The 72089-nt window shown below is 39.3% G+C and overlaps 5 protein-coding genes, 1 long non-coding RNA gene and 1 pseudogene across 6 annotated transcripts; 6 read left to right on the forward strand and 1 right to left on the reverse strand.

The window, feature by feature from the left end:
- Nucleotides 1–8335: 8335 nt before the first annotated feature.
- On the forward strand, nt 8336–30051 carry LOC113649467 (NACHT, LRR and PYD domains-containing protein 3-like). The gene is made up of 14 exons (XM_047814394.1): nt 8336–8391; nt 12477–12587; nt 12745–12861; nt 13019–13129; nt 13287–13397; nt 13555–13714; nt 13919–14123; nt 14412–16200; nt 17648–17821; nt 21493–21666; nt 22426–22599; nt 25029–25202; nt 29975–30006; nt 30047–30051. The coding sequence occupies exons 1-14, from the start codon at nt 8351–8353 to the stop codon at nt 30049–30051; spliced, it is 3378 nt and encodes a 1125-aa protein (XP_047670350.1). The 5' UTR covers nt 8336–8350.
- A 27-nt stretch (nt 30052–30078) lies between these two features.
- On the forward strand, nt 30079–31621 carry LOC125140718. Its single transcript, XR_007139933.1, has 3 exons — nt 30079–30148; nt 30376–30552; nt 30709–31621. It is a non-coding gene; the product is annotated as an uncharacterized LOC125140718 (long non-coding RNA).
- Nucleotides 31622–32011: 390 nt separating this feature from the next.
- On the reverse strand, nt 32012–39608 carry LOC113649502 (annotated as a pseudogene).
- Nucleotides 39609–39668: 60 nt separating this feature from the next.
- On the forward strand, nt 39669–40753 carry LOC113649469 (histone H1-like). The gene has a single exon (XM_027157288.2). The coding sequence runs from the start codon at nt 39749–39751 to the stop codon at nt 40379–40381; it is 633 nt and encodes a 210-aa protein (XP_027013089.2). The 5' UTR covers nt 39669–39748; the 3' UTR covers nt 40382–40753.
- Nucleotides 40754–40824: 71 nt separating this feature from the next.
- On the forward strand, nt 40825–41464 carry LOC125140710 (histone H2A-like). Its single transcript, XM_047809947.1, has one exon. The coding sequence runs from the start codon at nt 41024–41026 to the stop codon at nt 41408–41410; it is 387 nt and encodes a 128-aa protein (XP_047665903.1). The 5' UTR covers nt 40825–41023; the 3' UTR covers nt 41411–41464.
- Nucleotides 41465–41836: 372 nt separating this feature from the next.
- On the forward strand, nt 41837–46319 carry LOC113649480 (histone H3). Its single transcript, XM_027157305.2, has 2 exons — nt 41837–42348; nt 45950–46319. Exons 1-2 carry the CDS (start codon nt 41941–41943, stop codon nt 46268–46270), a joined length of 729 nt encoding a protein of 242 aa, XP_027013106.2. The 5' UTR covers nt 41837–41940; the 3' UTR covers nt 46271–46319.
- Nucleotides 46320–46830: 511 nt separating this feature from the next.
- Nucleotides 46831–47385, forward strand: LOC113649481 (histone H2B). Its single transcript, XM_027157306.2, has one exon. It carries the CDS (start codon nt 46962–46964, stop codon nt 47334–47336), a length of 375 nt encoding a protein of 124 aa, XP_027013107.1. The 5' UTR covers nt 46831–46961; the 3' UTR covers nt 47337–47385.
- Nucleotides 47386–72089: the final 24704 nt, after the last annotated feature.

Genomic DNA, 72089 nt, shown 5'->3' on the forward strand with positions numbered 1-72089 from the left:
TACACTGATGGTTCTTGTCTGCGCTCTCTCTTGCATTTGGCCACAAGTTCTCATCAACATCACCTTCCACCTCCACGCAGATAAAAACTCCTCTAAGGGGTTTAAGACAGGGAAGCATGGAGGCAGGTATAATACTGACATCCTGGGATGTGCCACAAACCACTCTGTGACTGCAGCAGACTGGTGGAATGCCACATTATCCCACACAACAATGAAGGAAGGGGAGTTTGATGCCCTTTGGCTTCTCTCCTCTGATGACACAAGTGGAATATGTAGGTCATTTAGAAACGAAATGAGCCTCTCTGTATTGTAGGGGCCAATGAGTGGTTTGTGTAACAGCAAACCTTCACTGGACATTGCTGCACACATCGTGATGTTAGCTCCCCTTTGGCCTAGGACCTCCACAGTCGCTCTCTGTTTCATGACATTTCTTCCCCTGTGTCGTGTTTTTGCCAGGCTGAATCCATCTTCATCCACAAAGATAAATGTATGTGGAGTTTGGGGCAACTCGTGGCCTAATGGTCAGAGAGTCTGACTCGTAATCATAAGGTTGTGGGTTCGAGTCTCAGGCCGGCCACGATTGAGGTGCCCTTGAGCAAGGCACCGAACCCCCCCAACTGCTCCCCGGGTGCCGCAGCATAAATGCCTGCCCACTGCTCCGGGTGTGTGTTCTCGGTATGTGTGTGTTCACTGCTGTGTGTGTGTGTTCACTGCTGTGTGTGTGTGTTCACTGCTGTGTGTGTGTGCACTTTGGATGGGTTAAATGCAGAGAATGCTGAGTATGGGTCACCGTACTTAGCCGTATGTCATGTCACTTCAGTTCGTGTGGCTTCCATCTCCATTACCCACTAAATTGCAGACAGTTTCGCAGTAATTGACATTATGCACCAATGTGTATGTACCCTGTTTGGTTACTGAACAGACATCTTACCTGGAAATATTGATACTGGAGTTCTTTCACACATTCACTGTTTCTCTAAAAGGGTACAGTGTACAGTTGTTTTATCCTTATTTTATGTTTCTCTAGGACTCTGGCAATTGTTGTGCTAACCATATTAACATTTTCAAAAGTTTTATTGCATTGTTTTCAAATACCATAACCACAATGGCAATTTCTTGCACATCAGAACAGATTCTGCCTCTCCCTCCTCTCGTGGGCAACCTTTGGATCCTACAGTAAATCACAACTTTTTTTTTTTTTTTTTAATTTGCAATTACAGTTTTTTCAGTTGCTAACAAGCATTGTTCAATACCGAAACCACATTTTCAAAACTCTTCAGACAGTCAGCATTACCAGCATGAATGTGTGCAAAACAGTTAATTTGACCTACAAAACTCACTCAGACTAACATACACTAGCAACAATTTTCATTCAGAAAACACACATTTCATTCACAACACACTGACCTAAAAAACACTAACAACAGGAAGCAACTTTTTCCTGCCTCTCCCTCCTCTCGTGGGCAACCTTTGGATCCTACTATTACTGTATTGTTTTTTTTTTAATTGCAACTAGCTTGTAATGATTATTTTTAAAATTTTTGGCTATAAAAATGAGAATATTATAAAATAGTTACTGCATAAAATGCTTGGAATTTGCCACCATTCTCTTTTGAATGTGTTGTTAATCGTTTTGAATGCAGTGTGTTAGCATTAGAAAAATGTGCTGAAAATACATAGTATTTTGCATGTTGTGGAGTACGAATGGGAAAAGAGTGCTGGAATTTTGAAAAGTGTGGTCACTGAATGCATTTTGTCTGAAAGCAATGAAAAATGGTTCACAGTTTGGTCTGCATTGACTTCTGTTTCACAGACTGTGTGAAGAGTATTGAAAATCTGATTTCAGTATTGAACAATGCTTGTTAGCAACTGAAAAAAAACTGTAAACTCATCTCAAGTCAAGCAGTACGCATGCGCACTAGAGTTGTTTACCCTTTCAGCAGGATGTGCGCAGAAACAAAGATCATGTGGTCGGTTCATGAACAGCTTTAACGGCCATATTCCAGTTTACACAAGTAGTTTAGACAGAGTTTGTGATGTTACATTTATCTCAACTGATCAGTATTTTGTATAATAAAAAAAGTATTTATGAAGTAATGACAAACTCTCTCTCTCTCTCTCTCTCTCTCTCTCTCTCTCTCAGTCTGTAATAATATTGTTTTGTGTTTTCTCTGTATGTATATCTGTATTGTAACCAGTAATAAAATATCATTGTAAAGCACATGAATAAGTTTACCCAAGTTACTCGAGGGAAGAGCCACAGTACATCCACAGGGTAACCCTCAGTGTGTACAGTACTCACAGTCTGAGACTGAAATATAGTCCATGAACTCTGAACACAGGAAGTGCTGCAGCAATGGTACTCCCACTCGACAAAATACCCCAAGATAGGTTCCAGAACTTTAATAATGTACTCTCATAAACCAAGAACAACAAGTGGAGATAAAACTCTTCTTATACAACGACATGTAAACCAAAACATAAAACATTGGAAAGGCCATAATTTGAGAAGATAATACAGGAAAACAAAGAAAATAAATCTCACTAGCTACAGAGATTTCACCTCATTCCTCAGTTTAAGATGTTTAGAAGAGTGAGAGAGTGTAGTTTGGGTGTCAAGGTGATGAAAAACCTCTCAATCACAAGAAACCCAGCTGCAGTTTTCACCTAAAAAAAGGAGAATCTGATTGTTTAAAACACTGTAACCTAACATATCTCACTCTACTGGTATTAATCTTGAAGTAATAAAATGGTAATAAAAAGAAGATAATTAAGTGTCTCTCTTTATTAAAATATTAATCTTCTGGAGTCAAAGCATCATACCTCTAAAGGATGCTGAGTTTTGTGCTTAAAGATTTGTTGTTGTAAAGTGTTGTGTAGATCTTTGTCTGTACTCATGAATACATTGTTTTTGTTCACATGTATAAGCACAAAGTCAAATGTCAGTAGATATGAAGCTGATAGATGCACTGGAAGTATAAATGAATAACAAAAACAAAAGTTTCATTGGTGAAGTAATTGGACTTCTGATCAGAATGTTATGAGTTCAAATCCCAGCACCACCTTGCTGCAACTGCTGGACCCTTGAGCGAGGTCAGTAACTCTAACCCTCTTAACTGTTCAGCTGTATAAATGAGATTAAGTGCCAGCAAGTCCATATAAGGGCATCTACGTCACGCAACTCCAGCTTCTTTGTCTTCAGGAAGCGCTCTGTGTAAATCTGCTATCTGGCCATTTTGTTTGGCACTCAAACTTTTTTTATCTGCTCATTGTTTTGCAAGTGAGAATGTCCTCAAAAGATTTGTTAAGGTAAATATGAGCAAAGAAAGTGTATTTTCTCACATGTCTGTCCATTTGTTTTATCATCTCATCTGTTTAATTGTTTTTCAGGAGTTTAATAAAAGTACTAAAGGAAATAAAAGTACTCAAGGAAAATGTCTGTCAGTGTTTTTTTTATTTTATTTTATTGAAGACATCAGTTATAATACATCACAAATTTTGTTAGGTAATGTTTAAAGAATATTTAAAGAAAAGGTTACGCAGGATAACTAAAAAAAGATAACTAGACCTCTTGTGTAAAAAAAAATGCAATAAATCATAATATATTTATAAGCATTACTTAAGTAAAATTTACAAACAAAGTGTCAATAAAATTAACTGGGATTTCCCAAGTAAACTTAACTTAAAAATGTCTAATAAAACCTACTATTAATTATATTTAGGCTTTTACTTGGAAAATGTTTGTAAATTTACTAGCTTTTTCTGAGTGAAAAAACTTTCCAAGCTTTTTTCAAGTAAATCCCACTCCAAATTTTTTACAGTATATGGTGGTGGTTAAATATACTAATTAATGTTATACTGACTCCTATATAGCAATGACACAAATGATAACAAGTAATTTGTTATAATTTGTTAGCTACATCTACAATAATAGTGCATATATGGTTACAGCAGCTGTTTCTCTCACAGTCAGATGGTGCCTGTAAATCTTCCCATTTTGCGCTATATTTCCATACCGAAAGTATATAAAATGCCTTTACTCTCCAGCTGCTGTTTCTCACACTCAGAAGCAAGAGTAACTGCCACCTGAAAATGCTTCCTGCTTAAAGGCTCGACTGTTACGCGTGCCTGACAATTGCCTTTGCTTGTTTTGGCTGGTTAATATAAATTATACATTAAAGTTAATGTTCAAACTCAAAAAAAAAAAAAAAACCCATCAGGGACCGACGTAACATTTTCTATATAGTTTTAAACAACAGAAACCAGACTGTTATAATGATCGACTGAGATATAGTTAGCAATTACACAAGCAATGACAAGCAATCTGTTAAAATTTGTCGCCATATGTGATATAATATTACCAACTGTGCATATATAGTTATATTTCCATACCAAATGTCTATAACGTGTTAACTTTTTAACGTCACCACTTGTTTCTCTGAGGGAAATGGCACACTCGTGACACTGGGAATTTAACACTCATGAATTTCCTGTGCATATTGAACTTGACTGTCACTGCTAGATGGTCACATTCTACTAAATATTCAGTTTTTTCCACAGTGTTTGATTTTGGAAAGGTAAAATGACATGCAGTTTATCTGTTTCAGCGTTCTGTACCTCAATTTCTGTGTCATCTAAAGTTGAAGCTGGATTCGAGCCATGTACATGGACTTCTGTGCTGCCTTTGGTTGTTCAAACGAAATAAATCTAAAAACCAGACAGCAAGGGATTACATTACACAAGTGAGAATGTGTTTTATGATACTGAATGGTAGGAAATTATATTTCTTGTTCCGTTGGTTTGTTTTAGTCCTTGGGTAATGACCGCAGCTAATCCATGCTAGTTACTCAATATTTTTTGACATTTAGGGAAACCGACAATGTTTGTAGATCCCGAAGCTCTTAATAAGGACATTAAAAATTGACCCATGCTTTTTTTTGCTTAAAGGTGAAAAGACCCAACTTTATGTATGTTCTGTGAGATTCCCTCATCTGTCAAACATATTTTGTTAGATTGCCCTGGACTTAACACAAGCAAAATGCTCCTTTATCAAGTTACTTCACTTAAAGACATATTTAATGACTATGTCTGAAAAGGGTTTGTATTTTTTTATCATATATTAATTAAAATAAAAAAATGTATAATATGACTTGCTGTTTATATTTGTTTTGTTTTTTATTGCATTTATATGATATTAGTGTATTTGTAATTGAATTTTGCCATGAAAATAGCTTTTGATTGCTGACATGGTATTAAATAAAATAATCAGAATCTGAATCTGTTTGTAGACTCCCAAGTGATAAACAGAGACGTCAGTCATTGTCATGATTAGCACACCTGCCTCACCTCCGCACTCACAACGGAGAGAATCGTCTCCGGAATACTAAGCACTCCCGGAGTACACTTCCCACTACACCCCGCTCAGCCTAATCACGGCGCCAGCTGTTCCCCATCAGCTGACGCGCTTAAATAAGGAAATGAACTTGACCTCATTGTGAAGTCTCGACTCGCTTCTGCAGTCATTCCGAGCGTTTCCTGATTTTCTGTTCTGATTGTTTTGATTCTGTTTCTGTTACCTGTTTCTCTGATTCTTTGCAGCCTGCCCTGACCTCCTGCCTGTTCTTTGACTCCGATCTGCCTTTCTCTGACATTGTGTTTGCCGTGCTTGACCCTGCCTGTCTGTTATGCCTAATTTAAATAAACGCTGCAAATGGATCCTTACGACTCCGCTTCGTTACAGAAGATTTCGCCACCGAGCGATCCAGCAGCCGTCTTTCAGCTCGCCACCCAGCTCTCCGCTCAAGCCCAGCAGCTCGCCGGACACCACCAACAGCTGACACGTTGGCCGTATCTCAGGGTGATCACTCCGCCGTTGGGTACGTGCTGACATTCCGCCGCTGAGACAGGTTGCCGCTGAAGGTGATCTACCTCAAAGGGCTGCATCCGGATCTACAAGCTGAGCTCGCCTGCCGTGATGAAGGGAAGGATTTAACGGAGTTCATTGACCTGTCCATCCGCATTGACAATTTGATGCGGACACGTCGACCTCCAATGTATGCCGCCCGACACGTGCACGAGACCCTTTCGCGCCGCCCGACCGGCGGATCCCGAGCCCATGCAGCTCGACACCGCACCTCACGTTTGAGGAGAAAGCAAGACACTTCCGCTTCCGACTCTGCCTCTATTGCGGAGAAGCCGGACACAGACTGGCCGCCTGCCCCAACAAGCCTCCCGGCAGACGGAACACATCGGTGAGTCCTGATCCGCTCATTCCTCAATCTTCGAATTGCGTCGTGGTACAGGTACAAGTTGAAATACGGGGGAAAATGATTAATCTATCCGTGCGATTCCGGCACCGCAGGTAATTTCATGTCAAGGGAGTTTGCTCAAGCTTATGATGTGCCGGTAACCCTGTGTGCTTTTCCTTTGGCAGTGGAGGTGCTAGACGGCAGGCTGCTATGTTCCAGTCATTCATTAATGACGTGTTCTGCGACATGCTGGACCGCTGGGCAGTCGTATACATTGATGACATCCTCATATATTCTGAAACCATGGAGGAACACATCCGGCATGTGCGGGCAGACCTTAAATGCCTCATCCAATACCGTCTGTACGCCAAGGCCAAAAAATGCGAGTTCCACCGAACCTCCACGACCTAGGCTACGTCATCTCAGCTATGGACGATTCCAAGGTGCGCGCGGTGCTACAGTGGCCCCGACCACAGAGCTTGAAGGAGTTACAGCGCTTCCTGGTGTTCGCAAATTTCTATCGCCGCTTCATTCGTGGTTTCAGTATGATTGCGGCCCCGCTCACCTCTATGACCAAAAAGGCATCCACTCGGCTTACCTGGTCCCTTGAAGCTACAACGGCATTCCGGCGCTTGAAAGCGAGCTTCACCTCGGCTCTTATCCTCCACCACCCGGATCCAGACCAGCTGTTCATAGTAGAGGTGGATGCCTCTAATACGGGAGTAGGGGCCGTACTGTCTCAATGCCAGGTCCCGGCCAACAAGATGATTCCGTGTGCATACTTTTCACGCAAGCTATCCCCGACGGAGCGCAACTACGACGTGGGGGACCGAAAGCTGCTAGCCATGAAGGTGGTATTCGAGGAGTGGCGGCACTGGCACTGGTGTTCACTGTGCTCACCGACCACCAGAACTTGGAGTACCTTCGCGCCGCCAAGTGCATGAATCCCCGCCAGTCGAGGTGGGCCATGTTCTTCACACAGTTCCGATTCAAGGTGACCTATAGGCTATTGTGATTTGCTTCCACCTGCAAATTGCTTTGTGTATCTCATTTAATAAACCAATACAATTTAAATGTTTAAATGAACATGTATAGTCACACCATTGTAACAGTGTTGCATGCAGTAGGCTATAAGGTAAGTAGTAATTGTTCATGTGAAAATTAATGTATAATATAAATTAATCAAAGCTTATAACGAAATCACGTTTCTGTTATTGTATACAAGATACAACACCACAGATGAAATCTCCGCACTTTTAACTTTTTTAACTTCTTAAACTGGATGCTTGTGGTATGTGTGATAAACTATGTAATCTCAGATCTTTGTTTCGATTGAATTGTTTATTGAATACTTACAAAATATTTGTAACATTGCATCGGGTCCCCTTTTTGAAAGATCGTCTGCATGACCAAGTAGAGCATTTTAGAACATTTTTGGTAAGGAATCATATTCATCAAAGTGTGTGTGTGTGTGTGCGTGTCTCCATTTCCTGTTGTTTAAATTGTGGTTTGGCAACTTAACTATAAGATGCATTGGAGCATAGAGTACATCATGTGTGTGTGTGTGTGTGTGTGTGTGTGTGCGTGTCTCCATTTCCTGTTGTTTAAATTATGGTTTGGCAACTTAACTATAAGATGCATTGGAGCATAGAGTACATCGTGTGTGTGTGTGTGTGTGTGTGTGTGTGTGTGTGTGTGTGTGTGTGTGTGTGTGTGTGTCTCCATCTCCTGTTATTTAAATTGGCAACCAAAATTGGTTTGGCAACCAACCCCCCCCCACCCTGCAGTACAGCATAAACTATAATGAAAGTGGAAGTCAGCTGCTCCATGTGATGAGTGAAAGCTAAAAGATGTCAGGAGTAAAAACACAGTGAGTATCTAAAGCACTAATATATAAACACACTGAAGTGACACTAGATGCAGAAGAGTTTTGTGGGTTTGTACTGAAGCTTTAATGTACACAGGTTGTTTTATAACTTGATAGCGTGACTATTTCCTGTAAGTGAACTCTGTGCAGTTTCAGGGTTTAATTTAACACCGATGTTGGAGTGAAGTAAACGTGTGTCCTGCTGTAATCTGGAGAAGGAGACATAACCGCCAACATGAGTGTGTCTGGAAAACAGGACTTAAAGAAAGACGAGAGGTGACTTACTTTTACATTCACCAGCAATAAATACACACCGTCTCATGGGAACACATCTGTATCTCTAAACACTCACTAGTTAACACAGGAACTCAACTTTGCTTTAAGGTATTTAATAGCAGTGAATATATCACTGATCTGATCGAAGAACAGTTTAGACAAATCATTCACTGAGAGAAGAGTAAAAAGGACTGTGTAATGTGGAGCATAAGAGCAGCATAGCTTTGTGTCGGTGAACTCTACAGGCAATATCAAGGCTATAAAACTTGTCAAAACTCTGCGAATCACAAAAGTATCAGTGAGAAGTTGAGAACACTCATTTAAACAGTGCATACACTCGAACTTGACTGCACATCACATTTTTTACTTTATCGATACTGCTTTTAATCCATTCAATTCAATTCAAGTTTATTTGTATAGCACTTTTTACAATAGACATTGTCTCAAAGCAGCTTTACAGAGCATAAACATAGAGCAGAAGGTAGACATAATTAATGATAAAGGAAATAACGAATAATAAAAGATAAGAATTTACAGAATAAAAATCGTAATGCAAAGACGGGTCGTCGGGACATAAGCTGTCATGTACAATAAAAGCGCCTGTGCAGCAACAGGAAATATCATTTAACACAAAAAGCTACCTAGACGGTGGACTTGCGCTCAGAATTTTTTATTTTTTTTTTGAGCAGCATGTGGATGAGTTCTTTCTATGCACACACTATTTTATTTCTTGATAACAGACCGCTGCTAACTATAACACACCGTTGCCATGAAAAACAGAGCATTGCCATGGACACACAGGATTCTAACCGTAGATACGGAGCGCACTATTTTCTTTAGCGGAAGCAATACAATTGTTCAGCAGCTCGTGTGGCACAGCACCTGCTTTATGTTCAGTGTCTCTTTAGTGTTTTTGTTTGACTTTTTCTTACAGGAAGTGGTGCTTGTAAAAGCTGCTGCTTCTTTCCACAAACAACAGCTTAAGCTTATTTAAAGCCCAAAAGGGAAGTTAAACAGGCTGTGTGTGTGTGTGTGTGTGTGTGTGTGTGTGTGTGTGGGGGTGAATTCTGTTTGTCAGCCTGTGTCTCTTTCTTTCAGTGGGAATGAAGTGTTCAGAACGGTCCAAAGGTGCCGTTACAATCAGCGTTTTGTTCACTCGAAACTTAGAAAGCCTCTGGGAAGATCACACACGGAGTGTGTGTGTGTGTGTGTGTGTGTGTGTGTGTGTGTGTGCGTGTGTATGTGTGTGTGTGTGTGTGTGTGTGTGTGTGTGTGTGTGTGTGTGTGTGGGGAAATGTCCTTGTTGTAGAAATGCCTGTCACCATGGTATGATGGTAAGGAGAAAAAGCACGATGATTGAGTTGTAAAAGCGAATGAAAAAGAATAACTGTGTGACAGAGAGAGAGTGGGGGGTGACTTGAGGGTGGTGAGAGACAGGGAGTTAGAGACAGGGGAAGAAGGAGTAAAATGGAGAGAGGGAAAGCAAGAGAGGTATAGAAGCAGGACCAGGAGTAAGACACAGAGAGAGAGAGAGAGAGGGAGAGAGAGAGAGAGAGAGAGAGTTTTTTTCATTATTTCTATTCTTCACATTTTGTAATGTTGCACCAGGAGAGAATCATAAACATTAAATGCTGCATCAAAAAAAAAAAATGTAATCTTATATGGAGCTTGGAGTGACTTCACTACTGTCAGAGCTGCTGTAGTCCACATCAGGGGTCAAATCCCAGGCTGCCGGCATTAAACGAACATAATCCATTCTTTACAATGAAAAAGATAGAATCATGATAGTGGAACACAGAGAGAGAAAAGTAGACTAGGGAACACAATCACAGTAACCCAGGTCTGATCTCAGGACAGAGGAACACACAGAGTAACAAGCCAATGAATATACAGGGGGCGGAGACAGGACCAAAACCATGATAATACAGGGGGCGGAGTCAAGACAGGAACAATGATAATACAGGGGGCGGAGACAAGACAGAAACCATGATAATACAGGGGCGGAGTCAAGACAGGAACCATGATAATACAGGGTGTGGAGACAAGACAGAAACCATGATAATACAGGGGGCGGAGTCAAGACAGAAACCATGATAATATGGGGCGGAGTCAAGACAGGAACCATGATAATACAGGGGGCGGAGACAAGACAGGAACCAATCGGAAGACATGGGCCAGAGTCAAGACAGAGACCATGGTAATACAGGGGGTGCAGACAGGACCGAAACCATGATAATACAGGGGGCGGAGTCAAAACAGGAAAAATGATAATACTGGGGTGGAGACAAGACAGTAACCAATGGCACAAAGGCACCTGATAATTTTTTCTACATTTAGGTGTATGTATTTTATATACATGTACAGTTATGTATTTGCTCATTGTTATAAGAGCTTAAAAATAAAACATGATCAATTCATGAAATAAATTCTCAAGGTAACCAAATCACATCCACATTTTTTTTTTAATGAAGGCTCTTACAACTTTTCCCAGGTATGTTTCTGTAATAAATGAACTGATTCCTGATAGAGAGCATCCTCTCTATTAGTTAGGGATGTTATTCGTTTTGAAACCCAGCGGTCGGCGTTTGTGTGTGTCAGTAAGTGGGACTCAGATATTAACTGTGTGTTATTAAAGTCCGAGCTTCATTGTAAAGTCTCCCTTTAATAAGATTTCAGGGGAAAAGGAAGGAAGGAGAGAATGAAGGACAGGAAAAGGATTTGAAGTTTTTTTTCCCCCTATGGTTGAGGTTTAATAAGATGTGAAAGGAGATCTGTGTGAGAGTGACAGCTGCTGCTGCTGCTGCTGCTCTCGCTTCGGTGCCTCTGACCACACGTCAGGAAGCTAATATTAATAATGACTGGGATTTGAGTATTTTACAGATTCTGATGATTAAAAAAATTATTTTTGGCCACGCCCACATCAACTTAGATATTCAAATCTGTCAGTTATCTTGCTGTAGATTTTTCCCTAATGTGTCCACTTTGCTTCTGACACCTTCCTGTTCCTCAGGGTGCTTTCACACCTGCCTTGTTTAGTCCGGTTGAATCGTACCAGAGTTCGATTGCTCATTTGGTGCGGTTCGTTTGGGCAGGTGAGAATGCAGCAATCGAATTCTGGTGCGCACCAAAACCAAACAAGCGTACCGAGACCTCCTTGGTGAGAACACGGTCCGAGATCGAATAGACCTAACTGCAAAAAGTATTGCACATTTTGGACTAAACCAGCTGCCGTAGTGGGTCGTTGGCAATATTTTCGGAAGATGAGCATGTCACAGTTTCGCAAAAGTAATGCTCACCGCCTCCTGAAGTGTCTTGCGATGCATCTTCGCCGTTTGCAGTGCATTAAAATGATATCTTCAAGCCGCATCCACACTTCATTCTGAAAATTATTCTGAAATGTAGTAGATTACAACCACGCACAAAATTGCAGCGCACGGTCGTCTCTCCATGGTGTACTGTACGCTGTATTTTCCTGTATTTTTCTTTTTGTTTACTTCCGGAGTTTCGTTGAAATTTCCCGCACGTTTATTCTGACCAATCGAGAAGCAGTTTAGGAAATACGCTCAAAGACATGTGGCCAATGAGTGATGTGGATGTTATCACATGACTGCATTTTGGTTCGTTTCAACTGGTGCGGAACAGAACGATCAGTGTGGTGTGAAAAGGAACCAAAACTGATAAAAAGCTACAATGTATCATTTTTTGCTTTCGGTCCGGACCAAATGACCCAAACTATAGGTGTGAAAGCACACATAGTCATGAAAAAAAGGTTGTTGATGAACATATTTTGTCTCGTCTCGTCTGACGAAATTAACACTATGAGACCCAGCTGAATCAGTTAGCTGTCATTGGGATTCCTGATATCAGTGTAATTTCTGAGTTATGATGCCTGTCTCCTGTTTGAATAAGTGTACAGACTGGATCTGAATTAAAAAGATGGAATTATTGGTGTTTATTGATGAACATATTGTTTAACAGTGCTTAGACAGCAGAGTATTAGTGAGGATAATGGAAGTGAAAGTGAAAGTGACATATGGCTAAGTACAGAGTATTAATTATTGCTGATATTTCTGCTGTAATTCTAGCATGATGAAAAGAAAGAGATCAGACTCACCAGAACCCAGCGGTGTGTCCATGAAGAGTGACACGTCAATGGATCATCTATTTGACTTCAGAGACAGTTCTACTGATGTGAGGTCAGTACAGTGAGGTGTTTTACAGCAGTATTCCACCTGATCAAACTCACTCGTCTCATTATGAAGCCCTTCATGAGCTTTATCAGGTGTTGAAGCAGTTAAAAGTGCTGAGACAGCAGATTATTAATTATTGCTGATATTTCTGTTGTAATTCTAGCATGATGAAGAGAAAGAGATCAGACTCACCAGAAACCAGCTGTGTGTCCATGAAGAGTGACGCGTCAATAGATCGTCTATTTAACTACAGAGACAGAGACAGTTCTACTGATGTGAGGTCAGTATAGTGAGGAGTTTTACAGCAGTGTTCCACCTGATCAAACTCACTCGTCTCATTATGAAGCCTTTCATGAGCTTTATCGGGTGTTGAAGCAGTTAACAGTGCTGAGACAGCTGAGTGTTAATTATTGCTGATATTTCTGTTGTAATTCTAGGATGATGAAGAGAAAGAGATCAGACTCACCAGAAACCAGCAATGTGTCCATGAAGAGTGACACATCAATGGATCGTCTATTTGACTTCAGAGACAGTTCTACTGATGTGAGGTCAGTACAGTGAGGTGTTTTACAGCAGTATTCCACCTGATCAAACTCACTCGTCTCATTATGAAGCCCTTCATGAGCTTTATCAGGTGTTGAAGCAGTTAACAGTGCTGAGACATCTGAGTGTTAATTATTGCTGATATTTCTGTTGTAATTCTAGAATGATGAAGAGAAAGAGATCAGACTCACCAGAAACCAGCTGTGTGTCCATGAAGAGTGACACGTCAATAGATCGTCTATTTACCTACAGAGACAGTTCTACTGATGTGAGGTCAGTATAGTGAGGTGTTTTACAGCAGTGTTCCACCTGATCAAACTCACTCGTCTCATTATGAAGCCCTTCATGAGCTGTATCAGGTATTGAAGCAGTTAACAGTGCTGAGACAGTTGAGTCTTAATTATTGCTGATATTTACGTTGTAATTCTAGAATGATGAAGAGAACGAGATCAGACTCACCAGAAACCAGCTGTGTGTCCATGAAGAGTGACGCGTCAATGGATCGTCTATTTACCTACAGAGACAGTTCTACTGATGTGAGACCACAAAAATCAAACATCAGCACAAATCTGCTGGACTCTATATTCAAGGTGTGTGTGTTGTTTTTAAAGTGTGTAATGTGTGTGTTGTGATCCCTTGTAATGTCTTGATGTGCAGCAGCATTAATGGTAATCAGTTGTATGGGTTTTAAATGTGATAATAAAAATAGACTTTTCTTCTTTTGATAAAATAAAAGCCTCTCTCACTGTGTAACATGATAATATTTAGATCTGTTCCTGTGTGTTTTTAACCAGGAGCTGGAACACAAAGTCATCACTCTGATAAAGAATGAGCTGAAGAGCTTTAGGAAGCTCCTGAGTCCAGATTACCCAGCATGCACTGAGAGGGAGGTGGAGGATGAGGAGGATCTGCACAGTGTCAGAGAGGGAACGCTGAAGATCACACTGCACGTCCTGAAGAACATGAATCACACAGATCTCGCTAACACACTGCACAACAGTAAGAGCTCTGAGTCATGACTTTATTCCAACAGCTTCACTTTAGAGAGAGGAAATAGTTATAGATATGAACACCTTTAGTTTTACATTTAATTTTAATATCTTGTACATCTGCTGCTGTTCTGTTCTGTTCATGGTCCAGCTTGTGGTTACTCTGTACAATGGTCCTGATCCTTCAGTAATATTTAGTACATCAATCAGGAACGAACAGCAGGAACTGAAATAAATTTCCATTTTATATTGAGCTCAGTGATTTTGCATTAAAACATGTTATTACTTTGTTTATTAGAACTCACCTCTGTAGAGTCTGTAGTTTCTGTGTATCAGCCAAAGTTGAAGTCCAAGCTGAAAGAGAAGTTTAAAAGAATTAATGAAGGAATCCCACAGTGTGGAAGATCAGCACTTCTGAATAAGATCTACACTGAGCTCTACATCACAGAGGGTTGGAGTGGAGACGTCAATAATGAACATGAGGTGAGACAGATTGAGGCAGCGTCCCGGAGACCAGCAACACAGGAGAAACCCATCAAATGTAATGATCTCTTTAAAGACAAGTCCATCAGAACTGTGCTGACTAAAGGAGTTTCTGGAATTGGAAAAACAGTCTCTGTGCAGAAGTTCATTCTGGACTGGGCTGAAGGAAAAGTAAATCAGGACATCACCTTCATGTTTCCACTTCCCTTTAGAGAGCTGAATCTGATGAAGCAGAAAAGTCTCAGTCTAATGAAACTTCTTCATCACTTTTTCCCAGAAATTAGAAAACTAGAATCAATAGACTGTGACTCCTACAAAGTGGTGTTGATCTTTGATGGTCTGGACGAGTGTCGACTTCCTCTAAATTTCCAGAAGAATGAGATATTGTGTGATGTGACAGAGTCAGCCTCTGTGGATGTGCTTCTGACGAACCTCATCAAGGGGAATCTGTTCCCCTCTGCTCTCCTCTGGATAACCACAAGACCAGGAGCAGCCAGTCAGATCCCTCCTGAGTATGTAAAACAGGTAACAGAGGTACGAGGCTTCAGTGATCATCAGAAAGAGGAGTACTTCAGGAAGCAGATCAGTAACCAGAACCTGGCTGATAACATCATCACACACCTGAAGTCTTCAAGAAGCCTCTACATCATGTGCCACATCCCAGTCTTCTGCTGGATCTCAGCTGCTGTTCTAGAGAGAATGTTGGGTGAAGCAGAGGGTGGAGAGATACCCAAGACTCTGACTCAAATGTTCACACACTTCCTGATCTTTCAGATCAAACACAAGGACCAAAAGTACAATCAGAAATGTGACCCTGATCCTCAGCAGACCAGAGAGAGTATCATGGCACTGGGAAAACTGGCTTTCCAGCAGCTGGAGAAAGGAAACCTGATCTTCTATGAGGAAGACCTGAGAGAAAGTGGCATTGATGTCAGAGAAGTGTCAGTGTACTCAGGAGTGTGTACCCAGATCTTCAGAGAGGTTTTTGGGCTTCACCTGGAGAACATGTTCAGCTTTGTACATCTGAGTGTTCAGGAGTTTCTGGCTGCTTTATACACGTTTCTCTCCGTCATTAGCAGAAATGTAACAGAACATCAAACCTCTGATCTGTCTGATCTTTTCAGAAATCCAAACATGTCTGATTTCCTCAGGACTGCAGTGGACAAGGCCTTACAGAGTAAGAATGGACACCTGGACCTTTTCCTCCGCTTCCTTTTGGGTCTCTCACTGGAGTCCAATCAGACTCTCTTACAAGATTTAATGCCACAGACAGGAAGCAGATCTCACAGCAAACAGGAAACAGTGGACTACATCAAGGAGAAGATCAGGAAGAATCCATCTCCAGAGAAATCCATCAATCTGTTCCACTGTCTGAATGAACTGAATGATCATTCACTAGTGCAGGAAGTACAAACTTACCTGAACAGTGGAGGTTTCTGTCGTCTCAGAGGAACCAGACTCTCTCCAACTCAGTGGTCAGCTCTGGTGTTTGTGTTACTGAACTCAGAACAGGAGCTGGATGTGTTTAATTTGAGGAAATATGATCGATCAGATGAATGTCTTCTGAGGCTGCTGCCAGTGGTCAAAGCCTCCAGAAAAGCTGAGTGAGTATTTTTTTTTATAAATGTATTACTGCATGGTTTATTATTTTCATCTAACACTGAACTGTTAATAGTTCCTCTAATCATCTTTAAACAAACCTCTTACTTTTACAGAAGATTGTTTCAATTTTTACACTAACATGTTATATCTGAACTGAGGGCTGGGCCACATGGACAAAATCTTATAATATCATATGAGTCATTTTATAGCTTTTATATATGAATCATAAACCATTTAGTGTTGTCTAAACTTAAAACATCTATAGTTCTTAAATGCATGCAGTTATTTTGTAAAGACATTTCTGAACTAAACACCAGTGAAAGACTTTTTTCTTTTCTGTTTATTTTGAAAGGGACATTTAACAAAAATCTCACAGATCAGAAAAAACATCAGACTGACAAAATGGGATCAATATTGATAGAAAATGTAAATATTAAAACACTCCTTCAAGTATCTCTTTATGTTCAAGTTCCTCATCTTTTGTTGTGAGTGACACAGTGTTGTGGGGAGATTCACACTGTCATGGCTTTTTTTTTATCAATTGTTCTTTCTAATAAAAATAAAACACAAATGCTTTTTAAACATTTAACCCAATACGAAGGAAAAACAAAAGACTCCTTCAGTCTGCACGACTGCTAAACTTTACCAAGGACTGAGCTCGTGGTAAATAAAACAACAATCATCATTTTGGACACGACACATTGGACAGACGAAGTGGGAAAATGTTCAGCTTTATCTTCTTATTTTTGTTAGAAACAAGCTAGGCAGCGAACTCAGATGTGTGATGAAGATTTTCTTTCTCTATCACTGACCTGTTTGTAGATGATGGATTTTAAATGTGACTATTTATATAAAGATTTTTATTTTGATGGGGTTCTTTGTTCTTTGCTTATCACATATACAAGCAGGTAAAAAGAGAGAGGATGAATAATCTGTCACAGGTGAGTGTAGTGTCGTGACCGCTGTTATTAAAAAATGTGAACACAACACCTGTACTCAGGTCCACACCAAACACCTGAACCAGTGTGTGTGTAAAATCCAACATATAACTGAGTGTAAAGTATGACTAGTATTGCCATGTTATTAACTGGTAGTGTACAGCTGTATACTGTAATTCTTTATTTTCTGTAATAAAATGCACTGTATCTGCAGTGATGGTTGTAGAAACTTGAACGAAGATCAGAGTGTAGTGTTTGTAGGCTGCTCGCTCTCACATGTGTGTGATGTACATGACCTAATGGTCTTATAATAAATTGTAGCTGAGAGATTGTGGAGTGCAGAAAGACGTCCCTGCTCCTGTAAATGTGCTGATGTGGTGTCCTGTCCTCTGATTTGTGTGTGTGACACAAACACACTGACATTTCTGTTACATCTTCAACCTTAGCTGGATTATGGCTGTGTTTGTGTGTTTGAGATCAGTGTTCTGATATTTCATCATTTGTCTTCCAGTCTGCGTAACTGTAACCTGACAGAGGAAAGCTGTGGAGTTCTGTCCTCAGTACTCAGCTCAAACTCCTCCAGTCTGAGAGAACTGGACCTGAGTAACAATTTACTGCTAGATTCAGGAGTGAAGCTGCTCTCTGATGGACTGAAGGATCCACACTGTACAGTGGAGATACTGAGGTACACACAGACACACACACACACACACACACACACACATGCACCTTTAAATTTTAAGGAATATTGTAATCATTATATTATTATTTCTATATAGCTTTTTAAACACAAATCTTTACAATAGAATATATATATGTATATATATATATATATATATATATATATATATATATATATATATATATATATATATATATATATATCATGACAAAATATGTTAAATAACAGCAGCACAATACTAAAGTCATTAGACATGAAAAATCAAGGGTTGGGGGTTCGATTCCCGCCTCCACCTTGTGTGTGTGGAGTTTGCATGTTCTCCCCGTGTCTCGGGGGTTTCCTCCGGGTACTCCGGTTTCCTTCCCCGGTCCAAAAACATGCATGGTAGGTTGATTGGCATCTCTGGAAAATTGTCTGTAATGTGTGAATGAGTGTGTGTGTGTTTGCCCTGCGATGGGTTGGCACTCCGTTCAGGGTGTATCCTGCCTCGATGCCCGATGACCGAGAAGTTCGGATTAGCGGTAGAAAATGAATGAATGTTTTCCCCAAAGCTCCAACTCAGTCCAGAACTAGAGCTGCTCATTTCCATTCATCACAGTGACTCACATAATTTGATTCTCTTCATCAAAAAAATTCATACTTATTCGTGACTCTTTCTGTAAATTATATCATTAAACCACACCAGTGAGTGTCTTTTTAGATATTATGAGTAAGTCATTATTTCATTCACACAGTTCACAATAAAAGTTCATGGGTATTTATTATGAAGATATTTCAGTCTAGTTTCAGGTTAGTGTTGAGAGAGTGAGTGAATGAGGATATGAATGTAATGTGGTAAAAGAGACATTTTTACTTATCATGTATGAAGTAGATTTCAGCGGAACAATGATTTAAAAAATAGCCATCAGTCATTGTTACACATTCATGTACTGTATAGTGGATTATGCTGTGAAGAACACAACAGATAAGGTTTATCAGTGCTACATACAAAAAGTTCCACCCTGTTTCTCTTCTTGTGGTGAACTGAATGAACCACATCAGTGAGTCAGCAGCATCCTCGTTCGTTCACCGAGATCATTCATGAACAACAATTAGCAGTTTGTTCAGAATCAGTAGGTCTATCTCTGTCATTCACACTCAAGTATTTTACACAGGAGGGACTTTAGTGAACCAGAAATATGAGTCAGCACATGGAAGATTGTTTCAGCACTGTTTCAGAAAGTTTCAGAAAAAATACATCGTCTGATATGAGCGGAGACACATAGATCTGTCCAAGAGCAGTCCAAGTTTATACAGATGTGGCTATTAAGAATGCATGTCTTTTTGTGCCGCTTCACGGAAAACGAAACACGATTTCACACAGATCTTGTTTATAAGAACTGAAATACATGTGTTGTACTTCACACAATATCCCCCAGGTGGCACAGAACCCACTGTCCTACAGGTATAGACCAGATTGTCTAGGGACTCTGGACCTCTGTAAGTTTTTCATATTAAAAAATAAAATGTGAAGCTCTAAAAAAATAATCAGCTGTTTAAAACTCTTCTGAGTGTCTGCGTGACTTGTTCCCAGTGCATGTTGGACTCCGACAGGGCTGCCCTTTGTCACCGGTCCTGTTCATTATTTATGTGAACAGGATTTCTAGGCGCAGTCAGGGGCCAGAGGGAGTCCGTTTTGGGGACCACAAGATTTCATCTCTGCTTTTTGCAGATGATGTTGTCCTGTTGGCTTCCTAAAATCAGGACCTTCAGTGTGCACTGGGATGGTTTGCAGCTGAGTGTGAAGCGGCGGGGATGAGAATCAGCACCTCCCAGTCTGTGGCCATGGTTCTCAGCCGGAAAAGGGTGGCTTGTCCCCTTGAGGTTGGCGGAGAGCTCCTGCCTCAAGTGGAAGAGTTTAAGTATCTTGGGGTCTTGTTCACGAGTGAGGGAAGGATGGAGCGTGAGATCGACAGGCGGATTGGTGTATCTTCTGCAGTGATGCGGTCGATATACCGGTCTGTTGTGGTGAAGAAAGAGCTGAGCCGCAACGCAAAGCTCTCTATTTACCAGTCGATCTACTGTACGTTCCTACCCTCACCTATGGTCACGAGCTTTGGGTCATGACCGAAAGGACAAGATCCCGGATACAACCTGGGGAGGTGTTCCGGGCATGTCCAATCGGGAGGAGGCCCCGGGGAAGACCTAGGACATGCTGGAGGGACTATGTCTCTCGGCTGGCCTGGGAACGCCTCGGTATTCCCCCGGAAGAGCTGGAGGAAGTGTCTGGGGAGAGGGAAGTCTGGGCATCCCTGCTTAGTCTGCTGCCCCCGCGACCCGGCCCCGGATAAACGGTAGAAGATGGATGGATGGATGGTTGGATGGATGGATGGATGGATGAGTGTCTGTGTTACAGATATATAATTCAGTCTATACATTTTACAAAGTTATTTATTGTCCGTGGTGTAAAAATGGATTCATTTTACTTGATATGAGAGAGAGAGAGAGAGAGAGAGAGAGAGAGAGAGAGAGAGAACCTGACTTCAAGATGTGTTCTATCGGCATCATTAAGGCGCCTTCTCCCATACTGGACCTGTGTTGATTCGAGGCTCAGAGCTGGTCAAGTAGGATTAATTAGTCTTATCCCTTTGAAAACCCTGTTTACAGGTATAAGTTTACCATTTGTTAACTTTATTATTCCTTATATTTATTAACGTTTAATGATTTATAGCATTTATTGGTAATATTAAGTGTAAATAGTAGTTATATGCTATTGGTACTTATAAATAGTGGCAGATATTATTTGCACCTCAGCATTGTTGTGCATTAAACATTATGCAATAACAGAGTGTAAATCATTATAATTTATTAACAATTAATTATCACTAAAAAAATTCACATAGCATTGTTTTTAAAAAAATTTCATAATTCTCTCTCTCTCTCTCTCTCTCGTTCTCTCTCTAGTCACCCAGCGTTTCAACAGTTTGTTTTTGGGAGTCTATTATATGTGACCATTTAATAATTAAAAATGACAGAGGTCTGGATCTCTGTGTCCTCATAACTTACCACGGTCATGAATAGGACATCAAATGAGTAAAACGTACACAAACTATTTAAACCCCATTTGTGAAAGTTTCAAGTATATAAATATTGTAACAGCGAGAACTGAATATATATATATATATATATATATATATATATATATATATATATATATATATATATATATATATATATATATATATATATATTCAGTTCTCACTGTTACAATATATACATACATACATATATACATATATATGATGGTCATGGTTTTAGATGTACAGATAAACTGCACAGGAATTCACAAAGAATTGTACTGTATACGAATACAGTACCTGTATATAATCAGAAAGTTGAGAGAATTAAAGAAACCAAGTATGTTACTGGCTTCAGTATACATGACAGAGAATTACACACGACTGAACTCTATTGGTCATGTGTTTTCGGCGCTGACGAATGTGATGTGGTGAGATCCTGTATCACAGGATCCTTTTCTCTTTTCTCTTGTCACATCTCTACACAGATGTTCATGTTATATTTTTATCCTTACATTAGAACCTTGTGTTCAGGTAGACACTTTATTTCTCACTGATGGAAACACCACAATTCACTATCAGAGAAATAAACCAAACACTTCATCATTTCTCTTCCAGTCTGTGTGGGTGTGATTTGACAGAGGAAAGCTGTAGAGTTCTGTCCTCAGTTCTCGGCTCAAAATCCTCCGGTTTGGGAGAACTGGACCTGAGGGGCAATGAACTGCGGGATTCAGGAGTGAAGCTGCTCTCTGATGGACTGAAGGATCCACATTGTACACTGAAGATACTGAGGTACACACACACACACACACACACACACACACACACACTCTCTCACACACACACACACGGACACACACAGACACTCACACATGCATGCACACACACACACACTATATTATAACAAACACATAAAAATTACAGTTTAATTTGTAACATCTTCAACTTTAGCTGGATTATGGCTGTGTTTGTGTGTTTCATATTTGAACTATATTTCATCATTTGTCTTCCAGTCTGCGTAACTGTAATCTGACAGAGGAAAGCTGTAGAGTTCTGTCCTCAGTTCTCAGCTCAAAATCCTCCAGTCTGAGAGAACTGGACCTGAGTGACAATTTACTGCTGGATTCAGGAGTGAAGCTGCTCTCTGATAGACTGAAGGATCCACACTGTACACTGGAGATATTGAGGTACACACACACACACACGCACATACACACACACACACACACACAGACACACACACACACACACACACACACACACACACACACACACATACACACACACCTTTAAATTTGGAGGAATAATTCTAATCACCGTATCTTTATTTCTTATAATAATGGTGTTATAATAAATTGTAGCTGAGAGATTGTGGAGTGCAGAAAGACATCCCTGCTCCTGTAAATGTGCTGATGTGGTGTCCTGTCCTCTGATTTGTGTGTGTGACACAAACACACTGACATTTCTGTTACATCTTCAACCTTAGCTGGATTATGGCTGTGTTTGTGTGTTTGAGATCAGTGTTCTGATATTTCATCATTTGTCTTCCAGTCTGCGTAACTGTAACCTGACAGAGGAAAGCTGTAGAGTTCTGTCCTCAGTACTCAGCTCAAACTCCTCGAGTCTGAGAGGACTGGACTTGAGTAACAATAAACTGCAGGAACCAGGAGTGAAGCTGCTCTCTGATGGACTGAAGAATCTACACTGTACATTGAAGAAACTGAGGTACATACACACACACAGGCACACACACACACACACACACACACACACACACACACACACACACACACACAAACACATATTTGGATTTTGTAGGATTATAGTCAGGTGTATGATCAACCAATTGTACCAAATAGGTGCTAATGATCATCAAGATCACACGTAGGTTGAAACCCAGTCATGAACTGAAACAGAAACCTTTTACGGGCCGCCGTGCTGTGCACGGCACGGAAGTCAAAGTGACCACTAGGGGATGACCCAGAAACAAGCTTCATTTCATCTTTAAAACTGGGTGAGGAACAGCCAAACTCTGCTACTAAGGTGAGGTTGTGAAAGACAGTTTCATGTCATGATTGAGCACAGCAACAAGACACAAGGTAGTTATACTGCATCAACAAGGTCTCTCCCAGACAAAGATTTCAAAGCAGACAGGGGTTTCAATATGTGCTGTTCAAGCTCTTTTGAAGAAGCACAAAGAAACGGCCAATGTTGAGGATCGTAGACGCAGTGGTCGGCCAAGGAAAGTTAGTGCAGCAGATGAAAGACACATCAAGCTTATTACCCTTTGAAATTGGAAAATGTCCAGCAGTGCCATCAGCTCAGAACTGGGGACTATCTAAACACCATTTGTGAAAGTTTCAAGTAAGTATACTGTATAAATATTGTAACAGTGAGAACTGTATATATATGTTGTGTCTGGTACAGGTCATTTAGATTTCATGTTTAGTATCCAAATGACCACCAAATTATCGGTTACTCATTTTTCAAACAATGGTGTATTTTATTTGAGCACGAAAGGCGCCATACCGTTTTAATACACCTTGGATAAAACTTTAAAGTCATATAAAAGTTTGATAGCTAAACCACGCCCACAGACACCTGAAACAAAGGGAGTTTTCCCCTCCGAAACCTCAGGCCGTAGTATTGGCCATCTCCCCAAAGGTAGGTGGAGTTCACGACCTTTAAATTGTCACAAACACCACTAATCCGTGGTCAGACTTTCGGAACAGCTGGGAGACGACTCCATATTCCTTCAAAGAACTTCCAGCAAGCTTCACTTCCAAGAACGACAACTGCTCTGATCTTCAGGAGAACTTGGAAGAACGTCTGACGCCACCCTAACTGACTCTTGAGAGATTTCTCTGTTGCATCCGACTCTTGTGCAGTAAGCCAATGTTGCCTTTACCAACCAATTTAGATGCATATTTTAAGTATGAACCTTGTATTGAGTCTTAAGATGAAGTTTCCGGTGACAATTTCCCAGTTAGGGTGTGATTAATTTTGAAGTTTAAGCTTGCCATTCCTTTCCTTCCTTTCTCTAATTTCTTCTTCCCAGTCTCTTCCTCCCTTTCCCCAATTTTAATTTCTTTTGTGTATTTTTATTTTCATAATTGTTTTCTCTACTTCTTTTGTTTGTTTGTGTAGTTAGCTTTATGTTGTGTTTGTCTCATTCATTAAATGCCATATTTTTGTTCCACAAGTGATTGTTTCTGGGTATCGCTCACAAATGTAAGGTACCTGCAACATCTGGTCTGAACTACATGCTCTATTAAGTTAATTTAATTTACATTATGGTATAAAGTAAAAGGGAAGTGCGTCTTTCTTGGCCGAGAAGATACCGCCTTCATAGAATTAATAAAGGTTACACGGCCTGTTCACCGGACGAACAGACCAAATATGTGTAACTTTAATTCCATTACCGTTAATTTCAACTTAGGATAAAATATTTAGGAGTCACTATAACCTGTTATAATTTCTTATAAATATTTACCTTGCTTCGCAATATATATATATATATATATATATATATGTATAGTAATCCCTCGCCACTTCGTGGGTCAAGTTTCGCAGCCTCAGTGCATCTGTGATTTTTAAAGATTATTCATCGAAAAATAAAAATAACAACGGTTATTGCCAGACAAAGAGACAAACTCTCTTAGAGGCTTTGTACATGCACACGGGCACTCAGACAAGGCGCGCAAGATTCCACTAGTGAGCCGAAGAGGAAGATTATGACCATAATTGAAAAGGTCAAACTTTTAGATATGTTAGAACAGGGCAGAAGTTATGCCGCGGTGGCACGCCATTATGGAGTGAAAGAATCGACAGTGCGCTATATATATGATGGTCATGGTTTTAGATGTCCAGAATAACATGTCTGCACAGGAGTTCACAAAGATTTATATACGACTACAGTATATAACTCTATTGGTCATGTGTTTTCTGCGCTAGCGAATGTGATGTGGTGAGATAGTGTATCGCAGGATCCTTTTCTCTTTTCTCTTGTCACATCTCTACACAGATGTTCATGTTATATTTTTATCCTTACATTAGAACCTTGTGTTCAGGTAGACACTTTATTTCTCACTGATGGAAACACCACAATTCACTATCAGAGAAATAAACCAAACACTTCATCGTTTCTCTTCCAGTCTGTGTGGGTGTGATTTGACAGAGGAGAGCTGTAGAGTTCTGTCCTCAGTTCTCGGCTCAAACTCCTCCGGTCTGGGAGAACTGGACCTGAGGGGCAATGAACTGCGGGATTCAGGAGTGAAGCTGCTCTCTGATGGACTGAAGGATCCACATTGTACACTGGAGAAACTGAGGTACACACACACACTCACACATACAGACACATACAGACACACACAGACACACACGGACACACGCATGCACACTATATTAGAGGTGTATATTCTTTAATCGTTTAAGTCTGTAAGGCTCTACTGGGTTCATGCTGTATTTTTTTTTTTTTTGCTGTAAGATTACAAAACTGTAAAGTTTACTGACAAATTAGAATAGATCAGCCCTTACTCTAACACATCTGAGAGCACCTTTGTCTTTAGCGTTTGTACTTTATTAGATTGCTTGTTGCCATCTAGCTCCTGAAATAACTTCTGTAGTGCTTCAAAAGTGTACAAGTTCAGTGCATAAATCAGCGAAATCAAACGAATATTTCACCCAAAAATAAAACATTTAGTCACCCTTGTGTCATTTAAAACCTACTGTATATATAACTCTTCTGTAGAAGACAAAAATATTAAGAAATGTCTCATTGGTTATGTGCCTATACAGTACAATGGACACAAAAGTCAATGGGGTTCAGTGTTGTACAGTTCAAACATATTCGGCAGGAGAAAGCAAATCAAACACGATTGGAATGACATGAGAGTGGGTAAAAGCTAAAATAATCTTTAAGGGGCTTGTTCACCCAAAAATGACATTTCTTTCATTACTCTCTTTCATGCCACCCGCTGACTTCCATTATATAGACACAAAACCATTGAGACATCTCAAAATATCTTGTGTTTCACAGGTGAGTCATATACAGGTTTTGAATGACATAAGGGTGAATTAATTTGAATGACAATGACAATAAATCACATCATTGTACAACAAAAAGCACAAGGCAGATTTTCTTACCATATACACCTTAATAGGTCTGCTAGGGTCTTCATTAAGATAGACACAGGGATTTGAGTATACACTCTTGCTTTACATCAGTGTATTAATGATTTATAGCTTTTACATTTTTTCCAAATCACAGACACACATTTACTTGTTTATTTCTGAATGCAACAGTATTTTTATTTAAAAAAGACAAAGAGCAAAGACACTTAACAACTTTTCTAACTCATAGATGTGCCACTTTTGTAGAAATTCAGCTTCAAAACAAGGTTTTGATGAGTGTTGTTCATACCTGTGTTGTGGTAATGATTAGGGTTTTAATTCTTTGCACAAGGACACATATGCTTCATACATTTTGAAGAGTAAACATCCATCCAGTGGTACTGTTGTTATTCACTCAAATTCTGCAAAAACCTATAATTGACAAAGAATAACCATGAAACCCCTTAAGTTTAAAAAAATATAACAACAAATATATAACAAATATAACGACCAACAAAATGCGGTCACCAAAACAACAAAAAACAAACGTCCAGGGTAAAAAAAAAAAAAAAAAACAGTCTGAGAAAAAAAAAAAATACTCCCACAGAGCCAGTCCAGGCTGCCGCTATCCTGCTGGGTCTTAAAGTGGCGGAATACTTCTGTCACGAGACGTGGGGATAAAATAGACCCAAATGCAGGATAGCATAAAAAACAGGGTTTATTAACTAAAACAAAACATGGACTCAAGACAAGATGACAACAAAAGACAACAGGTGATTCCACGCTGCTCAAGGCAACGTGGCTCAACTAAATACTAATAACAATCAGACACATGAGGAACAGGTGTGCAGAGACAGGGAGGAAGAGACAAGAAGAGATAGCGTGAGAGAGTGAGAGAGCAAGAGAGCAAAAAAAAAAGGAACAAAACACAGACGTAACATTTAGATATGAGTTTTCTTGGGTGGTTGGCTATTTCCATTAACTGTTCACTGGCTTTAGAAGACTGTAAGGTATTAGTTAAAATTATTTTACTTTTATAGGTCACACACACACACACACTTTTATTTTACTTTTAAGTAAAGATTTAAGCTGTTGGTAGTGAAGAAATTGGTCTTTCTCGATCCCAAATTTCTGGATAATTGAGGTGAATGGCATAAATTTGTAATTTTCAAATATGTGGTGGAGGTGAGTGATGCCCTTTTGCTGCCATTTAGAAAAATGGATCGATTCATTGTGAAGACGGAAGTCAGGGTCAATTGTCAAATTGGGGTTTATCTACATGGTGCTAAAAGTGATTTTGTAATTTTATTGGTTTTTCACCTGGCTGCCAGAGTTGTTGATATTGTAATGTTATTATAGAAGTCTAGTTTTTTGATTGACTGTGGTAAAAAGGGAAGGTCTTCGATTGAATTCGGTTAGCACAGATATTGCTCAAGATCAAGCCATGAGTTGGAATATGTATGTTGTTGAGTCCATTTATATAAGTGCTGAAGTTGGTTTGAAGGTAATTGTGCAAGAAATTTGGTGCTTCAAGTCCGCCAAACTGTTTTGAGTTTTGTTGTAAGTGCTATCCTCGTTTTTTTATCTTTCCAGTAAAATTGAGAGGTGAGAGAGTCTAGTTTTTTGAACCAATAGTCTGTCGGAGTAGTCGGAATCATTGAGAATATGTAATTGATCTGTGGAAGAGTCTTCATTTTAACTGTTGCGATACGGCCTATAATTGTAAGTGGGAGCTTGTTCCATCGTTTATAATCATCTTCTATACTCTTGAGAAGTGGGGCATAATTGAGGTTGTATAGTTCTGACATCTTGGGGGGAGCTTGAAATACCTAAGTACTTGATGTTGCCTATGTTGAGGGGGATGGAGGGATGAGTTCACACCATCTCCTGATAGTGGAAGTATAGTTGATTTGTTCCAATTGATTGCATAATGAGAGACATTGGAGAATTCATTAATGACCTTGAATGTTTCGCTGAGTGATTGGGATGGAGATTGTAAATATAATAATAAATCATCTGCATATAGACTAATTTTATGTTGAGGTTTGTTGACTTGGGTTCCTTTAATTTTTTGGTTTTGGCGTATTGCTACAGCAAGTGGTTCTATGAATATGGCAAAAAGGGATAGAGAGAGTGGACAACCTTGTCTAGTTCCTTGGTGCAAGGTGAAGCTTGGTGAAGTGATCCCATTTGTGGAAGTGTATAGGGTTGTAACCCATTGGATAAATTACTTTCCAAAACCAAATTTACCTAGGGTGGTGAATAAGAAAGTCCATTTGACCTTATCAAATGCTTTTTCTGTGTCTAATGATGCAATTATAGTTTCCTGTGGCTGTCTTTGTGCGATGTTGATAAGGTTGAAAAGTCTGCGAATATTATCTGTTGCGTTTCTGTTGATCTATTGATGAAGCCTGTCTGGGTGAATTAGTGAATGCATAACTGTTTCAATCCTGGTTGCTAGAGTCTTTGTGATAATTTTCAGGTCAGTATTGATTAATGATAGTGGGCGGTAGCTAGAGGGATGTGTTGGGTCCTTGTTTGATTTCAGGAAAACAGTGATAAGTGCTGTTTTCATACTGTATGAGTGGGAATGGTAGATGTAGTTTGGATGTCTGTGAGTAATCTATTATAAGTTGGTGATGAAATATCCCAATAGTGTAATATTCTGCCGGTAGTCCGTCAGGTCCCGGTGATTTGTTATTTGGCATGCTTTGTAATGCTTTGCTGAGTTCTTCAAAAGTGATGGGTTGTTCTAAAAAGTTTGATTCATCTGTGGTTAATGAAGGAAGGTTGAGAGTGTTAAGAAAGGATTCAATTTCAGATTGTAGAGGTTGAGTGCTGGGAGAATAGAAACAGCTGTAGAACTGGCGAAAGGTGTTATTAATTTCTTGAGGATCCTGTGTAGTTTTAGAGTCCAAAATGGATGGGATGAGTGACTTGTCTTTTTTATATTGTAGCATATTTGCCAGATATTTACCTGCTTTATTGCTGAGGTGAAATTGATCATATTTGAGTTGTTGTATACAGAACTGTATTTTTTTGTTTATGATACTATCCAATTGGGTCCTTAGTTGCTTTATTTAGGTTTGTACTTCTTCAGATGTGGTGGTAGACTGTTGATTACTTAGCTGTTTAATTTTCTGCTCAAGAGTATTTTCCAATTGTTGATGCTGTTTTTTCTTATGCGATGAATATGATATAATTATGCCTCTCTTGACTATTTTGCCTGATTCCCAAAGTATTGATGGTGAGATCTCTGAAGAGTCATTGATTTCCAGAAAGGACGCCCACAGTCTTTTTATAAGAGTGTTGAAGTTGGGGTCTTCTAGGAGAGAGGTGTCGAAGCGCCATCTTGTGGAGGTTTTCTTCTGTACTGATGTTTAATGTTAAAGATACAGGGGTGTGATCACTGATAATAATTGAATAGATAGTATTTTCTGATATCTGTTTAATTAGTGAGTTGCTAACAAGAAAAAAGATCTATTCTAGAGGAAGAACGATGTGCTGAGAATATTCTCTTTGTAGTGGGTTCCTGGCTCTCCAGCTATCGCTAAGGCCATATTTATTTATTGTTTATTCTCTTGTTCCTGCCATGAACATAGCGCTTGATGCTGAACATGGAGTTAAAAATTAACTCAAAAAAGTTGTATGCAAAAGTTCAGGAACCCCTGACGATTTCCATGAATTTCATTTATAAATATTTATGTGAATAATTTGGAATAATTTCTAATTCTTTATTTTCTGTAATAAAATGCACTGTATCTGCAGTGTTGGTTGTAGTAACCTGAACACAGATCAGAGTGTAGTGTTTGTAGGCTGCTCAATCTCACGTGTGTGTTATGTACATGACCTAATGGTCTTATAATAACTTGTAGCTGAGAGATTGTGGAGTGCAGAAAGACGTCCTTGCTCCTGTAAATGTGCTGATGTGGTGACCTGTCCTCTGATTTGTGTGTGTGACACAAACACACTGACATTTCTCTTCCAGTCTACAGGAGTGTAAACTGAAAGAGGAAAGCTGTAGAGTTCTGTCCTCAGTTCTCAGCTCAATCTCCTCCAGTCTGAGAGAACTGGACCTGAGTGTCAATTTACTGCTAGATTCAGGAGTGAAGCTGCTCTCTGATGGACTGAAGGATCCACACTGTACACTGAAGAATCTGAGGTACACACACACACACACACACACACACACACACACACACACACACAGTTTTAATAAACACTACAACATCCAGTTCTCCTCTCTGGTGACTGCAATTGTAGTGATCTGATATATTGTCATTGTTGTGTGTGTGAGATGGAGAGTAAATGTACTGTATGTAAAGATTTTGTGTAGTCCATGTTTTCAATACTAAAACTGAGTGTGTGAGAATATTTTCTTTCTTGTAGGATGCGTTACTGCAGTATTACAGATGAAGGTTGTGCTGCTCTGGCTTCAGCTCTGACGTCAAACTCCTCATCACACCTGAGTGAACTGGATCTGAAAAATAATTATCCAGGAGAATCAGGAGTGAAGCTGCTCTCTGATCTACTGAAGGATCCACACTGTAAACTGGAGACACTACGGTGAGTTACTGACTTACTGTCTCTTTACTGTATGATATTGAGTAATATTCACTGTGTGCTGTAAAATGTCACATCTAATGTGTGTATTTATGCTTCTGTTGTTCATAAGCAATGTGTTTAAATTTGTCTGTAATTCTGTCCTGTTGTGTTTTTCAGCATTAAGGACGATACACTCACCAGGTCTGGTGTATGACAGGAGTCTCTCCTCAGACCTTTTTCCAGGATAAATCAGTTATTGTGGTGAAACATTAGAACACGTCCCACATTTCCAGCAGTTTTGGAGCTGAATCATTCATATTCAGATGTAGAAGATCCATAACAATAACTGTGACTGATCACATTAGGGCTGAAAAGATTCCTCGAGTAATTCAAGTAACTCGATTACAAAGATGATTTGAGGCAAATTCATCTGCCTCGAAGCCTCTTAATTCATTTTAAAGCTCACATGACATTCTTGGGCTGCAAAATGAAAGGGCGCGATAACAATGGCAATGAGCAAAGAGAAGGAACAAACAGAAAATGTCGAAACATTGCTTCAAAGCACAGGGCAAGCATCAGTTCTGAGCATGTTGATATGCTTACCTTTCTTCATTACAATCACATTGAAGACTTCACATCACTTTAAAGACTTCTAAAGCAGGTCCAAGTTCCCGTCCATGTTTTTTCTCTTTTAAATACCACAAAGCATCCCAAGAAGACAGTAAAGACTTATGTTGTGCCTGAGCTGTAGATTTTGAATCTTTTAGTTCTGAAAGTCAAGTTGCATGACTTGGCAGTATTTTTGTATTATTTATTTATTTATTTATTTAAATGTATGCCTTAGTTTAGATACTTTAAAAATCATTTGAAAGTAATTTTTTTTTGTTTGTTTGTTTTAGCATCTCAGAAATGGGTTCATTTAAAACCCAGAATGTTTGCCACTTAAATGTACTTAATTCTTCTCAGTCAACTTTGACATACAAGTACAGACAGAGAAACAATGGGTAATATCTAAATGTTTATTTTTGATAAAAGATATTGTTGTATGAATACTATACGTTTAAATAATAAAAGTTCATTTCAGTCAGGACCATTTTGTCAAATGAGGATTTATTAGATGATAGCATACATTTAGTGTTGGCGGTATGGTTCTGTACTGGGCAAAAATCCATGTGCATGCATGGACAGAGCGGGGAGAGCAGCACTAGAAAATAAAAAGAACACACAAACACACACAGAAAAGAACACAAAAAACACACACAGAGAAGCACACACAAAGACACACAGAAGCACGCCCAGAGAAGCACCCACCGAGAAGCGCACAGAGAAGTGTTCACAAACACACACAGAGAAGCACGCACAAACACACACAGAGAAGCACGCACAAACACATACACAGAAGCACGCACAAACACACACAGAGAAGCACGCACAAACACATACACAGAAGCACGCACAAACACATACACAGAAGCACGCACAAACACACACAGAGAAGCACGCACAAACACATACACAGAAGCACGCACAAACACACACAAAGAAGCACGCACACAGAAGCACACAGAGAAGCATGCACAAAGTAGCGCACAGAGAAGCACACACCAACAATCTGACACACAAAGAGAAGCATGCACACAGAAGCACGCAGAGAAGTGCACAGATAAGCACTTAAAATATGAAGAGTTTGAGTTGAATTTTTTTTTATAAAATTATGAATTATGATTTTTTTGCAGGATTATGAGCAAAGATTTTAGAGAAATCCAATCAACTAAAGGCAGCCAGCATCTAAAGGAAACTTCACATTTGACGTAGAGTAGAATAAAATAGTATTTGTATAGAATATGAAAGCTACTGTAGAATGGTAAATGCATACTCACTGTCAAGCACTGTTCTTGTAACTTGTTGCTTTTCCAGAGTGTTGTTGAATTCTGCCACCAGCCAGGGAAGGAGTCCGGTTTCTATATCTGATATAAAGAAAAAGAGTATATCACGTTAAAGCATACAAAGTGCCTAATTGGGAAAAGAACTGCAAGCGGCATGAGATCACAGCATTGGAACAAATTTTTTGTATTTATGTTAGTACAAATATGTGAGAATAAAAACAATATTAAAAGGTATGGTTTGGTAGTTGATCGAGTGTACATCTTGGAACAGCATGAACCTGCCTGGTTAAATGCTTTCTGTCTTCTCTGACACACATTTTGTATTGATATTTTGCAAATATTTAATTTTAAATAGGTAGTGTTCATTCAATTTTGGAAATACCCTAGAACAGTGTTTATATTGGCTAAATCCCTATAATGACATGTTATTTAGACACATCAAATAGCTGACACGCATAAATACCTACATTGTGTTATTTGTTTAATTCATTATCTAATAAATTGAATATCTACTGAAAGATTTGGTGGAGTATCAACATTATGGTATTACAGATTTCTCCCCAGGAACGTTGCTGTAAAGACGTCACTTTATGGAGGATTTGCAACACTAGTCCAATCTTGTAAGACAGAGAACAGAAGTGTTTAGTCTTACATCTGGTCTGTTTCTCCTGGCTGATCAGAAGACAATAGAAATTTATACACTATATGTTAGTTTTGGTGTGAAGTAGATGGCCTGGAAGAATTAATACGATATTATTAAAACATTTTTAGTATTTAATACTTTAATGACAGTAAATTAGAAACATACCTCTCTACACTGGGTCATAGAAATATCCATTGTCTCGAAATATCCAATTTTGAATAGACTGAAGGAAGCAGGTCAGCAAGATAATGCTGGGTGAATGTTCTAGCAGCAATTTTCTCAGCTATTTCTCTTTCTTTCTTCAACACCATCCTTTGCTGCTTAATCCTCCAGGCCTGCATTTAGAAGATGTTTCACAATTGTGTTGAAGATAAATCAAATATTGTCAGTTCTAATTCATATTTATTATCTATCAAGAACTACTGAAGATTGCCCCTATCATTTCTAAAAAATGGAAAATGGGCAAAATAAGAATTCCAGCTGGGCATGATGTAGTTTATCGTACCTTCTCCTCTTTGTGGCACCTCTCCTGCTCCTCCAGTCGTTGAACTTCCACCAATTCAGCATTATGCAACTCCTGGAATGCATGCTGTTGAGCCCTCAACCCAGGGAGCTCTTCTTTCTCCAGTACTTCTAGCAAAGCTTGCTCCATGGTCTTTCCTACCAGCACGTGCAACTGGCTCAACCTCTAGATCAAAGTCAAACAGCTGTAACCGAGAAAGACACCAACTTTATTAGTCCAACACTTTTGTCAATATCTCTAGCCTTGAAATGCTCCACAATGAGACTGATGTTCTAATGTCTAATTAATGATTTCTTTCTTCTGCTTTACTTCTTAATTTATATTAATAATTTCTATGTAATTCTATATATTGAATTCTATCTATCTGAGCAACTGCAAGTTTCAAAGTTGTCTCTTCTGCAGACATCAAAGTGATAGACACATGATTAGGAACAACCTTATCTATGATATTTACACTAATTTTGAACTATACATTTCCTTCTTAATAAGAGTTTTTACCTCAAAACTCCAAGACTAAGTTACACTAGACTTTGCCCTTCATTTCTATTAGATGCTATTAAATATTAAGCTACATTCACACATACAGTGATTTTATTGCTGCAAATCTACAGTCGCTGTCTAATAAAGTCTACAGTGGTCATTTCTTTTACTGGTTGCTATAGGAATAATGTTTATCAGTGAGTGGAGCAACTAGCATTCCAAATCATTTTTCTTGATCAAATGAAAGATTCTGGAGGGAGATCTGGTGTTTGTATATACAGTAAATTTCAGTTTGGCATCATATTATAGTAGATGAAGGAGAAGCAGTTTGTGTTCTTTGCCATGAATCACATGCACTCAACTGTCTTCACTGCCATTGGTAGTCACTGCAACAATTTGTTCAATATTTGCATAAACTTTAAACGTTTCTCAACTTTGTCATGCAGCTGGACACACCTGAATCTAGTAGACAGTGATTTCTGTCACTCATGTCAGCAAAATGAATAATCACTGGTTGCTTTGTCATTTTGTGCATAAGTGTCACACTAACACATGCAACAAGGAATGTATCCGTTATAATGTTAATTGTCTCTACATGTACTGTATATATTTACACATTGTATGAGATAATCAGAATTTAAGGTCAGCTTGACACCCATATTATGACAATAGGTTCTGCTGTTTCATCCTCTGTCCATAATCAAACCCTGCTAGGGAGATTTCTTATACAACTACACAGCCAAGTTAGGCATATAAGAAATATTCAATTTCTCTTTTGGGAGTAATGTCGCAACACACAAACCTGTTAAAAAGTAGCCTGTTAAAACTGTTTTATTAAGCAACAAAATTCGTATGTGGACAAATAATGAAGAAGTTATCTGTACCTCTCCATCTTCAATCTGTGTCGCTGCTTCTTTGCCAGATTTGGCAGGAATAAAGAGAGTGTGGCATTCCACACTGGCATCCTCAATATGATCACTCAGCTCCTGCAAGTATAATTCTAGGACACATATCAGGCTTAGCCTGGTGCACAGATTAGCTCATGAAGAAGCCTGTATTAATCAAATATATATTATATATGAGCAAAATCTGTTTTAGTATAGTGAAAAGCATTTAATAAAATCTCAGCAAAGTTAAAATAATAATATAATGAAATGAAAAATAAAATGACACGAAAAATAAATATAATATCTTGAAATTACGAGTTTAATAACAAACTCTTAACCGAGACGTGGTTCAGAGCTTACAAATGACGTCACCTCTAAACCCCCCCAGTAAAATGAATGTAATGGCGACATCCAGCGGTCAGACCAGGAACTGACCTGTTTTAAACCAGGTGTTTATTGTTTAATCATTTTTGCAAATCCTAGCTTTTGGAGGTTGGGGTCAGAGCGCAGGGACAGTCATGATGCATCTGACCCTCAAGCAAAGAGTTAAGGGCCTTGCTCAAGGGTCCAACAGTGCTGGGGCTTGATATATATATACACTACAAGCACTATAAATAAAATGTAGGCCTGAATTAAAAATGGCAAGAAACACTGTCTGAACAGAAGTATGCCTTTCCTAATTGGATTTTCATAACCCTACAAACTTGTAATAAGCATATTATATTTTAGAGAAGAATAATACAATCACTTTAGCTAGATATTAAAATAAACTGCTTATTATTAGCACATAGCTGTAAAGCACAGCTACACTTTGTGTATTTTTAAAATATTGTAACATTGATGGATATCACACCCCAGCATTACAGTATATTAAGCTGTTTTTTTTTTTTTTTTTTTTTTTTTTTATAGCCATTAGCTTATTTGACTGCTTATGGTAGTGTTTGAAAGATAATTAGGAGCCCTTGGTACTGTATAAGCTATGTTTTTGCTTGAAAAAAATAAATAAATAAAACTCTAGACATTATTGATGTCTCTTGTGGAAGTAATCACACAGAAGGCAGAGAATGAATCAGAAGTTTGTGTCCACCATTGAACTGAAGGATACAGTGATAAAGAAAACACCCAAAAAGGAATCAGTGTTAACACTTCAGTGGCTGGGTTAGTGCCCTGCCAGGGAATAAAACACGGGCCATGGCAATGAGAGCACGGGATCCTGCGGCTGGACCACCTGGGGCCTGAAAGCTGCTTTAATGTTATATCATTAAATAAGTTTGATATTTAGCCTAAATATAACATATACAAGTTGAACACCATTAGAAAAATTTCCACCAAAAACATGGCAGAAAAGCGACAGAAAACATAACATTTTCACATGGGAGAAAGAGTTATTTTTTACTTCAGTCAAAGAAAAGTGCGTCTCATTTGCAGGTCAACTGTTGCTACGGCAAAGCGGCACAATGTGGCAAGACACTTCAGTACGTGTCACGAAAGTTTCAATGCTAACTACCCACCTGGCAGCACATTAAGGACAAAAAAATCTTGTGGGTTGAAGGCAGCTTTGGTCAAACAACTGTGCTTTTTTTCACGAGGCCGCTGAAAAAAAATCACAAAAAGCAACTGCACTTTTTTTGATAAAGCTTTTTTAAAGAGGAGGTTTTTTAAAGAAGCTATGATGATTGTTGCAAACACATTCTTCAGAGATGAGAAACATTCAAGATTCAAGATTTTTATTTGTCACATACACAATTATATAGGGCATATATAGCCAGCAGTGAAATGTGAGTCAGGTCCGCTCCATGGACATTGCACTTATTAGAAAAACACAACACTGAAAGAATGAGATAAAAGTAAACAATGAAAATATAAGAATAAAATATGAAAAATATGTATACTCCAAGTCCAAGTCAGGTCCTCTGAGATGTTTACACCGAGGTACTTAAAGCTGCTCACCCTCTCCACAGGGGTCCCGCTGATCATAAGAGGAGTATAGGGCTGCTGCTGTCTCTTCTGTAGTCGATAATCAGCTCTTTAGTTTTGCTCACATTCAGATAGAGACAATTGTCCTGGCCCAATGATGTTAGTCTCTCTACCTCATCTAGGTATGCGATCTCATTGTTGTTGTGAATGAGACCCAGAACCACAGTATCATCAGCAGTTGATAGTAGTAGTAGAAGCAATATTCTAAAATGTGCAAAAGTAGCACAGGGTTAAACAAACAAACACTACTACTACTACTACTACTACTACTACTACTACTACTACTACTACTAATAATAATAATAATAATAATAATAATAATAATAATAATAGTAACCTTCAACTATATGTAACCAATGTGTGTGCGTTTGTTTTTAAATCACAATTCTGGAGATGTACAATGTCTACATGGTTCGACATGCTCTTTATCACTATTCTAATTATGTTTCATATTAACTTGATTAAACCTATTCACTCAGTTCCTTTTCACTCTGTTTCTTTACACTGTGTCACTAAAACTCTGGGTCCAACAAAAAGTTCTCCTTTGATGTGACAAATTCAGAAAATGAATGAAAATCCTTGGTCTTGGGTTTGACTGAAGATCATATTCAGAATATTTTAAAATATTCTAAAATGATTTTCACACACTGTGTATACATGTTACACTATGTTTTTGCTTTATTTTTTTAGCCACATTATTATCACAATTGTAGACAGACATGCTGGATTTAAAGGATGTCTGTCTACAATTGTTTACAATTGATTTTTATTAAATATAAAAAACCCCAGACACTATGAAGCTTTATGTTTATTTTAAGGGTGAAAAAAAAACAACAGCAAAAAGAAAATCTCCCCAAAGGACTTCACTATTATATGAAAAGACACTAAAGAAGCAGCGCTCCTGAGTAGAGGCCAGGTAAAGGACAAAATATCAATCTGTTCCTTCCCCAGAATAATCACCATGCTCAATGACAAAGTTTGTATTAGTATAATTTACTGAAAGTGGACACTTTATTGCTACACAAATAATAATATATACTGATATCATATCTATTAATATAAGAGGTGAAAATTATGTAAATTTCAGGAGGGGGGAAAGCAGCTATTACTTATTACAGTACTTTAGCTTATTACTTTAATGATCCAATTGACGATAAATTACAGACAGAACATGAGGACTCAGAACACAAAGGGACAGGGGAGCTAGGCTCACAAAGGTAGGAGAACATGGACTGTGTAAAGAAATGAACAGAATTAAAAACAGAGCCGTGTAGTTTTTTTTTTTTGAGCTAAAGAAATTGATAGAAAAACTAGCTGCATACCCTAATCTAAACTACCAAAAGTACAGGACTCTTAGCTCTATATCAGGGTCATTTCTCTGCCCACTGGTGTTTTTCTCTCTTTTGTCCATATATTTATATGAATGAACTGATAAACTGTGAACTGTCAATTCAGGTGGATTACAGACTTTAACATTTGAAGTGATGTTTCATATAAGAGCTCGTTCTGAGCTGAGAGCTAGTGATTTTTTTTTTAAAGTGAATGTTAGAAGGTGAAAATTTGAAATGAATTCTTGAAAAAAAATTCTACTCATTTTGAAGATTAATAAGGAATTTGTGAAAAGTTTATTCTTTTTATTCCTTTATTGTTGTAACTTATTTTTTAAACTACTTTCATGTAATTGATCACTCAATCAGAGGTACTAAATAAATAAATAAATAAATAAATAAATAAATAAATAAATAAGTGTTTAATTTCTTAATTTCACTAGCTGACGTTTTATTAAGTGCTGTCAGGGAGAAGGGTGTCTCACCTAGAGAGAGAGAGAGAGAGAGAGAGAGAGAGAGAGAGAGAGAGAGAGAGAGAGAGAGAGAGAGAGAGAGAATGAATTAAATTAAAATAAAAAAGACTAAGTGCATATCATTGTAGAGAGAAATTATTTTGTCAACTGATTTATAATCAGTATTTTGATTATTCACTGGTTTTATATCTATAAAGCATATATTAGTATAGAAGGGAGTAAAGACAAATGCACATGGATTTAAAATGTAAACTGTCCAATACTGTCCTAGTTGTTCATACGTTTATGTGAACGTAAATGAGAGAGCGCTTGCGCCATGGCTGGCCAGAGTGTGGAAGACTAGATCATGACAAAGGTACAAGCACAAACAAGGGAACACAACAACAGCAACAAGTCTAAACAAACAAACAAACAAACAGAAACAAAGACACACGCAACTGGACACCCACAACTCGCACTCTGTCTGTCTGTCTCTAGTATAGGCTACATGTGCTTTACGCAGCACAAACGGAGCTCCGTTACAATTATTACACACAACACTCAACGCTACAAATACATCAGTGTCATTCACAAGCTTCTCCCACAACTCAGTAAACACGACTTACAAGCCCCGTGCCTCTTTTTGTCTAGTTTTTACACGCCACATCGCCCCAAATGCGCTGCAAGCCGGAGCGAGCCCCAGACGCACCGTACACTTTTGTGCTCGCTGCACGACATTGTCCTTTTTCCCAAGACCCGACGTGAGCTCGTAGCGAGCAACAAAGTCCCTGCTCAACAAACATGTTGCTGAACGCTCGGGATCTTGTCTGCAGCGTCGTATTTTCGCTGAGAAACGCCGTGAGAAAACACACTTGTCACTGTGTCTCGGAAGCGCAGGCATTCAGCTACGGCCAGGTTGAGTCTACAACGTTCTCATGCTTACTTTTAAGCCCAGCCCCCCGGTCGAGAGGAGGAAGGTTCCTGTGTTACACAGCGTACAGCGGTACATTCGTTTATTCTACTATTAGCTCCGAGAGAGAGATGGCTGAAGTCGCTCCCGCTGCCGCCCCCGCCGCTGCCCCGGCCAAAGCGCCTAAGAAGAAGGCAGCTTCGAGGGCCAAGAAAACAGGCCCTAGCGTCGGCGAGCTCATCGTCAAAGCGGTTTCCTCGTCCAAGGAGAGGAGCGGCGTGTCTCTTGCCGCCCTGAAGAAAGCTTTGGCTGCCGGCGGATACGACGTAGAGAAGAACAACTCTCGCGTCAAGCTCGCCGTCAAGGGCCTCGTTACTAAAGGCACTCTGGTGCAGACCAAAGGCACCGGCGCGTCTGGATCTTTCAAGCTGAATAAGAAGCAGACCGAAGTTAAGAAGCCCGCAAAGAAAGCCGCGCCCAAAGCGACAAAGGCGGCCGCCAAAAAGCCCGCCGCGGCTAAGAAGCCCAAGAAAGTAGCGGCCAAGAAACCCGCAGCAAAGAAGTCTCCCAAGAAGCCCGTCGCTGCCGTCAAGAAAGCCACCAAAAGCCCGAAGAAGGCCAAAAAGCCGGCGACCCCCAAGAAAGCAGCCAAGAGCCCTAAGAAGGCCAAAAAGCCGGCGACCCCCAAGAAGGTAAAGGCTGTAAAGCCCAAGACCTCAAAGCCCAAAGCGGCCAAAGCCAAAAAGGCTCCCAAGAAGAAGTAAATGTGTTTCTTCTGTTTTTTTTTTTATTTATTATTATTTTTTTTACTCCTCAAACGGCTCTTTTAAGAGCCACCCATATTTTCTCTTAAAGAGCTGTTTCCTATTTTGATAAACATGATACACAAAATGATGACTAGTGGATTCTGTACCGAGTGTTTAGGCAGCTACAGACTTGTACAGTCACCTTCACATGTAAGTATTAACACCTAGAGAGAATTGGACAGTTTACATTTTAAATCCATGTGTATTTGTCTTTACTCTCTTCTATACTAATATATGCTTTATAGATATAAAACCAGTGAATAATCAAGATACTGATTATAAATCAGTTGACAAAATATTTTCTCTCTACAATGATATGCATTTAGTCTTTTTTTTTATTTTAAATTAATTCATTCTCACACACACACACACACACACACACACACACACACACACACACACACACGGGAGTGGGAGGGGCGTGTGGCGTACAATAGAATGATGGACTGACCCTGGAATTCTACGGCGTGTTTCGGATTGGTTCTTCCGTCACAAGGATCTTAGCCAATAAGAGAGATGACCTGATGGTTATATCACAGAGTGCTAGAAGAACAGCGCTGTTATTTCGTTGTTGCTCTTAGAACGTATCTGAACTACAAGATGAGCGGAAGAGGCAAAACCGGCGGTAAAACTAGGGCTAAGGCCAAGACTCGCTCATCCAGGGCCGGACTGCAGTTCCCCGTGGGTCGTGTGCACAGGCTTCTGCGTAAAGGTAATTACGCCCAGCGCGTCGGTGCCGGCGCTCCGGTTTACTTGGCCGCCGTGCTCGAGTATCTGACCGCTGAGATCCTCGAGTTGGCTGGCAACGCCGCCCGTGACAACAAGAAGACCCGTATCATTCCCCGCCATCTGCAGCTCGCTGTGCGTAACGACGAGGAGCTGAACAAACTGCTCGGAGGAGTGACCATCGCTCAGGGAGGTGTACTGCCCAACATTCAGGCCGTGCTGCTGCCCAAGAAGACCGAGAAAGCCGTCAAGACCAAGTAAACTCGCTCAGCGCTGCGTTTCTCAGCACCCAAAAAGGCTCTTTTAAGAGCCACCCACTTTTACTGAAAAAGTGCAATTTCATCCTAGTTTTTATTAATACCGTGAATGTGAACCTATAAAGACAATTCCCCAAATAATACACTAATAAAAAAATATGTAAATAAATGTTAAAATCTAACACTAATAATAACCGGTCTTGTTTAAAGACGGATGACTGATGATGATGATGATAATAAATAATGAATCCTGCTTTCTAAATGACAAAGAGACAGTAGGTTGCTGACAAAACAAAAGCGCTGTGCTACTGAGAGCGCCAGCAAAATAGGGGCGGGCGGTTTGGATTTCGAACTGTGTCCGTGACAGAGAACGGTCCAATAGTCATCAAGTGACGTAACGCGTTCTATCCAATGGCAGACGTGTGCTTTTCCACCCGCCCAATGAGAACAGGGCGGCGTTAGGGCTTAAAAAGACAGCGTTCGCCAGCGCTGTTTATTGTGTTTTTCTCTCCGTGAAGTTCACAGCTCGACGCTATGGCAAGAACAAAGCAGACCGCCCGTAAGTCCACTGGTGGCAAAGCGCCCAGGAAGCAGCTCGCCACTAAGGCTGCTCGTAAGAGCGCCCCGGCTACCGGCGGCGTGAAGAAGCCTCACCGTTACAGGCCCGGCACCGTAGCTCTGAGGGAGATCCGCCGTTATCAGAAGTCTACTGAGCTGCTTATCCGCAAGCTGCCCTTCCAGCGCCTGGTCAGAGAAATCGCTCAGGATTTCAAGACCGACTTGCGTTTCCAGAGCTCGGCCGTCATGGCCTTGCAGGAGGCTAGCGAGGCATACCTGGTCGGTCTGTTCGAGGACACCAACCTGTGCGCCATTCACGCCAAGCGAGTGACCATCATGCCTAAGGACATCCAGCTGGCCCGCCGTATTCGCGGAGAGCGCGCTTAAACCTCAATTTTATATAATGTACACAAAGGCTCTTTTAAGAGCCACCACATTCTCTCTGATAAATGAGCACTTTTTATCTTTGTGTGTGTTTGTCGTATAAAGTTCACTGTGTGTGTATAATATTAAAATATATTTTATATATATCACATATGTAAATGTGAATCTGCTTTAGAGAAATGGTTTAGGAATATTGTGTTCAGGGATAAGAAGAGTAATTAAAAATAAATAAATAAATACACATATATTTGTATAGTGCTTTTAGCAATGAATGTTGTCTCAAAGCAGCTTTACAGAACATGAACACAACATAGTTATATAGAGATTGATATAAAACAAAATCTCAAAGATAGTATTAGACTTGTATTTAAATGTGTTTGTATTTATTTCTAATAAGAAATCCTGAGGTGACTGAAGTGATTGTAGTGAGGAAAAACACCCTTATGGAGAAACCTTGAGAGGAACCAGACTTAAGGGGGAACCTCATCCTCATGTGGGTGACACTGGAAGGTGTGATTATAAATATACAGTCTGACAATGTTGTATTGAAGATGAGGATGTTGTACTCAAAGACCACATGTAGTCGTCGTCATCTCCTATTTGTATATCTGAATATTTAATGAAGCAGAGTCCAACTGGAGCTGGGAAAATAAGATTATTGCCTTACTGAGTAAAGAAACAGAAGGCTGAATTATTATTATTATTATTATTATTATTATTATTATTATTATCAATATTATTATTATTATCCATCCATTTTCTACCGCTTAGAGCTGGAGGAAGTGTCTGGGGAGAGGGAAGTCTGGGCATCCCTGCTTAGACTGCTGCCCCCGTGACCTGGCCCCGGATATTATTATTATTATTATTATTATTATTATTATTATTATTATTATTATTATCTCATTTGTTATTACATATTAAAATATAGTAGCATGGACAAAAAAGTGTTTATTCTTTGTTTTGTGTTTGTGTTTAAACAGAAAGAGAGCAAAATTCACCAGTGTTGATTATTATGAGCTAATTATGACCTCAGGTGCAGAGCTCTAGAATCATGATGAATATTTGATTGCCAATTTTGCTTCTATTTGCTCCTACAATTTGCTCCTTAAGTAGTAGGTACTGTTGCTGCTGATAGTAGTAGTAGTAGTAGTAGTAGTAGTAGTAGTAGTAGTAGTAGTAGTAATAGTAGTTGTGGTGGTATTAGTAGTAAATTGTATTAAAAATAAAAAAAAAACCACAATGGTTACAAATAGTTTCAGGCTACTATTATTAGTAGTAGTAGGGTTTTTTTTTTTTCACATTTTAGAATATTGCTTCTACTACTACTTTTAACAAAAATGAATTGCATAATTAAAACTTCACTGTTATGAATACTATTTGATCTTATATGTTGTTGGCCAAATTTCAAAATTGCAACAATACATTTAGTTCTTGACTGATAATCTTTAGAAGTAGAGTACAATTTTCATATACAGTTAGGTCCATATATATTTGGACACATGCACAATATTAGTTTTCTTTAGGTATTTACCAAAACATTTTCAAGCTATAGTTGTATAGATATAGTGGGCTGAAAGTCTATCAGCTTTAATTTAAGGGTATTTAAATCCAAATTGGAAGAAGGGTTTAGGAATTACAGCTCTTAAGAGTAGCCAGCACCCTTTTTCAAGGGACCAAAAGTAATTGGACAGTTAAATAAAAAGCTGTTTCATGTACCGGTGTAGGCTATTCCTTCATTATTTCTTCATCAATTAAGCAGGTAACAGGTCTGGAGTTGATTCTAAGTGTGGTATTTGCAATTGGAATCTGTTGCTGTGAACCTACATCATCTCTTCAAAGGAGCTCTCCATGCAAGTCAAACAGGCCATCATTAGGCTTCATAAACAAAACAAATCCATCAGAGAGATAGCAGGAACATTAGGAGTGGCCAGATCAACAGTTTGGTAGATACTCATAAAAAATGGAATGCAATGATGAGCTCAGCAACATGAAAAGGCCTGGCCGTCCACGGAAGAAAACAGTAGATGACTAAAGGCAGAAAGACTCACGAACAAACATTAACTGAAGACAGCTGCAGTGAAGGACTGGCAAAGCATCAGAAAGGAGGAAACCTAGTCTCTGGTGATGTCCATGGGCATTTTATTTATGATTATATTCATTTGTCCAATTACATTTGAGCCCCTGAAAATGTGGAGACTGCGCATATAAATGGTTGCAGTTCCTGAACCTTTTAGTTGATCATTTTGTACAACCCCTTGAATTAAAGCTGAACATCTGCTCTTCAAATGAATCTTATTATTTTTTTTTTCCATTTTCAATTTATTCTGTGGCATACATAGCCAAACGTATGAAGATTTTGCATGTGTCCAAATATATATGGACTTAACTCTGTGTGTGTGTTTGTGTGTGTGTGTGTGTGTGTGTGTGTGTGTGTGTGTGTGTGTGTGTGTGTGTGTGTGTGTGTGTGTGTGTGTGTGTCACAGTGATTAATAACCAGTTTATATGTTGCCAGAATCTGGAAATCAACAAGTCAAGTGACAATAAAGGTGACTTGACTTGTTGATTTCCAGATTCTGGCAATCACACACAACTATCACAATCACACGTCATTGCTCTGCTTTCAGTACAATCGAGTGTACAGTGTATCAGACTCTGTTGTTCAGCTGTTGTCTTGTTTATCTATAACAAACTGAGTCTACTTATATACATGTAATCTAACATAGCTGTTCAAATGATCCCATTTACAGTGAGGCCTGTGTCTAGACGGTGTTGACTAAATATTTCAAGTAGAACAGTGATGTTTTGTTTTGACCCACGTTTGATATTTGAATTTTGACTTCAATGAGCTTTCTTTGTGAATGACACTGAGTTTTAGAATGAGATTAGTTTTGGAGACATTATAGCTCATTTAGACAATAAACCTTATAGATTCTGTAATATGTTGTGTTTTACAGCTGTTAAAATGACTCCTAAATGTTTTATTTACATTCCTTTCTGTGTTGCTTGTAATCTACTTTCAGGGTTAAACATGGGCTCGGTTTATAATGTACCCAGACGAAAGGGCCTCCTAGTAGTGGACCTAGGAGTATAGAATACAGTTCTCAAGCCACAGATGTGCTCAAATGGATGTTTTACATCTAAACAGTACAGGTTAATGTTGTACAACCACAGAGTGCTGTTACTAACCTCCATACATTGCTGGGTGTTGGTCTGTATATTTTTATTGAAATACTCACTTTGTGTAACTTGGGATAAATTCTACTACTATTACTACTACTACTGCTACTACTACTACTACTACTACTACTACTAAGACTTATAACTACTCTAATAATAATAATAATAATAATAATAATAATAATAATAATAATAATAATAATAATAATAATAATAATAATCCTTGTGTACAGAGAGATTGCAGCAGAAAAATACACTAGTAAGTTAAAAGCTGTGGCTTTCTCTTTGTCTATGAACGTGTTCTATTGTGTGAGCGCTGGTCTTACACCCGCCTCCTTGCCTGTTCTCAATTGGGTCCAAGAGCTGGAGGATAAATATTCGGCCTCTGTGTGGTGTCTTTTATTAAGCGGCTTCACTTCTATAGAGCAGCGTCATGTCTGGTAGAGGTAAAGGCGGTAAGGGACTCGGCAAAGGGGGCGCAAAGCGTCATCGTAAGGTTCTTCGCGATAACATCCAGGGAATCACTAAACCGGCTATTCGCCGTCTGGCTCGCCGTGGCGGTGTTAAGCGTATTTCCGGGCTGATTTATGAAGAGACTCGCGGTGTGCTGAAAGTCTTCTTGGAGAACGTCATCCGCGACGCCGTCACCTACACCGAGCATGCCAAAAGAAAGACCGTCACCGCCATGGATGTGGTGTACGCTCTGAAACGCCAGGGACGCACTCTGTACGGCTTCGGCGGATAAACGTTCAACACCGAACCACGTCAACACAACGGCTCTTTTAAGAGCCACCCAAAAGTCCACAAAGAGATTTTCCTTCTTTACCGCGCGCGTGTGTGTGGACGCAAATGACGTCAAAAGCCGTATAAAGCAATAGCCAACATATATTAATATAATAGATGCTTTTTAGTACAATATTATAAGTGAATTAATTTATATCCTTCTCTATATTTCTCTTTTTTTCTTCTTGTGTGTGTGTATGATGCAAATGACATCAAAAGCCGTATAAAGCAATACCCAATATATATGCAATAGATGCTCTTTATTACAATGTTATAAGTGAATTAATTTATATACATCTCTATCTGTTTATTTTATATATTGTGTGTGTGTGTGTGTGTGTGTGTGTGTGTGTGTGTGAAACGCGTGTAAAATTTGGTGGTAGAAACACGATTTTCCCCCCCCCTTTTCTTTTGTCATAAAGCACAAAGTTGAGTGTATAATGGCGGAATGGGAACAAAGCACAGAGGAGACAGTGGGGAGGAGTAAGTGTGTAGGAGGAGCGGGAGGAGGCGCTCCGCATCAGGAGCTTTGGGATTATGACCAATAACACACGTTTGTTCTCTTGTGCCTAATTACAATGTCAGACTGTATATACAACAGCCGCTAGGTGGGTGTTACTCATTCTCTCGCAGTTCACTCAAACAGCACCACCATGCCTGAACCAGCTAAGACCGCGCCCAAGAAAGGATCTAAGAAAGCCGTGACCAAGACGGCAGGGAAAGGCGGCAAGAAGCGCAGAAAGACCAGGAAGGAGAGTTACGCCATCTACGTGTACAAAGTCCTGAAGCAGGTTCACCCTGATACTGGAATCTCCTCTAAGGCCATGGGCATCATGAACTCGTTCGTCAACGACATTTTTGAGCGCATCGCCGGTGAGTCTTCTCGTCTGGCTCACTACAACAAGCGCTCCACCATCACCTCTAGGGAGATCCAGACTGCCGTGCGTCTGTTGCTTCCCGGAGAGTTGGCCAAGCACGCCGTGTCTGAGGGCACAAAGGCCGTCACCAAGTACACCAGCTCCAAGTAAAGTGCCTTACTGCCGTCTTTATAACACAAAGGCTCTTTTAAGAGCCATCCACTTTTTCATACGAGGTGCAAATCTCTTTTCTGTGTGTGACACACACACACACACACACACACACACACACGCACGCAAATGGATAACCACTTTTTCATGTAGGTATTCCATCATTGCTTCTGTATTTTAACTTGTAATTACAATTAAATGCTTTGTTACCAGTTTTGCTTTTTCCCCCCAAAATTTTACTGAAAGACTTCATAACTTTTTTTTTTTCATTATTTCAAGTATCATGTGTTTTACAATCATACATTTAAATTAATAATAAAAAAGACTTGCCAAAAACAGAAATTGAATGGTCATATCTGCTGTAAAATTGTAGATACATTTACACATATTTACAAGATCTATCAGCAAACAATTTTTAGTAAAGTTCAAGGTAAATTGTTTTTTGATCGTTGGTTCATGTTCTTTTGTTTTTAGCTCACAAACAATTTGTTTGTACCCTACCTCAGCAGGAATATGGCACTGGTTTGTATTGACAATACAAACAATTAGCCAGTAAAGTTCCATCACATCTTTGTGAGCTTACTGTATATTATTACAATATATTACAATACATCAGTGTTTTTTCACTATACTTACTTTTCACTATAGTTACATACTTAAGATACCATGAGTTTAAAACTTTTTCATTGTAACTTTGAAGAATGTTTTGAAGTTCCCTGTTAATTTACAAGGCATTCTTTTGTAAATGAACTATATATAGAACTATATTTAACTACACATCACACATAGGGCCGGGCGATACGGCTGAAAACTGTATCACGATATCAGTGTTTCATATCGGTCGGTATCGATAATTATTGATATTTTTTATGATCCCTTTAAAATAAGGACCAGGAGAAAAATATATTACATTTAAACATTTTTATTTTAAACTTAACCATCCTCTGATTAGAATCCCCTCAGTTATTAAGGCAGAAATGTCAACAACCAGGAAACCTCAAATAATTATAATGTAAACATAAGTCCAAAGTCACAAAGAACACTTAACTATTATCCCTTATCATTTAAGGTGCAAAATGAAAGCAAATGTAAGAAATGCTTAATAAAGTGTAATAAAATAGTGCAAAGTGTTAAATATAAACAGAGAAAGCTGAGAATTTAGTGCTGTTCACCTTCTGGTGAATAAAGTGTTTTAAAATATGTGTAGTGTTTTTTTTAAACATAAATGAAACTGAGGTAGTCTGAGATTAGGGCTGTAGCTATCGAATATTTTTGTAATCGAGTATTCTACCGAACATTTCATAGATTAATCGAGTAATCAGATAAAATGTATTTTTGTTTAAATAAAGAGCAATGTTAAATATACAAGAGAAAATAAGATGGGTCTCTTAAAATGAACAACTAATTGGTTTCCTTTTTTTAGAAAAATTAACTTTTATTTTTTAAATGCATTTTATATCGTCTCTGTCGGGTGGGAACGTCCTATGTCCAAATTTTGACAATTAAATATTTTTTTCGCATATCGATGTGATTGGTCAGTCCCCACGTGGGTCTGTTATTTTTACAAGTTATTAACCAATCTAAAGTCTTGAAAATAGCTTGAGCACAAATCTCTTAACTCCAGTGGACACTTCAACTGTCTGAGAAATCTTGTAACTCCACCTCTTCTTCACTCTGCGGGAGAGCTTCGCAGCAGCTTGTATCTCTGATAAAGCATGACTTTGGGAAAATGTTGTGTTAATGTTGGTACACAACAGTATATGATAGCAATTTTTTTAATTTCCTGAAAAGTAATGGTTTTGGAGACACGAGGATTCCACCCTACAGTGACGATATGCAATGCATACAACAATATTTTCTATCAAAATAAACCTTTAGATATTACCCATTGTTTCTCTATCTGTACTTGAAGAATTAAGTACATTTAAGTGCCGAACATCCTGGGTTATAAATGAATCCTTTCTGAGATGCAAAAACAATTTAAACAAAAAATAATTACTTTCAAATTACTTTTTAAATAATCAAAACTACTACTAATAATAATATTTCCTACAAATTATTTACTAAGGTGTGAGTGACCTGAACTTGCTAAAGGTGGCCACACGATGGCGGTCAACATCCACCCACAACGCTAGTATTTTTTGGGGTATTTTCTAGCTTATTAATAATTTCATCTACGTTCTCTTCTTCTTATCATTTGGTAACAAACAAAGGAACATTTAAAAACACTTCTTACATTATGGTTCCTTATTTAGAATAGCAGTTGTGTGAGGAGTGAGAAAATTTCACATGTAGGTGGTGTGGCGGAACACACACACACGCACACACACACACACACACACACACACACACACACACACACACACACACACACACACACACACACACACACACACACTTGGTGGAAAATTTAAAATTTATTATTACTGTTTTTGTGTTGTTTTAAAGTAATAAAATGTGACTGCTCTTTGTTCAGCAGGTCGGTAGTTAATAAACAGCTTTTAAACTCGGTTATAGTGCCATCAGAACATGTGCTTTAAATGTCTTTATCTACATCAAACACACTGAGCTGCTGTTGTTAATGAGAAACATCCTCATGTGGCTCTACTGCTTCTTCTTAAGTGAAGTAGAAGTGTTATGTTCTTAAATGTTCATGGTGTGTTAAACACAAAGGAATATATCAAGATATCTTTGTACGTCTCCGATTTAAAACAGAGGTCAAGCTGCTTAATAGATCTTTTTGTCCACAAATTTGTCATAAATATGGAAACAAAAAAGACACCCACACACACTTAGGGATTTAAACACATACACACAGGAATAAGACTGTGTATTTAATTATTAGGGGGTTTGATTCCCACCTCCGCCTTGTGTTTGTGGAGTTTGCATGTTCTCCCCGTGCCTCAGGGGTTTTCTCTGGGTACTCCGGTTTCCTCCCCCGGTCCAAAGACATGCATGGTAGGTTGATTGACATCTCTGGAAAATTGTCCGTAGTGTGTGAGTGAATGAGTGTGTAAATGATTGTGTGAGTGAATGAGTGTGTGTGTGCCCTGCGATGGGTTGGCACTCCGTCCACGGTGTTTCCTGTCTTGATGCCCAATGACGCCTGATATAGGCACAGGCTCCCAGTGAACTTAGGTAGTTCGGATAAGCGGTAGAAGATGAATGAATGAATGAATATTAAAATATTAATCAGTTTTAAAGATTTACAGTACATGCTGGACATCCCATAAAATTTTCATACACTTTCACTTCTTTAGGCAAATAAAAAACAAAATTCTCTAAAACAATACATGCATTTTTAGTGAAAAACTAATAAAAATTCCCTAATACATCATCATTACTTTAAACATTTATATAGGTTTTCTGTATATTTTTCCATGCTTTTCTTAAAAATAGACCAAACATGTGTATGTATATATATATATATATATATATATATATATATATATATATATATATATATATATATATATATATATATATATATAGTGTGTGTGTGTGTGTGTGTGTGTGTGTGTGTGTGTGTGTGTGTGTGTGTGTATTTTGCTTATTCGCTTATTCATTCATTTATTCATTCGTTTGTTTATTAATTAATTAATTAATTGTTTGTTTGTTTGTTTGTTTGTTTGTTTGTTTGTTTGTTTAACACGAGCATTACTATTTCCCCCCAAACATCTTCCTTCAAATTTCCATTCATCCAAATTTTTTTTTTTTTTTTTTTTTTTTTTTACATTTCCAAACATGTAAAAATTTTAAAGTTTTTATCTAAATGAATAACTGACCTTGTACAGAAGACAGACAAACACTTTTACAAATCAGTTTTGCAATACAAGGACAAAGAATCAGTGAGGGATTAATGTAGCAAATTTTATTTGAATTACATAATAAATAAAGTGATAAATAACAATATTAATAAATAATAAAATACAGTGTCAAAGCATCATACAAAAAAAAAATAATGACAAAATAATGTATGATGTGAACAGAACTGCTCACAATTAAGATGTATTCAAAAGACTTGCTGCCTTATTATCAGTTTAAAATGTCTGCTTCCCCCTAAAGCTCACATCCCTTATTACAGAGCTACAGTAATTACAACTGATGTTATCAGGAGAAATTCAAAGGTCAAACCATTTTGACATACATTCATTATTGACTACTAGTTATATAAAGAGATTTAACATCATATACATATTATGCTAATATACATCTAAACTCCAAACTTAGCAGGAATCAAAAGGTAACAATTTTAACTTCCAATAAAATAGAGATCATATTTTATTTGATTTTCTACTGTACTTTATTATTTCCTTTTTTCAGTTTGTGAAACACAACTCCGTCTGGTTGTTTATGCCATTTCACTGTGATCTTCTCTGTTCCCAAATCATCCTTCAGTTTCTGGTTGTTCTGATGAACAGAATAATACTTTTATTACTAAATAATGTAGGGTAGAGACTCACCTGTAGGAAATGATACAGCAACTGTATACAACAGTCAGAATCTGATTACAATACAGTTTATATATGTCTCAGATTTTAATGAATGCTGGGAAATGTACATTATAAGCCTTGTGGAGTATGAGACCCACCTGCTCCAAGATGGCAATCATCACTGCAGGATCATTCACATCCTCTTTGGATCGGACCTTCACTCTTAGTGTTTGTTGTTTTCCTAAACAAAAACACAATTAAAATAACATACTGAACTCAGATTAATTTGCCTAAATGTAAGACTGAATAAAACATTAACTCACCTGAATAACAGAAGAAAGGCATTATGTCTGAGCACAGAGCATCAACTGCCTGACCGTTATTTATATAACCACAGTTTTCATTCTTCAGGGCATTATCAGGTTTTCCAGTCATCCAGCTGATGGTAGAGAAAATTGGTTTGGTCTGTCACCTTCCAGGAGTCTCTGAACAGATCAATTAAAGTCCAGCCTGAGACCAGTCCCTTTATAACTGAGTCTTCATTTGCATCTCTTGAGCTTGACAAGTCTGTGTGATGCTGTCTACAATAAGTCTGAGCTTCAAGCCATGGCATAGTAGTAGAAACATAAATGTAGCTCTGATGTCCAGTATAACTGCCTATGAGAATAAAAAACACAAATATGAAACATAGGTTTATGGAAGGTTCAAAATTAAAAAAATACACAGATTACAACATTAAAACCCCAAAAGGAAATTTCTTAAAAGTTGCTGACAGAACATCAAGAACATGACACAAATCTGGGTAGATTGTACAAGTAAGTATTTCCCCTGTGTCTGAAATTTGCTTTAAGAAATTATGTTATATATTTTTTCACAGTTTAACCGAACGAGTATATTAAAAAATATATTGTACAGAATTTTTATTACAACACAACATTCTCTACTGAGAAATAGGAAAGTGATCAATATGTAGATTCTTACCATCTAAACAGTCAGCAGGGATTGACCAAGTACAGGGCACATCCAGCAAACCCCAGGGAGCAAGCGCACCACACTCCTCATATCCACCAAAGTTGTCGTGTTGACCTGAACTCCATCTTCCATCTCCATTTGAACACTGCTTCCCAGTGGTTTATTCCCCATGGACCAGCACCAGCTGTTGATGGGATTGTAGAGTCCAATCCAAGCACTGGAACTGAATTGTTGTCTCTGTGCTTCATTCTGAAATTGAACCATGTTGTCATTACTGTTGATGATAGCCAGGTCAGTGTGTGTGTCTCTGCAGTAAGCCTGAGCATCACTCCAGGTTTTCCCCTGCTGGATCAGGTAATACTGACGAGTGACAGACAGGACGAGAGGAGCTGAGGATATATTTTAAACATTTTATACAAATTTCCTCAATTTTCCCACACTTGATTGTGCTTCAAACTGAACATTTATATAATGAAACACATATATTTATATAATAAAACACTGGAGATCAAAATTAGAGAACAATCTATAAACAATTGAACAATTCTGAAATAATGTCATCTTCAGTGCTCAACAGTTGAAGGAGTTTTTGTCCTGTCTATACAGTACCTTGCTACCAGAACACCTTTTCCACAAAATAACTAAGGCATTTCAACAAAAAACATTATTTTGCAGAAAACACACTGATCAAAATTAGAGAACAACAATGACTGTAGCATGGAAAAAGATTACAACAACATTTTCTGAAGGTTACAACAGTCAGTAATTAGTAGGAAGTGTACAGGCCTCTGCTCTGAATGACTTCAGCACATCTGTGGCCACAGGACAGCACTGGTCTCTCACACTGCTCTGGTGTGATTTTGGTCCACTCTTCGGTCTCCTCCACAGTTCGGTGACTGTAGTGGGTTTCTTGGCCATAACTTTGTCACCAAGGATTTTCCAGAGGTTCTCTATTGGGTTGAGATCAGGACTGAGGGCAGGCCATGTCATTATTTCAGTGTTTTCAGTTTCAAGGAACTGCTTTACCCATTTTGCTGTGTGACATGGAGCGTTGTCCTGCATGAACACTGCGGGCTGATTGGGTCATGAAAGCAGGGAAGGAACCATATGTTGTTGAAGAAGGTTCTGATAAACATTTGCATTCACTCTGCCATGTACTGTAGCTGTATAAGAGGCCCAACTGCTACTGCAGAAAACATGCCCCAAACCACAACACTTCCTCCTCCACTTTTCACTGACTTCTTTACACACTTTGGGTTCAGTCTTTCTCCAGTTTGTTGTCGAACATAATGTTTCCCATCGGACCCAAATGGATTAAACTTGCTTTCATGACTGAAGTGAACTTTGGACCTCTGTCCACACAACATGCTCCTCAGCAAAGCTTAGTCTAGCCTTTTGATTCTTTCTGCTAATGAGAGGTTTGGTCACTGCAGAGTGGGCTTTCAGTCCAAATGCTCTTAAACGACAAGACACTGTATGATGAGACAGATCCTTTCCCTGTTCAGCACTGAACTGGTGAGCAATTCCAGCTGTAGTGCTGAAACGACTGCCCATTGAGATCCTCCGCAGTATCCTGTCCTCTCTTGTATTTGTCTTCCATGGACGACCAGCCTTCTTTGGGGACTTGAATGAGTTTGTGATGTTGTAAAGATCCAATATTCTTGAAATCACAGATTTGGAACGACCAACCACTCTTGCTATGGCTGATAGGGTCATCCCTTTTGCCTTCATCTGGACAACCTGCTGCTGGAGGCTTTCAGTCACTTTAGAATGGCCCACCATCTTGGAAAGTCAGTGAAACTGGAAGTTAGGATGGCAGTTAAATAGGGGTTGACAGATAACCAAGGAAATTAGCACCAGGTGCCAGATTAACACCAATAACTGGGAGGTGTTCTCTAATTTTGATCAGTGTGTTTTCTGCAAAATAATGTTTTTTGTTGAAATGCATTAGTTATTTTGTGGAAAAGGTGTTCTGTTAGCAAGGTACTGTATAGACAGGATAAAACCTCCTTCAACTGTTGAGCAGTGAAGATGACATTAATTAAGAATTGTTTAATTTTGATCTCCAGTGTGTGTGTGTGTGTGTGTGTGTGTGTGTGTGTGTGTGTGTGTGTGTGTATATATATATATATATATATATATATATATATATATATATATACAGTATATATTCTTTTCAAATGTTTCTTTAGTACAAAACAAGAAATTATTTTAAATCAGCACACATACACACACACACACACACACACACACACACACACACACACACACACACACACACACACACACACATGCACGCACTTCTCTCACCTGTGAAAAACAGGAGTATAAAGAGACATCTATTATAAAGAGTATAAAGAGACATCCATTACTGAAGTGTAGATAAACTCACTAAGACAAAAGAAATGTGATTAAAATCCCTCAGCAGTTCTGATCAGCGGTAAAACTTATAACTGTAAGTACCACATCACTACATATGATTATAACTGAATTTAAACACAGATTAGTTCAGGGGAGGCAAACTAAGTATTCATGTAATTATTGAATTTATAACCTCAAGCAAGGTTCATTTGAACAAGTTTATTTTATTTTAAACTGTCAGAAGAACAGAGGAAGTCTGCACACATGTACAGGGGAGCTTTTATTATATCTGAAAACAAATCCAAAGGTAGATAATACCAAAACAAGCACAAAGTAAAAGACAGGTTAGTAAACAGCAGGTAATAAATCTGAACCAGACTTTGATCACACAGAGAATTGAGAAATTGAGAACAGGGAAGACAGAGCATGAGGATTAGTAACATCACAACCAGAGATAACACAGAACATGAGGATTAGTAACATCACAACCAGAGAGAACACAGAACATGAGGATAACATCATAACCAGAGAGAACACAGGACATGAGGATTAGTAACATCACAACCAGACAGAACACAGGACATGAGGCTTAGTAACATCACAACCAGAGAGAACACAGAACATGAGGATTAGTAACATCACAACCAGAGAGAACACAGAACAACAAATTAAACATCATAAATGATAAACTGATAATGAACTATTTATTAAACTAAAGACTGGAAATTATTTTGTGACTGCTGTGACAGTGAAGATTTTCCCATTGTGTTGATTCAACCTTCCTGCTCTCCATCATGGACAATTCATCTCACTCAGTAAAGATCCATTAAAGAGACAAATATTGTATCTACTGTAAAACTGAAAAAAAAAATGGAAGAAGAAAAAAAAATAATCTGGGGTTTCATTTATAAAGCGTGCATACGCACAAAACGGGGCTGGAAACGTGCGTATGCCAGTTTTCGCGCAAAGGTTGTGATCTATAAAAAACAAACTTGACAGGAAAATGTGCGCACCTATAAGCAAACTTTGAGACGTGCGTACGCACATTCTGGAGACAAAGGGAATTGGCGACGCAGATGGTGAGGTTGTAAACTGAAGTTAGATTGTAGAAAATTCATGTGAGAAGAACGATTATAAGAATTAATGACATTAAATTTTCACTCCATTTCATACGTTATATCCACATTATCATGAAGATTAAATCCAACAGTGTTATTTGTGCCGATTGTTTTAGGCTATATACATCTAGTAAAATCCAAACGTAATTCAAAATGTATTAAAAAATAAAACAATAATGATACTAATCAGCGCTACTCCGTCCAGGGTGTATCCTGCCTTGATGCCCAATGACGCCTGAGGATAGGCACAGGCTCCCCTTGACCCGAGTAGTTCGGATAAGCGGTAGAAGATGAATGAATGAATAATCAGCGCTGCCTTACAGTCACATTGTCCTCAACGGGAGTGCAGGAGGAGATGGCGCAACTACATGTGATACAGAATAGCATGAAATACCCAATTATTAGAGAACTGCAGAATATTTTCCTTAATCTACATATATCATAAAATGTCAAAGTCTGCAAATATAGTCATGAAGTACAATCGCTACTCATCATTGGTCCTAACTATTACGGTGTTCATTACAAAACCGTCATGAAGAAGCATGTGTTCACTATAACATTTTCGTCTTAAATTTTCGCCCACAAATTAATTCTGTGATTTTGTCAAGGTGTTAACGATCAGTCTAATTGCTAGAAACATATAAATCCTCCGGTGACCAGGGTATGTAATGCTTCATGGTGGCACTGCTGGCACTGTTGGAGGATTACGCCAATGGGAGAATAAGGAGAGAACGAGTTTTCAGGGACCATGATGATTTCCTGGCCCATTATGATGACTGGCTAATAAGCCGATTTAGATTCCCTAGAGCTGTGCTCTTAGATATATGTGTTGAATTTGGTCCAGTATTAGAGAGGGCAACATGCCGGAACCATGTCATCCCAGTCCAAATACAAGTCCTCACCACTCTGGGGTTCTTGGCAACTGGCTGATTCCAGCGGGAATTGGCAAACAGGTAATTTATTTATATAAAAAAAACTATAAGTGATCCTCAACTTTATGTCTAAAACCTTTTCGTATATGAAATAATTCTATTGGAATCTATCATCTCACCCTATAGGTCTGGTATATCACAGCCGTCCCTGAGTGCCATAATATCTGTCGTTTTGAATGGTATACTTAATATGGGTAGTCGATACATCAGGTTCCTCTACACTGTGCGAGAACAGGCCGAAATTAAAATGAAATTTTGCAGCAATGTCTGGTTTCCCAAATGTAATTGGCGCAATTGACTGCGCTCATGTTGCTATAAGGGCACCATCTGAAAATGAATTTGCTTATGTTAATAGAAAGCATGTGCATTCTATTAATGTGCAAATCATATGACCCTCACAAACATTGTGGCATGCTGGCCTGGTTCAACACATGATTCCTTTATCTTGACACATAACAGTGTAGGGAACAGACTAAATGCAGACGCAGTAGCTACGTGATGGCTGGCTTCTTGGTGAGTTTAACCATATTAAAAAGTAGAAAATGTAACAATTTTGTTTTTATTATAATTATAACAATGTTGCTTTTAATATGATTATAACCTGCAGGCGACAGTGGCTACCCCTGAGACGCTGACTCCTCACCCCATATTTAAACATGCAGAGCGCAGAGGAAACTCATTATAACGAGGTCCACTCTCGTGCCTGCGCAGTGATTTGCATTGACTATTTATGGTTAAAAATGGGCGTGTACAGGGCGGGATTTGAGGCTGGTTCACGTACGCACATCTGCGGGTGATCTGTGATTTATAAAGGGAACATTGCTTACAGGTGTGCGTACGCACGGTTTTATAAATCGGAATTTTTTTTGGCGTACGCCATTTTTGGCTTTTGGGCATACGTAAACTTTTAGTAGGGATCCTACGCACAGTTTTATAAATGAGACCCCTGGACTGCAGGCAGCCGATTTAGCACCCAAACTCTCCTACGATGAAGCCATGCTGTTGTAATAGCTGCAGTGTGTTTTTCATTGTACTGCTGAAATACACAAGGCCTTCCCTTAAATAGAAGTCCTCTGGAGGGGATCATGTGTCTTTAAAGCCTTTATATACCTTTCAGCATGCATAATGTCTTCCAACACATGTAAGCTGCCCAGACCGTATGGACTTATAAATCTCATAACATCAGAGATGCTGGCATTTAAACTGAACAATGAGGAACAATTGTATTTAAAGTATCTCTTTCACAGATTTGAGTGTCTCTGCCTCTCTAAGACATCCCTTTTAAAGCTAATCATGTTACAGACCTGATAATTACAGACCTGAGCTCCTTCTTAATGGAGAACAACATCTTTGAAGACTTTCAGTCAGGTTTCAGGCCCCATCATAGCACAGAAACAGCACTTGTTAAAGTTACAAATGACTTGTTCTTAGCTTTGGACCAAGAGTGTACAGTATGTCACTATTATGTCTCTTTTCCACAGGAAAGAACCGGGTGCTGGTTCAGAGCTAGCGCTAGTGCTGGTTCAAAGTTGGTTCCACTGGCGAACCTTCTAAGAACCAGTTTGCCTTTCCACCGGCTGTCACGTGTCCCAGCAACGTTAGCGCAGCAGCGGCAAACACAAACACAACAACAATGGCGGATGTTGCTTTACTGTTAATGCTCATGGCTTTGCGAACCTACATTGGCATCCAAACACGGCGAATAAAACGTGTACGTGCAGCTCCATGTAATATGTATAAACGGAGGTTGTAATCGATAAAGTACATAACGTTATTTTATCGTTAACACAGAAAAAATTTTTGCCTTAGCATGTAGCTACCTACTATCATATGTGCTGATAATATATCATATCGCGGTAAAGTAAAAGTGTATTAAACATTAGTATACTTAAGGTACATTATCAAATGCGCTAACAGTAGCCCCGCCCCCAGCCCTGAACACAAGCGGTTCTTAAGTCTAGACCAGCAACGTTTTGGTGCTACTTAAGAACCACTTTTCCTGGTCCGGAGCCGGTGCTTTGGCTGTCGAAACAGAAAGAACTGGTTCTAAATTAGGCTCTGGCTCCGAACCAGCACTCGAACTGCCTCGGTGGAAAAGGGGCATTAGTTCTACTTGACCTTAGTGCTGCATTCGACACCATAGATCACAACATTCTCCTAGATCACTTACAAAATTACACAGGTATTCGTGGACAGGCTTTAAGTTGGTTTAGATCCTAACTGTCTGATCGATACCATTTTGTAGAATTAAATGGTGAATCTTCCAGCTTATTGCCACTTAATTATGGGGTCCCTCAAGGATCAGTCCTTGGACCCCTGCTCTTCTCAATATACATGCTTCCATTAGGGAACATTATTAGAAGACATGGGATTAGTTTCCATTGTTATGCTGACGATACACAGTTATATATCTCATCAAAACCAGATGAAATAGCTGAATTGTCCAAATTAACTCAGTGCCTTAGAGAGATAAAAGATTGGATGAGCTGTAATTTTCTGTTGTTAAAGAGGACCTCTCCTGGACTGGAAACGCAGCAGCACTGGCCAAGAAATCACAGCAGCGTCTCTACTTCCTCCGCAAACTGAGAAGAGCCAGCGCCACGCCACCCATCATGCACACCTTCTACAGAGGCACCATTGAGAGCATACTATCGAGCTGCATCACTGTGTTGTACGGTGCTTGCAACGCATCCTGCCGGAAGACACTACAGCGCATAGTGAGAGCAGCTGAGAGGATTATTGGTGTCTCTCTCCCCTCCCTCCAGGACATTTACGCGACCCGTCTCACCCAAAAAGCCCCCTGCATTGCAGGTGATCCCACCTACCCATTACACAGCTTCTTCAGTCTGCTGCCATCAGGGAGGAGACTGCGGAGTCTCCGGGCCAGGACCAACAGATTGAAGGACAGCTTCATTCATCAGGCTATCAGGAAGCTGAACTCACTCTCAAACTTGCCTCCACTTCTCTTTTCTGCCACAGGCTCCACAGATCTATGAAGCCAACACTCCCCTTCAGATCCCACATCCCCAAGGACCTTCCACTCCCCCTCCCACTAACATAAGGAAACATGCACCAGTCACCTTGTGCAGCATTGGTCTGCCTATTCTCCACTGCATCTACATATGCTTTGCACTTTATTTAAATCTCATTGCTAATATTTTGCACCTTGGGACTGAAAGAAATACATTTTCGATTCTCTTTTGTGTATATACTGCACATGTGAAAGAGTTGACAATAAAGAAAAACTTGAACTTGAACTTGAACTTGAAATACTAAATACAAAAACCATTACACAAAAACTCTCACAAGTTCACTTCCATTTAGAGGGATGTACTGTTACCAGTAGCGCAACAGTGAAAGACCCGGGTGTTATATTAGACAGCAACTTGTCTTTTGAAAATCATATCGCCCATACCACAAAAACAGCCTTCTTCCACCTTAGAAATATTGCAAAGCTAAGAAACATCCTGTCTTTATCTGATGCTGAGAAGCTAGTTCATGCATTCATGACCTCTAGACTTTACTATTGTAATGCATTACTAGGTGGTTGTCCTGCATCTTTAATAAATAGGCTACAGTTAGTCCAAAATGAAGCTGCCAGAGTTCTCACTAGGACAAGAAAGTATGACCATATAACCCCAATTTTATCATCTCTACACTGGCTACCTGTTAAGTTTAGAATTGATTACAAACTGCTGCTACTTACGTACAAGGCTCTTAATGGTTTAGCTCCCATGTATCTAACTAGTCTACTAACACGTTACAATCCTTCTCGCTCTCTGAGATCACAAAACTTAGGACTTCTGCTAGTTCCCAGAATATCTAAGTCTACTAAAGGTGGTAGAGCATCTTCATATTTAGCTCCCAAACTTTCGAATAGTCTTCCTGATAGTGTTCGGAGCTCAGACACACTTTCCCAGTTTATATGTAGATAAAAAACTCATCTCTTTAGTCCACTGAGATGAGGCCAACCCAGCGAACCCTGAGGCATCCAGAGATCTACCAGCTACACTTATATTCTGCTATACTAAAAATATGTGAACTCCATTTGATCCTTTGCATCTATACAACATTTTTTAGACTGTATACTGTATTTATAATCACACCCTCCAGTGTCACCCATATGAGGATCTGTTCCCCTTGAGCCTGGTTCCTACAGTATCAAGGTTTCTGCCTTACCATCTAAGGGAGTTTTTCCTTTTCCTTTTCCTGCTGCCTGAGTCACCTCAGACTTGCTCATTGGGGATATATACATACACATTGTGAACTAAATCTATCTAATATTAATCTTGAATTTTGTATTCTATTAAACTTTATATTTTTCTTATAATAACCCTTTGTTCTATGTTATAGTTCTGTAAAGCTGCTTTGAGACAATGTCAATTGTAAAAAGCGCTATACAAATAAACTTGAATTGAATTGAATTGAATAATTAACTACACAGTCTTGTCTCTGTTAAGGGCTGTCTGGTCCCTATATGACCGGAGCAGGAGTTTGGTTCGCATTGCCGGCAGTAAGTCAGACTTGTTCCCGGTGCATGTTGGATTCCGGCAGGGCTGCCCTTTGTCACCGGTCCTGTTCATTACTTATATGGACAGGATTTCTAGGTGCAGTATGGGGCCGAAGGGAGTCCGGTTTGGGGACCACAGGATTTCGTCTCTGCTTTTTGCAGATGATGTTGTCCTGCTGGCTTCCTCAAATCAGGACCTTCAGCGTGCACTGGGACGGTTTGCAGCCGAGTGTGAAGCGGCAGGGATGAGAATCAGCACCTCCAAGTCCGAGGCCATGGTTCTCAGTCGGAAAAGGGTGGCTTGCCCCCCTCAGGTTGGTGGAGAGCTCATGCCTCAAGTGGAGGAGTTTAAGTATCTTGGGGTCTCGTTCACGAGTGAGGGAAGGATGGAGCGGGGGGTCGACAGGCAGATTGGTGTATCTTCTGCATTGATGCGGTCGATATACCGATCTGTTGTGGTGAAGAAAGAGCTGAGCCACAAGGCGAAGCTCTCTATTTACCGGTCGATCTACGTTCCTACCCTCACCTATGGTCATGAGCTTTGGGTCATGACCGAAAGGACAAGATCCCGGATACAGGCGGCCGAAATGAGTTTCCTCCGCAGGGTGGCTGGGCGCTCCCTTAGAGATAGGGTGAGGAGCTCGGTCACTCGGGAGGAGCTCAGAGTAGAGCCGCTGCTCCTCCACATCGAGAGGAGTCAGCTGAGGTGGCTCGGGCATCTGTTTCGGATGCCTCCTGGACGCCTTCCTGGGGAAGTGTTCCGGGCATGTCAAACCAGGAGGAGGCCCCGGGGAAGACCTAGGACACGTTGGAGGGACTATGTCTCTCGGCTGGCCTGGGAACGCCTCGGTATTCCCCCGGAAGAGCTGGAGGAAGTGTCTGGGGAGAGGGAAGTCTGGGCATCCCTGCTTAGACTGCTGCCCCCGCGACCCGGCCCCGGATAAACGGTAGAAGATGGATGGGATGGATGGAGTGTTCTCATAGTTATTATTAGCTGTGCATTTCTGTTTGAGCTGCGTGCGTTGAATAGATTCCGGTAAAATGGAGCACTTTGCTAGAGCTTTATTTAACTCAAAGAAACATATCCTGACCTATATGACATTAATCAGATATATATAAAATTAACATAACATTACAAATTATATCTGCACAAAATTACAAGAATGCACAAGTGAATTTGAACTAAGTTATGTGCCATTCAGAACGACTCATGTTGTGGATGCGCTCTTCCTGGAGCAACGCAACACGGCAACTAAACCCAAATAATTCACAATGTTTTATTACAATATTGTTCTCTTTATAATGTTATGTAATATGACAGTCCCAATAGTCATTATTAGTTGTGCAGTGCCATTTGAGCTGCGCGCGCTGAAGCTGAGGATCACCAAAGGCTACCCTTTACTACATTAATTTTTAACCAAATGACAGTATGTCATGGGATAAAATAAACACAATATTACAAAATATTAAAAAATAAATACAATATTACAACTTACATTTGCACAAAACAAAAGGCTGCAAATGAACACGCAAACTAATAGTCATGATGGTGTAAAATGGTCCCAAACATAACTCCGGCACGCTCTCTTTACATGTTTTGCGGTTGAGCAGCACACCCGCGCATGAACCTGCTTATCGTCGTTTAATCGTTAACATCCCTATTTTGCACTAAAACACCAAAGCAAATTCATTGTATGTGAAAATTTCATGCTAATAGAAGTAAATTTTGATTCTAATTCTGAAGATGATGACAGTCAGAACCAGCTCTCATCAAGACAAGAAGACCAGCTGCTAGAGCTCAAAAATGACAGAGGCCTGAAAACTCTCTTTATTTCAACACCATTGACATCCTTCTGGATCAAAGCATCAAAAGAATACATTGAGATCAGCACCCTTGCACTGAAAACCCTGCTCCTGTTCCTGACTTTATATCTGTGCGAGGCAGGTTTTTCTGCCATGACTGCCACTAAGACCAAACTTAGAAACAGCCTGGATGTGAGGAATACTCTGCGTGTCTCATTGTCAACCATCAAGCCCCAGTATGATGTTCTTGTGGCTGCCAAGCAATCCCAGGGGTCTCACTGATATGGATATCAGACTGTAAGCTGGTTTTCGTTCATATTTGTGAAGAAGACCTTTTCAAATTTTGTTTTATTGCATCCCGGAATTTGTGTGCATTGTTTTGGATGCATATATGTTTTTATGGATGCAAATAGGCTATAGTAATATGAATAAGCAATTCATGTTCTGTTCTCATTGGCCTGGTCTGGTATTTTTTGTTAAAGCTTAATCTCTAATTTTATAATTTTAAAAATTATTGGCTGAAATCACTGTGTGTTTGCTATTGTATTCTAAAACTGTCTGAATATTGAAACTATCTCTTATTTTCATACAATTAGCCTTTGTTGTCACCTGTTGGTGAGTGAAAACACTAAGTTGCTGTTGAAGTGATTGTCTTTAATGGTTCTGGAGAGATTTGACAGGTGAAATGGACTGGTATTTTCATACATTTTGCCATTATGCCATTGTGCTGAGTAAGTTGCTTTTAGTAGACCTAATTGTATGGGAGAAAAGGGAAACATTTTGTGAACCGATCTGAAAGTTCAAAAAGATTGGTATATTCCAAGTTTGTTGCCACCATGTTCATTATATGCAATTAAATGATAGGCTGTTACAGTTTTACACAGTGATATGTTCCAAATGATGCATCTTAAAAATGAGGCATTAAAATTGACAACCGGTCCCTGGAATTTCTTTTATGAACAAGCCGGTCCCTAGCACAAAAAAGGTTGGGAACCCCTGCTCTACACTAAACAAGCACTATACCACCACAGATACTAATATACTAGGAGTGGGATCTATTAGCAGATTTATTTAAAGACAAAATCAGCAAAAACACAGAAAATCACAGTCAGAAACACAATGAAAACAAACAATACTTTGTGCTGAAGCTAATTGACATGTTTTTTTAAAAACGCTAAATCCCAGAAGTGTCCTTTGACATGTAAGTGGCTTAAACTCGGGCAATGGCTCCCTCCGGTGGAGGAGACAAAAAAGATTTTCATAACCACATCGTCAGCGGTCATGATCATTTTTACGGCATGGAACCACCACTTGAGGGCGCTGCTGCTCAGGAAGTATAGAGAGTACACACGATGGGATTTTTGTTAATCGAATCAGTTAATTTTTTCTCATGAAGCTCACAAATAAGTGTCGATTCTTTATTTTCTCTAAAACGGACACTTTGTGATATAATGACCTGTGATTGTTGTCTGTGAACTGTGGCCAAAACTGTTTATTAAATCTTACACATTGTCATTATTAGAGTCTACACCCTTCTGTTTGTTACTTTTCTCTCTTTCTCTTTCATTAAAAATAATCACATGCCATTAATATAAATTAGGAATACAATTTAAAGTTTCTTTTTTGGCTTATTTGTATGTTGCACAGAAAAACACCACGGGAAACTCATTCTATCATCTATTTAAACTACATTCTGTTTTTAGTTCTCTTTAAATTTCTAGAATTTTTTGATCTATATGTATATTTCTGTATCAGTTAGTCTAAATAAATACAGAGAAATGTTGATGATGTGAACTTCTGCATGAACCACAAACACGTCTCATAATTCAGTGATTTTTTTTTTATATTTGTTTATAAAAAAGAAATGTATTTATTTTGTATTTATCATTTATATAATTTATTTTGTGACATTTCAAATCACTATAAGAGAGAAACAATAAAATATATGATACAAATCTGCATGGAGACAGAAACATATCAAACAGAATTTTCCAGCAGAACAAAAAGTTATACATAGAAGAAAAAGAGTCCGGAAGTGACCTTGACCCCAAGTGACCTTGACCTGGAAGTGCATTAATATTCAGCTGAGGGTTCCTTCTGGCAGCTTGGCATGGGAGTTGCAGGTCAGGAAGTCCAAGGGTGAAGCTCCTGTGCAACCTTAACTGAAGCATTTCTCAAAGACACTTCAAGGTGAGTGATAGAGGATCTTTAAGGGTGAGTGGTATGCGATCCATCTCTGGTTAGAATACTCTATATGTTTATTCAAACCAATTACATTTATTTGTATAGCACTTTTAACAATTCACATTGCCTCAAAGCAGCTTTACAGAAGCATAGAAACAGAAGAAAAAACATTTTAAAGTTTAAAATGAAGTTACTATATATCTCTAACATCTATCCCTATCACTAATGAACAAGCCAGAGCTGACGGTTGCAAGGAAAATCTCCCTGATATGATATGAGGATGAAACCATGGATGAATGAATAGATGGAACGATGGGTGGATGATTGGATGGTTAGATATTTGGATGGATGGATGGATGGATGGATGGATGGATGGATGGATGGATGGATGGACGGAATAATGGATGGAAATAGTAGTCGGAAATAGTGGAAACAGTCAAACGAATATTTTTTGAACAGAAGAGTCAAGAACAAAGCAATGACAGGGTGATGAAGAACATCCCAGATAGCAATCACGTTTTGGCCACATGTGGGTATTATCTGGCACATATGACCTGGATGTGGTTTGGCTGAATAGATATGGGCCAAATTGTGGCCATATTTGTTTTGCCATAACTTTAAAATCTGCGGGAAATGCTCTCTTGGTTCACAACACATTTTGAGGTTTATGGCCCAGATAACAACGAATACATGAGAACCATATGTGGTTGAGCTATGGCACACAGTGAGAAACACAGACTTGTGGTAAGCATTTGGCTTATACGTGGAAAAACACAGGAATCCTAAAATCAAGTGCAGCAGACATCTGCCGTTCCACACCTCAGGTTGCTATGCATCTTCCCTCCTATTGGTGGAGTGAGACTATGGCGTGAATTTGACTGAGACATGGTGATGGGAAGTTCGGTTCTTTTCCGCGAACCGGTTCTTTCGGACAGTTCGTTTTAATGAACCAGTTCAATAATCCATTTCACCAGTTTTTTTACGTCCTGACGTAATGACGTAATTCACAATGACGTCATGACGTAAATTCCTTTATCCCGCCACTGTCGGCAGATATTAATACAATCAATTTAACACATTTTGAAAAGTTCTTTAATAATCATAACTTTAGTTGAATACGTTTCTTACATTTAAGTTTTGCAACTAAAACACCCAGTACAGGCATTGATGTGCAAATGTGGGTGTTTTACATGTCTTAAAGATATAAAGTTAATAAACCAATCTTCATCAACTTACGAAAACTTACAAAAAAAAGTTTCTTTTGCACCATCAGTTGTTTCAAAAACTAATATAACTGAGTTAAACACTCATACATTGATAAGACATTAAATCATAACCATTTCCATTTGTTGCTGTAGCAGTTCAGTGATTTACGCATGCTCGGTATCAACAGCTTATCGGTTCTCAGTATGTCGGACGCGTCCGAAAGAAACAGTTCTCAGTTCAGTGTACTGATGATTTGCTGTATCGGTTCAGTGTTTCAAACATGCACAGTATCAACAGCTTGAGCTCACAGTTCTCTCAGCACAACATGTCTCAGTTCAGTGTACAGGAGTTACATATACTCCGGGATAGTTTATTTAGAGTCGGAGGGGCTGTCAGGCATGACCGAAAGTGAGTAACTTTAGTAACTTGTGGTCCAGCACTGACTCAAGACGTGAACTGTTTAGAATGAATCAGTCCGATTTGGTGAACTGGTTCATCCAGTTCACTAAAAAGAACCGGTTCAAAAGAAAGACACATTTCTGCTTTCCTCATGACTGTGTAGGCTACGTTCAGGTAAGTGATTGGCACTTTATTTCTTATTTGTTTAATTGAGGAAGGCATCAAAGTAGCTAATATTTTCTTCATTTTAACTTCTTCTTCTTCTTTCGGCTTTTCCCTTCAGGGGTCACCACAGCGAATCATCTCTCTCCACCTATCCCTATATTCTACATCCTCAACACTTGCACCCACTAGCTTCATATCCTCATTAATTACATCTATATATATCCTCTTTGGCCTACATCTTTGCCTCCTGCCTGGCAGCTCTATGTCCAAAATTCTCCTACCAATATACTCACTCTCCCTCCTCTGAACCATCTTAATCTGGCCTCTCTAACTCACTTGTGAGCACCCTTCCATCTCTATCCTTAATAATTCTAACTTGCTGCACATCCTTCCCATCTCGATCTCTCTGCCTAGCTAACCTGTTCAAGTCCTTCTCTCCTTCTCTAGTGTCTAACCTAGTGTACAACCCATCATATGCCTTCTGCTTGGCCTTAGACACCTCCCTCTTCACCCTGCGCTGTAACTCCTTGTATTCCTGTCTATTTTCTTCAGTCCTGTCCATATCCCACTTCTTCTTGGCTAATCTCTTCCTCTGGATACTACTGTGTCCTGAACTTCCTCATTCCACCACCAAGTCTTCTTATCTCCTTTCCTCCTTCCAGATGACACACCCAGCACCTTTCTCCCTGTCTCCCTGATCACTTCTGCTGTAGTTTCCCAGTCATCTGGCAGCACTACCTGACCACCCAGAGCCTGCCTCAACTTCTGTCTAAATTCCTCACAACATTCCTCCCTTTTCAGCTTCCACCTTTTGGTTTTCTTCTCTATCTTTGACCTCATCCTCTTACAGACCATCAGAGTCATCCTACACACCACCATCCTATGCTGTCTGGCTACACTCTCTCCCACTACCACTTAACAGTCACTAATCTCTTTCAGATTGCCTCTTCTACATAGGATGTAGTCTACCTGTGTTCTCCTACCTCCACTCTTGTAAGTCACTCTATGTTCCTCCCTCTTCTGAAAATGAAGTGTTAACCACAGCCATGTCCATCCTCTTAGCAAAGTCCACTACCATCTGTCCTTCAAAGTTCCTTTCCTTAACTCCAAACTTGCCCATCACCTCCTCATCACCTGTCTTCCCCTCACCAACATGTCCATTAAAGTCCGCTCCTATCACCACTCTCTCACCCAAGGGAATACTCTCCATCACCTCATCTAATTCACTCCAGAATCTCTCTTTCTCCTCTAACTCACAACCTACCTGTGGGGCATAACCACTAACAACATTCAACATCACCCCTTCAATCTCTAACTTCAGACTCATCACCCTGTCTGACACACTCTTCACCTCCAGAACATTCCTCACAAACTCATCCTTCCGGACCACACCCACCCCATTTCTCTTACTATCCACACAATAACAAAACAGCTTGAATCCTTCTCCTATACTATGAGCCTTGCTACCTTCCACTTGGTCTCCTGTACACACAGTATATCCACCTTCCTTCTCTCCATCATATCAGCCAGCTCTCTACCTTTCCCTGTCATAGTACCAACATTCAAAGTTCCTATTCTCAGTCCTACACTCTTACCTTTCCTCTTCTCTCTCTGTCTGTGCACTCTCCTCCCTCCTCTACTTCTTCGACCAACAGTAGCCCAATTTCCACCAGCGCCCTGTAGGTCAACAGCGCCAATGGCGGTCGTTGTTAACCCGGGCCTCAACCGATCCGGTATGAAATTTGTATTGATGGGTTAGGGTTAAAAAGCAAATACTACCGAAAAGCGAATATTAAAAAACAGTCAATAACTTCTCTGTAATACACTGTACTGTCACCAAATTCAGCTCACACATCACTAATGTCCTGATAGTTATACTACAACACTTACTTGGGAGAAGTGTGTTTTTGTTTTATTTTTATGATTTTTTTTTTATATGAAAATATTTCCCCCCAAAAGTAAAACACATTTGCGTCGTGTTCGTGCGGCCCAGACAAAGGGATCTGATGCGGTGTTGGTAAACAAATCGCCAGCGTTCAAGGACTCAAAGTCCGGTTTGCATTTCATGACATAGAAACCTATATTTAGAAGCGTGTGTCTGTCGTAGGCAGTTATGCAAACAACTTCCAACATGCAGGACAGCAGAATAACTAGTAAGATAAATGAAAAACTGCAAAGTTTCCTCGGAGCTCGCAACACGGCTGCCATGCTCGGCGCCATCTTGGATTTGTAACCTTATCAGAGTTTAACAACAGAAAATTACAACTCATCCAGTCATTTATCTCTCTAAGGCATTGAGTTAATTTGGACACTTTGGCTATTTCATCTGGTTTTATAACTTTTATAACTATATATAACTGTGTATTGTCAGCATAGCAGTGGAAACTAATCCTATGTCTTCTGATGATGTTCCCTAATGGAAGCATGTATATAGAGAAAAGCAGAGGTCCTAGAACTGATCCTTGAGGGACCCCATGATTAACTGGTAATAAACTGGTGGATTCACCATTTAATTCTACAAAATGGTATCGGTCAGACAGGTAGGATCTAAACCAACTTAAAGCCTGTCCATGAATACCTGTGTAATTTTGTAAGCGATCTAGAAGAATGTTGTGATCTATAGCGTCGAATGCAGCACTAAGGTCAAGTAGAACTAATAGTGACATACAGTCTTTGTCATTTGTAACTTTAACAAGTGCTGTTTCTGTGCTATGATGGGGCCTGAAACCTGACTGAAACTCTTTAAAGATATTGTTCTCCTGTAAGAAGGAGCTCAGTTGAACAGACACAACCTTTACTAGTATTTTAGACATAAACGGAAGATGTGAAATAGGTCTGTAATTTGATAGTTCATTTGGGTTGACTTAGGGACGTAACCTAAAGATAATGAAGAGTTAATAATATTAAGAAGAGGCTCACCAGCTTTATGTAACACTTCTTTCAGTAATTAAGTTGGAATGGGGTCTAGTGCAGATAGTGTTGATTTAGATGTGGTAATAAGTTTATCTAACTCTTCCTGTCCTGTACTTGTAAAGCACTGTACAAGTGTCTAGACCCTTAAGTGAGATTGTGTCACTGGTTGCCCTCATATGTTGAGTGTCACCTATTTTATTCCTGATACTTTCGATTTTATCAGTGAAGAATCTCATAAAATCCTCACTACTGTACTGTGATGGAATAGTGTGTTCAGATTTCTGGGTTTTTGTTAATCTAGCCACTGTGTTAAATAAAAACCTAGGGTTGTTCTGGTTATTTTCTATGAGTTTGCTCAGGTGCTCAGCCCTAGCAGCTTTTAGAGCCTGTCTATATCTGGACATACTGTCCTTATACGCAATTCTAAAAGCCTCTAATTTAGTTTTTCTCCATTTCCGCTCGAGGTTTCGGGTCTCCCTCTTGAGGGTGTGAATATGACTATTATACCACAGTGCAAGCGTTTTATCTCTAACCTTCTCACGTATTTACTTTTTGATCTCACTGCTTGGGGAACAGACACAGTTTCTATAGGGTGAGCTATGTGTGCATTTATGTCAATGTGTTGAGGTGAAGGATGACTATTGAAATTTAAATTTAAAGAGTAGTTTACCAGTCAGAAGGTGTGCAGCGCCCTGGAGATGTGGTCTGAGAGAATATCCGCTCCAACTCTGCTGGGGTGCAGGCCGTCAGCATGGAACAGCCTGGGACGCTCACAGAAAACATTCCAGTTGTCAATAAAGAGTAGATTCTGAGCCTGACACCATGACTGAAGCCATTCATTTAAAGCGAAAAGTCTACTGAACCTTTCAATTCCTCGCTGGTATGTTGGTAGCGGTCCGGACACAATGATCCTCGGGTGATCAATGATCCACAATTATCCGAACTACCTCGGGTCACGGGGAGCCTGTCCCTATCTCAGGCGTCATCGGGCATTAAGGCAGGATACACCCTGGACGGAGTGCCAACCCATCGCAGGGCACACACACACTCTCATTCACTCACACACTACGGACAATTTTCCAGAGACGCCAATCAATCTACCATGCATGTCTTTGGACCGGGGGAGGAAACCGGAGTACCCGGAGGAAACCCCCGAGACACGGGGAGAACATGCTCGGGGAGACCACGGGGAGAAAAATGGAGCACATTTTTAACAGCGAAGCATGTTTTTTTTTAATAACAATGCAGAAGTAAGTCTGGAAAAACAACAGGGCAGACTTGTTTTTCTGATAAATTAAAAGGGCAGACTTACTTGTTTTTTGGGGGAAATAAGGGGAGGTCTTATTGTGTATTCTGCAAAGTAAGGGGAATTTAGTAAGGAGGGATTACCTGAATGTATTGAAGGCACCTAGAGGTGGCAGGGTATATATTGAGGAGATTTCCTTTGGAGGGGGCTCTTGCTTGCTTGTTTTTTGTGTTCAAACTGTCTGGTTTTCAGGTGGATGCTCGCTTGGGTTTTTTCATTTGATTGCTTTTGACTTAGAAATTTTTTCCTTGAGCTCAATGGAATTGTTGGATGATTGGCTGCAATAAAAAAGTTTGCTCATTCTCATTCAGGTTTGGAGAGTCTTCTCATTGTTTAATTTGTATCAATTATAGTGTTAACAGTAAAGTTTAGTTTAAATAAATTGTTTAACAGTTAATGTAAATAGTTAATTTTATTTGTAAATAGTTAATTTAAATAGTCTAAAAGTCTA

Source organism: Tachysurus fulvidraco, chromosome 1, assembly GCF_022655615.1.
Source record: "Tachysurus fulvidraco isolate hzauxx_2018 chromosome 1, HZAU_PFXX_2.0, whole genome shotgun sequence".
NCBI lineage: Eukaryota > Metazoa > Chordata > Actinopteri > Siluriformes > Bagridae > Tachysurus > Tachysurus fulvidraco.

Excerpts from the sequence above, each read along its gene's own strand:
- LOC125140710 (XM_047809947.1), top strand. The coding sequence starts at position 41,024 with ATGAGCGGAAGAGGCAAAACCGGCGGTAAAACTAGGGCTAAGGCCAAG.
- LOC113649481 (XM_027157306.2), top strand. The coding sequence starts at position 46,962 with ATGCCTGAACCAGCTAAGACCGCGCCCAAGAAAGGATCTAAGAAAGCC.
- LOC113649469 (XM_027157288.2), top strand. The coding sequence starts at position 39,749 with ATGGCTGAAGTCGCTCCCGCTGCCGCCCCCGCCGCTGCCCCGGCCAAA.
- LOC113649480 (XM_027157305.2), top strand. The coding sequence starts at position 41,941 with ATGGCAAGAACAAAGCAGACCGCCCGTAAGTCCACTGGTGGCAAAGCG. Across the intron at positions 42,349-45,949 it reads GTATTCGCGGAGAGCGCGCT|AGCAGCGTCATGTCTGGTAG; the intron begins TAAACCTCAATT and ends TCACTTCTATAG.
- LOC113649467 (XM_047814394.1), top strand. The coding sequence starts at position 8,351 with ATGAGTGTGTCTGGAAAACAGGACTTAAAGAAAGACGAGAG. Across the intron at positions 13,398-13,554 it reads GACAGTTCTACTGATGTGAG|AATGATGAAGAGAACGAGAT; the intron begins GTCAGTATAGTG and ends TTGTAATTCTAG. Across the intron at positions 16,201-17,647 it reads AAAGCCTCCAGAAAAGCTGA|TCTGCGTAACTGTAACCTGA; the intron begins GTGAGTATTTTT and ends TTTGTCTTCCAG.